The sequence below is a fragment of the Colletotrichum gloeosporioides genome (assembly GCF_011800055.1).
Source record: "Colletotrichum gloeosporioides strain Lc1 chromosome Unknown consensus_1, whole genome shotgun sequence".
Lineage (NCBI taxonomy): Eukaryota > Fungi > Ascomycota > Sordariomycetes > Glomerellales > Glomerellaceae > Colletotrichum > Colletotrichum gloeosporioides.
Genome location: NW_025544646.1, coordinates 373,418 through 431,040, shown reverse-complemented (window position 1 = coordinate 431,040; position 57,623 = coordinate 373,418). Strand labels below are relative to the sequence as shown.

At 52.4% G+C, this 57,623-nt stretch overlaps 15 protein-coding genes across 15 annotated transcripts; 9 read left to right on the top strand and 6 right to left on the bottom strand.

The window, feature by feature from the left end:
• Window positions 1-805: 805 nt before the first annotated feature.
• Window positions 806-1,027, top strand: GCG54_00009902 (uncharacterized protein; the record flags this gene model as incomplete). The annotated part of the gene is made up of 1 exon (XM_045409839.1): window positions 806-1,027. One exon carries the CDS (start codon window positions 806-808, stop codon window positions 1,025-1,027), a length of 222 nt encoding a protein of 73 aa, XP_045271376.1.
• A 262-nt stretch (window positions 1,028-1,289) lies between these two features.
• GCG54_00009901 (Cellobiose dehydrogenase) lies at window positions 1,290-2,987 on the bottom strand (the record flags this gene model as incomplete). Its single annotated transcript, XM_045409838.1, has 2 exons — window positions 1,290-2,300; window positions 2,352-2,987. 2 exons carry the CDS (start codon window positions 2,985-2,987, stop codon window positions 1,290-1,292), a joined length of 1,647 nt encoding a protein of 548 aa, XP_045271375.1.
• Window positions 2,988-5,388: 2,401 nt separating this feature from the next.
• Window positions 5,389-6,855, bottom strand: GCG54_00009900 (uncharacterized protein; the record flags this gene model as incomplete). Its single annotated transcript, XM_045409837.1, has 5 exons — window positions 5,389-5,887; window positions 5,944-6,338; window positions 6,407-6,474; window positions 6,544-6,580; window positions 6,652-6,855. 5 exons carry the CDS (start codon window positions 6,853-6,855, stop codon window positions 5,389-5,391), a joined length of 1,203 nt encoding a protein of 400 aa, XP_045271374.1.
• A 1,881-nt stretch (window positions 6,856-8,736) lies between these two features.
• On the top strand, window positions 8,737-10,272 carry GCG54_00009899 (uncharacterized protein; the record flags this gene model as incomplete). Its single annotated transcript, XM_045409836.1, has 1 exon — window positions 8,737-10,272. The coding sequence occupies one exon, from the start codon at window positions 8,737-8,739 to the stop codon at window positions 10,270-10,272; it is 1,536 nt and encodes a 511-aa protein (XP_045271373.1).
• Window positions 10,273-10,846: 574 nt separating this feature from the next.
• Window positions 10,847-12,121, top strand: GCG54_00009898 (uncharacterized protein; the record flags this gene model as incomplete). The annotated part of the gene is made up of 1 exon (XM_045409835.1): window positions 10,847-12,121. One exon carries the CDS (start codon window positions 10,847-10,849, stop codon window positions 12,119-12,121), a length of 1,275 nt encoding a protein of 424 aa, XP_045271372.1.
• Window positions 12,122-16,316: 4,195 nt separating this feature from the next.
• Window positions 16,317-18,005, top strand: GCG54_00009897 (uncharacterized protein; the record flags this gene model as incomplete). Its single annotated transcript, XM_045409834.1, has 3 exons — window positions 16,317-16,361; window positions 16,414-16,708; window positions 16,765-18,005. 3 exons carry the CDS (start codon window positions 16,317-16,319, stop codon window positions 18,003-18,005), a joined length of 1,581 nt encoding a protein of 526 aa, XP_045271371.1.
• A 4,763-nt stretch (window positions 18,006-22,768) lies between these two features.
• Window positions 22,769-23,591, top strand: GCG54_00009896 (uncharacterized protein; the record flags this gene model as incomplete). The annotated part of the gene is made up of 3 exons (XM_045409833.1): window positions 22,769-22,883; window positions 22,980-23,065; window positions 23,193-23,591. 3 exons carry the CDS (start codon window positions 22,769-22,771, stop codon window positions 23,589-23,591), a joined length of 600 nt encoding a protein of 199 aa, XP_045271370.1.
• A 721-nt stretch (window positions 23,592-24,312) lies between these two features.
• Window positions 24,313-26,199, top strand: GCG54_00009895 (uncharacterized protein; the record flags this gene model as incomplete). The annotated part of the gene is made up of 1 exon (XM_045409832.1): window positions 24,313-26,199. One exon carries the CDS (start codon window positions 24,313-24,315, stop codon window positions 26,197-26,199), a length of 1,887 nt encoding a protein of 628 aa, XP_045271369.1.
• A 2,872-nt stretch (window positions 26,200-29,071) lies between these two features.
• On the bottom strand, window positions 29,072-30,556 carry GCG54_00009894 (Dimethyl-sulfide monooxygenase; the record flags this gene model as incomplete). Its single annotated transcript, XM_045409831.1, has 1 exon — window positions 29,072-30,556. The coding sequence occupies one exon, from the start codon at window positions 30,554-30,556 to the stop codon at window positions 29,072-29,074; it is 1,485 nt and encodes a 494-aa protein (XP_045271368.1).
• Window positions 30,557-31,186: 630 nt separating this feature from the next.
• On the top strand, window positions 31,187-35,792 carry GCG54_00009893 (Urea active transporter; the record flags this gene model as incomplete). Its single annotated transcript, XM_045409830.1, has 5 exons — window positions 31,187-31,474; window positions 31,530-31,791; window positions 31,847-32,124; window positions 32,180-33,437; window positions 34,723-35,792. 5 exons carry the CDS (start codon window positions 31,187-31,189, stop codon window positions 35,790-35,792), a joined length of 3,156 nt encoding a protein of 1,051 aa, XP_045271367.1.
• A 5,304-nt stretch (window positions 35,793-41,096) lies between these two features.
• Window positions 41,097-41,714, bottom strand: GCG54_00009892 (uncharacterized protein; the record flags this gene model as incomplete). The annotated part of the gene is made up of 1 exon (XM_045409829.1): window positions 41,097-41,714. The coding sequence occupies one exon, from the start codon at window positions 41,712-41,714 to the stop codon at window positions 41,097-41,099; it is 618 nt and encodes a 205-aa protein (XP_045271366.1).
• Window positions 41,715-44,055: 2,341 nt separating this feature from the next.
• Window positions 44,056-45,666, bottom strand: GCG54_00009891 (putative oxidoreductase YjhC; the record flags this gene model as incomplete). The annotated part of the gene is made up of 1 exon (XM_045409828.1): window positions 44,056-45,666. One exon carries the CDS (start codon window positions 45,664-45,666, stop codon window positions 44,056-44,058), a length of 1,611 nt encoding a protein of 536 aa, XP_045271365.1.
• A 739-nt stretch (window positions 45,667-46,405) lies between these two features.
• GCG54_00009890 (Oligoribonuclease) lies at window positions 46,406-47,139 on the top strand (the record flags this gene model as incomplete). Its single annotated transcript, XM_045409827.1, has 2 exons — window positions 46,406-46,486; window positions 46,537-47,139. The coding sequence occupies 2 exons, from the start codon at window positions 46,406-46,408 to the stop codon at window positions 47,137-47,139; spliced, it is 684 nt and encodes a 227-aa protein (XP_045271364.1).
• Window positions 47,140-47,789: 650 nt separating this feature from the next.
• GCG54_00009889 (Phosphoglucomutase) lies at window positions 47,790-49,749 on the top strand (the record flags this gene model as incomplete). Its single annotated transcript, XM_045409826.1, has 5 exons — window positions 47,790-47,842; window positions 47,978-48,075; window positions 48,133-48,336; window positions 48,392-49,405; window positions 49,457-49,749. 5 exons carry the CDS (start codon window positions 47,790-47,792, stop codon window positions 49,747-49,749), a joined length of 1,662 nt encoding a protein of 553 aa, XP_045271363.1.
• Window positions 49,750-50,667: 918 nt separating this feature from the next.
• Window positions 50,668-52,557, bottom strand: GCG54_00009888 (uncharacterized protein; the record flags this gene model as incomplete). Its single annotated transcript, XM_045409825.1, has 8 exons — window positions 50,668-50,915; window positions 51,041-51,168; window positions 51,226-51,337; window positions 51,394-51,623; window positions 51,673-51,818; window positions 51,866-51,936; window positions 51,991-52,067; window positions 52,124-52,557. The coding sequence occupies 8 exons, from the start codon at window positions 52,555-52,557 to the stop codon at window positions 50,668-50,670; spliced, it is 1,446 nt and encodes a 481-aa protein (XP_045271362.1).
• Window positions 52,558-57,623: the final 5,066 nt, after the last annotated feature.

The window sequence follows — 57,623 nt, the reverse complement described above, 5'->3', positions numbered from 1 at the left end:
TAGATAGGTTATTATTTACTTATTAAGCTATATAGTAGTATTTAGGAGGTATTATAATACCTTTAGATAATAAGATTTAATAGGAATAAATTAATTAAAGCTATTAAAATAGGTTAATTACTATATTATAAGTATCTATATAGTATTAAGTAAATTTTTATATATATATAGGGATTATACGTGCGTAATTTCAGTAAAAAGGAGGGGCGGACGCTATTAACGTAACAGACTGTAATTGCGATTGAATATTTGCAGGGAAGCTCTAGACACAAGCAGCAAGGTCCGCTTCAACCTAGCCGGCGGGGAGTTTTATAGAGAATCCAAGCACTGTGGCGACTCAACACCAATTTAAAGTATGTGTGCGGCTATCAGTGGCAGGCCTGTTAAGCCTTGTCTCGGATTCTTGAAGTCGAACAATAATCAGCGCATTTACCTTCATTCAGCCCCGTGGCAGCAGCCCTCGCAACTCTGCGAAGTCGAAACGCTGGACTCGGTTATTCGTACTCAAATGTATCGCGCGGAAAGACTGCGCGTTGGGCTTTCAACAGTGGTTCTTGTGGCCAGTGTGGGAGCTTCACCTTGGCTTTCCGCTTCTTGGTCCCCTGAAGACCTCAGTCTACTACGAGACCCCGATTCAACGTCATTGCAACCATACGCTATGCATGAGTGTCTGCTAAAAACTTTGAAGCAGTCGAAAGCTCTTGCAGTTGAAGCCCAAGGACGATCAAATCTTTTCCCCCTCGGAATCATCCTCCTCGAGCTCCTCTTTGGGGAGAAGCTGGAGAGCCATCCGACACATTCCATAATGCTCAAAGATAGTACTTCGCAAGCGATCACAGACTTGTGTACGGCTTGGAAGTGGCAAGAAGATGTTGAGCCGAAATTTGGAAAGTCCCTTGCGGATGCAATCGCATGGTGTCTTTTGTGCTTCCGCAGCCCTGCCAAGGGCGTAGGAAGCCCTGGTTGTTTGGAGGATATGTGGCAGCACGTCGTCCTTCCTCTAGAGAGGGTTTTGTCGACATGGTAACGGAAATTGTCCTAGCCCATGCCATGGTCCTCCCCGTCAGTTGAGTAAGGGCAAACCCAGCTCTTAAATTGCTTGGGTGGCCTGAACATTTAGTTTTTGACATCAGATCTAGGACGAAATCATCCAACGAGAGTTTTTGTTTACGCTCAGTACTAGGTGTTCTTCTGATCTGTACTCATAGGCTTTTCTCTAACTCAAGATTGGTCAATGTGCTACTCTATGGAAATTTATTAATACATTACACTACGGCTACATATTGAGACTAAGCCTCGAGGGCCAAGATTCTCTTCGCAGCATACGCAGCAGCGACCATAATGGGAGCCTGAGTATTACCAGTAGGAACCTCGGGGTGCATGCTTCCATCAACAACGAACAGGTTCTCAGTACCCCAAACCTTGGTGTTGGGGTCGACGACGCTCTTGCCGTCGTTGGAAGAACCCATCTGGGTGGTGCCAAGGTAGTGGCTACCGCTGCCGGCCGCAGCAACAAGAGCCTCGGCAGTGGCGTTCTCAGGAACACTCAGAATGCTGTCAGGCTTGCGGGCGTACTGGAGGAGGGTGTCAACCATGGTGGTCAGAGCCTCAACGTCACCCTCGGTGTGCAGGAGAGGCTTCTGGGTCATGTTGGTAGCTCCCTCAGGCGTGATCTCGACGGTGCCGACGGAGGTGGTACCGTGGGTGAGGTAGACCTTGACGCCAATGGTGTTGTTGGCATCAGCACGAACGGTACCCTGGATGTGACGGGTAGCGCCATCGGTGGTGTTGACGGAAGTCCAGAAGTTCAGGCGCTGACCAGACTGAGCCATGAGACCGCTACCCTGGGCGAAGAGGTCGATGGAGGTCTGGTCGGGGCTGGTCCAAGCGGTACTGGGGAGGGCAACAAGCTTGTCCTTGGTGGTGAAGGTGACGGTAGCGATGGCATGGTCCTTGAGGTTCTCGCCGACAGGAAGCTCAATCCACTGCTCCTTGGGAGGAAGCTGGATGTTGGTGTTGCCGGAAGCAACAATCTCGATTTGTGCGGCAGGGCCGATGCCGGAGTTGAAGAGGACACGGGGAGTGGAGTGGGAGCCGGCAGCCAGGACCAGGGATCCGCCCTTGGCCAGGTTGATGATCTCACGGGCACCGCTGTCGTGCTCAACCTCGATGCCGGTGACCAGGCCTCCCTCACGGATGGCACGGAGGACCTTGGTGTTAAGCTCGAGGTGGAAGTTGGAGAGGGCCTCGGCGTCGGGGAGGATAGCGCGAACGGGGCTGTCACGGAGGCCGTGGGCGATCTAAACATTGTTAGATTGGACTTGAACTTTTTGAAGAGCGTCTTTACTTACCGACCAGGGAGGGTGGGAGTACATCAACTCCTTAGCCTCAACGTCGTTCAGGGCATCCTGCTCGCTCCAGCCGTTGGCATCCAAGAAGCGAGACATGATCTCGAAAGCGCCGTCATCGTAGCGCTTGCCGTCCTCCGAAGCCAAGGTGGTACCGGGAAGGCGCTCGTAGAACTCAGCGGCCGCATCGGCGATGCCGTTCTCCCAGTGCCACTCCTCGGGCCAAGACGCGAAGTCCGCGGCGCGGGGCCTGACGAACATGAGTGCGTTGAGCATGGTTGAGCCACCGAGGAGGCATCCCGCCGCAATGGCAAGATCTCTGCAGTACTGCAGATCGGGAGACGCGCCGGTGTGGTCGGCCATGCCGGGAACATCGTACATGGTGACGGTGCTGTTCCATGGCATCGTCTTGTTGTTGCCGGTCATGTAGAAGGAACGTCCGCCACGCTCAAGGAGGAGAACGCTGCGACCGGAGGTGGCGAGCTTCTCAGCTGCGACAATACCAGCGGTTCCACCTCCAGCGACAATGTAGTCGTAGGTGGTGTTGCGGGTGGTCGTGGCATTGTCGCGGGCGTACATGCGAGCAGCGGCCGTCTCGCCCAGCGCCAGAAGCGCGGAGCTCAGAGTAATGAACTTCATGATGCCGGATGACGATGCAAAGAAAGGAATGGCAAGACACTCAACCAAGAGCTTGAGGAAGAAAACAACGTCATGATGTTGGCTTACATCTTAAATATGTGAACGATTGATAAGATGAGATTGATAATCTTATTCAAGTACCTTGTCTCGGTACTGGGAAACACTCCGCAGAACCGGAGGGTACTAACTCGGAAAGGCAACGATGGCACCTGTTCTGTGGATCTGATAATATAAGCATACTCCAGTGTGGAGGCCCTACACGAGAGCCCAGTGAATCAGGCAACTGGACGCGGACGATCGCGGGAAAACTTTGTCGTTTCTTGGTCGTGTATTGTCTTGGCTGACTGCCCGAATGCCTCGCGTAAAAATGCCTCATATTCGGACCGTCGCCGAATTAGTACGGCTACGTGGAGATAGGCGGTGCAAGACGGAGCCCGTGATCAATCAGAATTCAAGCAGACCGGGTAATCGAACTCCCAACGAGCTGAGCCATGTCGCCAAATCTTGCTCTACCCAGTCTGCTGCAGGCCGCTGCTCGGCAACCTTCTCCTGCGTGGCCATATGCAGGCACGCGTGACGCCGGAGCGGTCAACTTGAATGGCTCAAGAAGCCCATCGAGCTTGACCAGGCTGACTTAAGAATGACATGCTGGCAATAGCAGTGGACATAAGAGTGTTTATGGTTGCCAAGGCCGAGTTCCAGACTTTAGCGACTGACAAATTTTCAAGACCTTCCGATGACAGGTTACCAACCTCGAGTGACCCACTAAGCACAGCCTTAAGGATGTGACCTTCTTTAAATTTCGCCCCCGCGGCTTCCGTTCATGCGTCTCCGACGTCGCTGAAGGATGTGAAAAGCTTCCGATGAGAAAAAGGACATTGGAGTTGAAAGGAGAACTTTCTGGCGCTAGTCCGGATAGAGGAGGTTGCGTTGGGAGTTATCTTGATGCCCCTTCTTGGAAGTAAGGGCTTCATAAGCGGACTTGCTTGTTGGATAGAGTGGATACTCATTGGAATCATGGAACCCAAAGCAGAAGCTGCGGTAAAGTTTTTAGATGTCAATATGGTGCTTATGTTGTGCTCAAAGCTGGTACTATGGCACCTCGTCTGTCTGGCCTGTTCAAACAGACGGCAAATATGGCTCACGGAATGATACCCGGACAAGCAAAACAACATAATGCTGTGGTTGAATCAGCTTCATTTGACCTATGTCTCCATTCCACTCGAGGTTTCATTCTAGCATTTGCACGCATCGCAGCCTGGATAGAACGCCCCAAACCATGGTGAACAAAACTCCCTTTTAAAGCAGTCTAGAATACACTGTAAATCGATCGAATGCTGTGGCCTGGAGGCCAACTCCCATGTTCAATATTGAGTGCGACGTCATTCCCCTGGTCGATCTGATGTTACAGATGCCAAGTTTCCCACCAACAGCAAGCAGGGGTGGTGGCGTCGCATTACTTCGGCCCCCAAATGGGCACCGCGACTCTGTGCATGAGATGACACACCGGTTGAGACCTCCAAAATTGTGTTCTCTCTTACATGTTTTGTAATCGAAAATTATCTGAAAATTCTAAAAAGTCAGTCTCAAGACTCAAGAGAGGACAACAGCGGCTCATAAAAGCGAATTTTCGGCGACGTAGATATAGGAAAGTTAGGTGTACTTACCGCAAAAACAGCGATTCGTGACATACCAGATTTTCAGGTCTTCGACCGTTGTAATCAAACAATTCTCTCAACCTCAGCCAGGCTATCTGTTCTCGACTTTCCTCGGTCAACTCAATCTCATAGAGAATGTCGAGGTTTGGGGATTTAGCTTGAATTTGAGCCACTGAGAGTAAGTCCACTTCCAGCAGCTTGTGTTAATAGCACAGCATCTGAGAATTACTTTAGAGACCGCTTATTTTTCCTGTGCTAGAGCGACTACTTTTCCTGTGGCTATACTCTAATCACTTTACCGTCGTCGTCGTCGTTAGATTCTATCATCGTCGTCGCTTCTAGGTTACATTTAGAGCGCAGGTAACACACCAAATAAAGTGGCCAGATTTCAGTAATCCATCTTTTGACCTCTAACTCCAGTTGGCCTCAGTGAACCTTCGCGTTGTGTCACATACCTATTGATAGACGCGTAACCTTGAAGTCTCATAAGTACCACTTTTGGGAGCCGCGTTTCTTTCCGTAAGTACACAAGTGATGAGTGAATCCTTTTGTTCCGGTATGCTTGCAAGGATTCGTGGCTTTTAGAGCCATCATAATATAACGGCAGGCAAGGCAGGTTCGAAGTCCAGGTAAGGTCAATTAGGATGATATTGCATGGCTTCAAAGCTTAACTTATGAGTTGCATGGCACTCAAGATATACTTTTCACTAGGTTCATAGTATCAGCTCCTAGGTAGGCATGTTCTATTTCTCGTGGAGTTTGTCTTTTTGTTTCTGTGAAACTACAGATACCTGAGTCCTGACGACAATCCATCGCTCATAGTCAGAGCTACCTTTGCTCTCAGCACCATGACTCGAGACCGTATCCCCAGAAGTCACCTTGCAAGTCAGCTCGACCTCATCATCCTCAAGCCTTGTATGTCCCGCTGGGCTTCGGCTCAGACCAAAGCCACCCACACTTGCTCTTGCAAGCTGACTGCCGTGAGCATTGCGGCTGCGTTGCCCCCCGTTACCTGAGATACCATCGCTACGCTCTCCTGCGTACGGATAGGATGGACTCTTTGAGGACTTGTTCCGACCCATGCGGAATAATGGGGCGAATGTTGGTAAGCAAGCGGAGATGATGGCGACGGAAGGCTCAAGGCTAGACCAGGCAAAGGAGGGACCCATCCACCATGTGACGTCGATGTTCTGGAACAAGCCATTGAGGTAGTAAATACGCACGACACTTGCAACGCAAACACTGTAATCGATTGTCAGCAAACATGTCATTCAAGGCTGGAAGTGAGGAGAACATACAAGCCGCCCAGAAGCATGATACCAATAATGGAAGTCTTAGTCCGCTTGTTCATATGCAGTCCCCAGATACGAGGCACGGGTACCAGCAATATGACGATGTCGTTGAACATGTTGACGATGCCTAGAAGAAGGAAGAACAAGCTGACATTGATGCAGCTTCCCTTCTCCCCCAGATATTGAGTCCAGTAGAATGAAACCGGACGACAGGCACAGGCCATGGTAATCCAAAGTATGAATGGATATGTACTGGTAAGGAAGGTCGCGGTCCAGAACATTATCGAGTATAGCTGACCTAGGCCAGTCTTGGAATGAAAAAGGCGACGGTAGAGAAGAAGGATGCTAACTTTTGTCGAAGTGACGGCGGTTGCGTACACGTAGGGCTCGGCATACACGATCTGATCAGGGACTAACGTCAGTGACCTGAATAATGAATGAATGACAAACAAAACCTGCCCCAGCATACCTTCAATAGTGTCACGAAACGCGAGATGTTGCTCGACCAGATGTGTTCTCCGGCGCCATAGCTCCCGGCTTTTCATGTTAGATGGTTCTTGTGTCGCGTGATCTCATGGACGAAAAAGGGTTATCTGGGCTACTCACCCAAGATGGTCATAAACGTCGTCGCTGCGCATAAGAACTAGAATGGCAAGGAATAGCGGTCAATATCTTCCAACCGATTCCTCAGAACAGGGGCAAAACTCAACTTACAACGCTGAGAAAGATTGCCCAATCATCGTACCAAAGTTTCGACCCCTTGACGCAGCGCACGTAAAAGCGAAGCGCGACTGATGCGGCCGCAAGGCCCAGAACGATGCATACCGCAACGTTGTAAGAGGTCACGATTTGCTCATCTAGGTCGAGTCCCGCCGGCGCCTCTCCAAAGATAGCCACGATATCTGGGTCGACGGTCATGCTGGTATGATCTATGAAGAGTTTTGTCGAGTGGCAGGTTCTCCTCGCCAAGGGAGAAGAAAGACGGGGAGAAAGGGGGAGCTTCAAAATGACATTTGAGCGGAATGTTAGAGTGGAAAGAAGCCAACCAAAATTCTCCGCTTACCACAACGTTTTAGCGAAGATCTGAGTCGCTCTTAAGCCAACCCGCACTTCCCCATGATTGTGGCTGGCTGTATCGACACGGAGCCTCCGAATTGACATAACATAACTCTGTTCGTTCCACATTGCATTTCAGCTTCGCCTCTTGCTTGGATAACTTCACAAAAGTCTTCAATTGCCTCGGTTGTCTCAAGGACTTTTGCAAGACATGTTGGCGCTAGACCAGGGGGCTAGCAGTTACGTGTATGTTTGCTTCACGAACGCATGGGTAGCGGAGAGGAAAATCCGTTGGCAAACATCCAACAGTAGTACGATTCTGCAATAAGATAGAAAGATCTTCAGCTGTGCCGCATGCATATTACGATACCCAAGTCTCGGGCACCGATTAGCCCTTGGAGGCCGAGACGGCCTGGTTGTTGCCGAAAAGATCTGTTAGATAAGTAGAATGATTGATTGAGCAGTTGGTCGAAGACCTAGGGCCTTGTTGGGGCAGCATCCGAACAAGTATTCTTCCCATGAAGACGATCATGCCTTCTTCGTGTTCGTAGGTCCTCGCATACCCACCTTTCCAGCGGTAGCAAACTGTCACTCTTTCCTGTCTGAGGCTGTTCCCACTGAACTCGGGATATCCGCGAGAACCCGAGCCTTCACGAGAGCCACCTTCATCTTCCAGCGGGAAGGATGCGGCTGTCTGTGCAAGTATTCTCCACTTGTCTCGATGGAGTTCCTTTCAGGCCATCCAGGAGAAAGCGACCCAATCGCGTCAGCCGATTTGAACAGCGAGGAACCAACACAACACCAACGTCTTATTACCAGGCATTTCCAGGGTCCACATATCATCCAACGCTCGCCTGAAAAGTGCATTGTCTCCTTTAGCGCATCACAACAGGTAAGAAGTCCGAGTTTTCAGAAACACACCGAGGCGAATATGCGCCCTAGGAAGCTTCCGCGGCACCCATCTGCAAGCCATCCGGTCCGGTCAGCACCTTTTTGTAACGGTATGCTCGATGCCTGGGTCCTTGCGCCTCGGCACGTCGGGAAGCCGGGAGCAACTTGCATTCAACACCAACAGGCCCAACATACCTACCATGTGTACCGGCAAGTGTCGAGCTGCAAAAACTCCACTTATCATTACGTTTAAGTGAGTGAACTCGCAAGCATCGACAGGCCGGACAGCGCTAGCAACGGTCTAGATATTCAACGGCCATCTTCGACAAGCCGGTTCAGGCACGCTGTCCTGTGATCGCGCTTTCAAACCCCGAAAAATCCGAGCGATTGTCAAGGGATATCGCGACCATATTGTCATCCTCGAAGGTCGATCGGCATGGAGTCCCTTTTTGTAATGAGCAAACAACGGAGGAACGAGGCATTTGCCTGTTTGGGATAGCGAATACGTACAGCCTGTAATCACATTTCAACTAGAGTGCAGCGATTGAGACGCTGCAATCTGGCCGGGCCTGACGATGTTGGTTCCCCTGAACTGCATGTACTACGCCGCCCGAGCTGCAAAACGCGACCAGGTCGGTAGAAACTATCATACGAGCGACGGAAAATTCCTTTGGCATCGAAGTTCCAGTTGAGATGATAGACCAGTGATGAGAGCTCACTTCTTCAAAAGCCCATCGTCCCATGCTCTCCAGAGACATCTGAGCTATCTTGTATCGATCATACTCTACACTCTGGGTCTTGTAGACATCTCATTCTATTTTGAAGTTTTGAATTCTTTCTGAGTTTCTCAAGATGGCACCGGGACTCACTGAGCTTAGTCTGGTGAACGATGCCCAGCCTCTCCCTGAGAAGATTGTCTCGACCACAACAGCCACGGAGATCCCCCCGCCGACTGAGACGAAGCTCGACCTTGCCCCTCCCCTTCTCCCCGTCGAGCAGATCGGCCCCAAGGGATGGATTCGCTGCATCTATCACTTTGAGCTGCCCGACAACTACGATGCCGACCACCTTACACACATCCTGAAGACTGCCTACAAGGCCATGAAGGATCATGTCCCTATCGCCGGCTGTGAGGTCGTGCCCCTTGAGGACTCCAAGCAATCAGGTCTTCTCAAGCTCCGCCACTACGGTGACGAGATCGAGGACTTCCTTGCTAAGGATCTCCGTGACGACGAGGCCTTTCCTACCTTCGCTGAGCTTAAGGCCCGCGGGTTCCCTTCTTCGGCACTCCGCCCCGAGAAGGTCTGCCGTCGCGGAATGGGTGGCGAATGGCCTCAGGCTGGCGACAGGCTGAACGTCACTTGGATGCAAGCCAACTTCATCAGGGGAGGTCTCCTTCTCAACATGCTCTTCCTACACGCCTACGCAGACGGCACAACGGCCTACAAGTTCACCGAGCTCCTCGCCGAGGAAGTCCGACGCCTGCAAAGCATTCCAATCACCAACCCGGCCGACGTCCCCGTAGAGGACAGAAGCAAGATGATGAAGTCTACCGGTGCCCAGCCCGGCCGCCCGGAAGATCATGCAGAGTACATCGAGCTCCCTTTCACTCCCCCTGGTGTGCCACCCAAGCTCGCCTCAGACATCCATCATGGCCACGTCTGGTACTTCTCTCCCTCTGCCCTAGCTGCTCTCAAGGCCGATGCATCTCCCATCAACGCCAAGCTCTTCAAGGGTCGAGAAGGCATTCCAGAGTACATCACCACCAATGACGCTCTGTCGGCGCTTATCTGGCGCGCGACAATGTCAGCGCAGCACAGCACCAAAATCCGCCCTGTTTCTGAAGACCCGACCCCTTCACCCTCCGTGATGGGCATCGCTCTTGATGCGCGCCGGAGAGCAGGCGTACCCGTGCACAAGCACACCATCGGCAACATCCTTGGCTTCGCACCGGCCGTTCTCAATCTTCGCGAGGTTGTATCTCCGGAAAGCGAAGCAACGCTCGCCGACCTGGCCATCTGCGTCCGCCGCGCCGTAGCCAAGACCGAAGATGTCTATCTTGACAGTCTCAATGCGCTGGTCGAGAGGCTCCAGGATGTGACTAGGCTCGCGCCGACCATGTTCCTTGACATGCCTGGTAACCATATGCTGCAGTCATCATGGCGCGAGTTGCCCTTCTACGATATTGAGTGGGGCTCTGCATTCGGTGAGAAGATCCTTGCTGTCCGCCCGCCATCTGTGGGTGTCACGCACACGATGCAGATTGTGCTGCCGGACCCGAAGAAGGGCGGCATCGAGGTTTTTGTGGGTGTTGAGCATGAAGCAATGGAGAGGCTGCTGAATGATCCCATTTGGAGGAAATATGCCCAGGCTCCCGAGGGCCTGTAAGCGTTGGCTGTGTGTAAGATGTACGTATCGTTTTAGTACCTTAGACTAGGTATCACCATGCTGATAGTATTAACGATGGTTTCAATGGTGAATTGCCTTTGCCAAGGATCTAGCTCCTATGCACCCCGCAAGTGTATTTCCAAGACCAATCTTTTTGGGGGCGCTTTCCTGTGGCAGAGGCAGAAGTTCGTGATGCCGGCTTTCCGTGTTCTCCATAAATCGGATTCTCGTCAATTCTGGATCTCGGTATTCAGCCACGGAGATCTCCCGGCATCTGCCATCTACAAGCTGACAAACAGCTGCGACCAATCAAAGCGGCTAAGTCGCTAGCTAAACTGCCTGAAATGTAACATCTCCATTTCCCGAAAGTCGATGACGTCCCGAAAGTGAAATAGCTACTCCGCAGTCGACCACCACATTTGCCAGGAACTATCGCAAAACCGTAAAACGCGTGACGTCAAGCTTGCGATGCTGAAGCTCCGTCCGTTAAGAATGAGGGGGAAACATAAGTAGGCGGGTGGCTGGACAGGGCCACTTTGTTGCGAAAGGAGCAATCTCAACATACAGCACGAAAATGGTCGACTCGAAGAAGCCTGTTCTCGCGGTCATTGGCTCCGGCTGGGGCGGCTTCACCCTGACCCAAAAGATTGACCTCTCGAAATACACCGTAAAGGTGATATCGCCAATCCGCACGATCCAGTACACCCCGCTCCTCGCCAGCGCGGCATGCGGCCTCTTCAACTTTCGCATGGCGGAGGAGCCGGTCCGCCGCAAGAGCCGGACGGACATGAGCTACTACAAGGCCTTCGCCGAAGACATTGACTTTGAGAAGCGGGTCATCCGGTGCAAGTCCGACACGCACATCAAGGGCGACGACGAGGAGCCCGAGTTCTTCGACGTGGAGTACGACAAGCTATGCATCGCGCCTGGGTGCGATATCCAGGACTTTGGGACGCCAGGTGCGAGCAAGCATGCTTTCTTCCTGAAGACGACCAACGATGCACGATTGATTCAGCAAAGGATCTTGGAGATCATGGACAAGGCGTCGCTGCCGACGACGACGGAGCAGGAGCAGAGAGACCTTTTGAGTATCAGGATTGTGGGAGGTGGAGCGATTGGGATTGAAGCGGCCGCGGAGTTGTGGGATCTGTGGTTTGAGGAGATGAGGTTCTTGTTCCCCCAATTGGATGGAAAGTTGACGATCACGATCCACGATGTCGCGCCTTCAATCTTGTCGACATTTGATGCAAGATTGAGCGAGTATGCGACACAGAGTTTGGAGGGGAAGCAAATTGCGCTCAAGACGTGTTCGCACATTTCGTCTGTGGAGGCCGACGGGATCATCACGAAAGAGGATGGGAGGCTGCCTTCAGGCTTGATTATTTGGGCCACAGGGAACAAGGCAAGCTCGCTGGTGCAGAAGCTGGATGTCAAGAAGCCTGAACACGGACTACCGAGGATTCTGACGGACAAGTACTTGAGAGTTTTGCGGCCTGATGGGAGCCCGATGAAGGATGTGTACGCGTTGGGGGATGCAGCGGACATTGATGGAGTGTCACTGCCTACGCTAGCTGAGGTGGCGTTGCAGAAGGGAGAATATCTCACCACGACATTGAACGGAAGGGAAGAAGATGTGAAGCCTTTTGGTTACAAGCAGAGAGTTTTACTGGCTTACTTGGGACGCCACGATGGTATCATCGGAGGGCGACAAGAGTGGACTGGCATGAGTGCTTGGCTGGCTTGGAGGTCTGGGAGTTTGGGTTGGACGAGAAGCTGGAGGAGGAGAATAATGATTATGATTAGCTGGATATTCGTCTGGCTAGGTGGACGAGATATCGTAAGGCCGTAGTCGCGCTGACGGAGTACACACCAAACTGACAGAATCTTCGGGAATCCAATGGTATTTATACCTTCTCCATTTCACTATGAGGCCTCCACGAAGAGGAGGATAAAAGCCCTAGAACGATTAGGTTATCTGAAGGGATCGAAGTACCGTACTGACGCTTGAAACCTGTTAAAGGTTCGTGGCTCGGTTATTTCCCCGTGTTCGACAACACCTGCGAGTCATGATGCGCTTATGTGTAAGATGCGATGTTGTTGGAGTCAGATCACACAGAATCATCAAGGTATGTTATAGTCCGGGGCTAACGAATTTGCCGTCCAAGCAAACGATCAAGTTCTTCGAGAGTCTCTAGACTTGGACCAATGCTCCGAAGCTGTGACTCTTCTTATATCTCTCCTTCGAAACTCAACACGGCCAAGTTTTAGAGAGATTCGCTACAGTTGTGATAGCAAGGCCCTGCGTCTGAATACCTTTCGAGCGCCAGGGGCTAAAGACAATATAAAATATGAACTGCCGGAATCTCCGTCATACCGCCTTGGTAACCGGTAATCTGGAGTAAGTATTTGTCTTCTGTCGCCAGGCTTGTGCAAACCGAGCGGCTGTCTTATCAATGATGAACAACAGCCTGCGTCCTTGAGACCTTTAAATGTCGATTTTGTCTTGTGTGGAAACGTTTCTCATATAATAATGTCGACATGAGAGACTTGATCGGCAGCGGGAAGGCCTCAAAACAAACGATCATGTCAGGAGCCAATTTCAATTTCAGAAAGTCAGTCGGTCTCTCTTTCCATTATCCGAATCAACCCGGAATTAAGGATGTGTAACATCGTAGGGCAGACAGCCAAAGCCAAGCAGTAGATACAATTGCTTTCAGCTATCGAGACCCCCTATTTGCCATGATTTGGCTGTGCGTATCCACGGGCTGATTGCAGCTAAGTAGTAGGATTCCATAGTCTTTACTGTCCATTGTTGAGAGGAAAGCCAGAATCCTTAGAAGCACCGTCGAGGTACTCTTTTTATAAGCTGCACAACTAGACACACCTTATTTCCATAAGCTCGTTTCCACTATCACGACAAGTTGTCCAAGAGTGGCTTATAATCTGGCAAGCTGTAAGAGCAATGGCCGCTGAAGTTCGTTAGGAGTATATCAGGTAATTACCTGTCAAATTTTCACTTGAACAATGCCAGGCGTTCACACGTAGTCTCGCTTCGACGACAGCTGGGAGTCGATCATAATTCGGTAGAGGCTTACGATCGGTAGTGATGGTCGTTCGCCAACGATGAGAGTCATGTGGGAAACTCACCTGGCATCGACTGATCACCGGTGAATAGTCACCCGGAAGCATGGTCTCAAGACGTGCACCCCGTATGAAATTACCTTGAGAGATTTCTAGTTAGGCCCTTACATCTTATTGACTTTTCCAAAACCCCTTGGCAGTTTGTAATCAGGTAAAACTCAAAGCTGAGTAGAAACGTGAACATGTCCATCCATTGCGTGTTGATTGACAAAATTGAGTAAATTATTCCTTTTCATGATTCATAATAGCCCGGAAGTCTTGTAAGTAGTTCAAACTTTAGTCAGTTGACTGTGTTCCTGGAATCCTTATTGAACAGAAATCGATCTGATAGCCTCCCGGTCTTCAAGGAATGGGATGGAAAGCGGTCATCCGATACTAAATAATTGTAGACCACGAGATTTATCAACTCGATTACACTAGAGCGTCGTCTCCATAGCGTTCACAAGAGTTGCAACACAAATAATGAGACAGAATCAGAGGCAAGGGCCCATGAAGTCGCATGGGTAACTTGCTCTTTGATTCGCTTCCGACAAAGGCACGACAAGAGGTGCAAACCACTGACCACAATCTTCCTATTCAGAATCAGTGTAGATCAGCTCGTCTTCAATTAGCAAAGATTCTTCTCCTAAGACCCGTTCGCAATATATAGACATCACGGCCTATCCTGCGTGGCCTCGTCTGTCGCGCTGTGAAGCATGATCACAGGCATCTATAACCTGGGAGATTGAGATACATGAAATAGCCTCATGCTAACCCGATTTCGAGATTGAAGCTGACCGAAAATTCGGCTTGTCCATCGCAGCCTCGGCTACACAACGAACCAGATTTGGTTCATAGTACACCGCATATTCGGGATGAAAATAATTTGGCGGTACTCTAGGGTCATGGTTCTGTCGCTGCTTTGCATAAAGCATCAATAATAGCGGAATAGTCTCAGGGGACCAGAGCTGGCAGATACTACACCTGCGCCACTGCGGGAGACCCGGGGATTCGCGACGCAGCACCCAGAGAGCCTCCTTGGCCATTCGACGCGTTCGGCTTCTTGGCTCTTCCACATCAACTAGACAGATTGCCTGCGAGGAATGAATGTCTGGCAGTCATGTTGCCTTTTTATAAATCACAGACAAAGCCGATACTGGCCCGCGACACTATATTGGGGGTTCGCAGCTCAAGTGTCGGGGCCTGCGTCGGCTTCAAAGTGGATGCGAGTTCTTGTTGTATAAGAGGGTGCGAAGAAGAAAGTCTTGATTCGATCGCACAGAATTGGGCGAGACGTCCGCCAAACCACGAAGCACTGCATACCGTCGATGGAAACCGCTAGCTCAACGATGCCAGTCTCCGCTAACCATGTTCACGGGCTCGTCAGGATGCCACAAACGCAACATCGAAATTTCATTGTCAATTCCAGGAAGAATAAACTGGCAGAACCAGAGACCAAAGAGAGCAGGGGACGGCGAGGGCGTTTACGAAGTTTTCCATAGCTGCGGACTTGCAAAGAGAACACCACGGCCGACACCTTCGAATGACACACATCTCTCGGAGTGATGTTGTTCGGCGTTCTACGAATCAGAGGTGATTGTTGTTGCGTTTCTTCATAGTGACTTTCTGCATTCTTACTTGTACTCTTCGACAGACCGAATTCAAATGTGGAAGTCCTTTAGGTAGCCGGCGGTGGCTCACGGTGGACATTCCGAAACCACACGCATAAAGGGGTAGAAAATGGTATCACAATCGCCAGACAATTTACTGATTGTCGATGCGATTCGCAATTCGTCCCTTTGTGGCGAGGCGTTCATGGTTTCATGCGAATAGGCGTCAGGTTTGTGAGCAACACGACATCCTCAAGTTGTCTATGCCCTCTGGGAGGCTCTGTTTCTTGGTGGGTATTGACGGATATTGAAACCAGAACAGACTGTCGACGGAGGATTGACAACAGGAAGACACCACAGTTTTCCACCTAATTTGTAAGGTTTGAGTATAACCTGTGTTCTGGGTTCACGTTTTTAGGCACCGTTCTGCTTCAGATGCGATTGTTTGTAGAAGCACACTCTTTGGGGCTGCGACTAGTTTTATACCGCCCAATCTTCGGACATCACTGAGAGCAGGGTCGTTACGCAAGGTCTAATTATGGCACGAGCGGTATCAGCATCTTCAACGGAAGGACAGGCCCAAGAACGGTCGTCGCCCAGTTGCGGCTCAAAAAAACGCTCAGTCGATCTGCCACGGCTTCGCACAGCCAATGAGCAGGTGCTTACTGCTTACGGACGTGCCCTGGGGATCTTGTCGTCATAAGGTTCTGACATCGAAGCCACCCACCGCACCGCGTGCTGCAGGTCTCGTGTAGCACACGGGGCATGTGCGGGGGAGCTGCCGGGGGTGAGAGCTGCGTGCGCGCCCAATCAGAACGTCACATCACGAGCGAAGAGCTCTCCGCACAAGCACACCACGCGGGAGTGACGGCCGCGGACCCCACCACAAATCGGTTTCGGGTCGCACCGGTCACGCGTCGAAGAGTGCCAGGCCGTTGGAGATAGGTCGGTGCAGGTTACACTGATCGACCCGAGGGATACGAATAAGAGCAGTGCAGCCCTCGTTCAAATTTTGCTTGCAAGGGCTTGGTGGATGGCGTCTTTCGATGGACGGCTTCTCTGCGCGCTGTCTTTGGTGATGCCGGAGCGGAGCAGTGGGACCTCGGTTCTCACCGCCGGAGGAGGACTCGACTCGCAGTCCTGGAGGAGCGATTTGATATTTGCGCAAGGACCGGAGTGGTGGGGGCTCGAGGACTCCAAATGTTTAGCGCATTGATCGGCTCGGGAAGCAGGTGCGACCGGCGAGGGGAGCTCGGTCTCGAGAGGCACCTGGCATTAAAAAGCTCCCGCCGCCCCCCTCATTAGCGTTGCGTCATGAAAAACAAGCTTCTTGCGCCATTATATCCGGAAATCTTCTTTGTCTGAAGCCGCCGTTAGTGTACCAAAAGAGCAACAACTCCACGAGGGGCAGAACCTTAGAGCAAGCAACGGTCAACCGGTGGCGCCCAACACTAACTACCCCATGATGCTGGAATCATGGACTGCCAAACTCGTCTTCGGCCTAGTGGCGGCCGCGGTGCTGTACCTCTGGAGGATCAATTGGGCCATGTCGAATACCCCGCCTGAGGCTCAGCGGGTGTCGCCGGATCGATGGACGCCAGACCGTGTTAAGCGTGTCTTTGAACGCATGGAGAAGCAGCCCATCGACTGGACACCACACTTACCCCCAAAGCTGAATAGACGTTATGTTATTGTTGGCGGAGCTGGTACGATGGCCCCTTTGATGATACCCATCTGACTGCGCTGACCGTCTTCGTCACAGGCTTAGTTGGAGGACAACTTGCGATTCAGCTGATTGCGCGCGGCCACCCCCCCGAGGCGATCCGTATCATCGACTTCCGCAAGCCCTTACGCGATGATATGAGCGAAGGCCCTGTGTCGCAAGTCGATTTCGCCCAGGCTGACATATCCTCAGAGTCGGCAACCTCTGCTGCGTTTGCAAAGTCATGGCCTAAGTCTGTCGCTCAGCTCCCTCTGACAGTGTTTCACACTGCGGCCGTCATCCGGCCGTCTGAGCGCAGCCCGATGGTGTACGACCGCTGCTCTCGCGTCAACACGACTGGCGCCGCTCACGTTCTGGCTGCCGCCAAGGCCTCCGGCGCCGGCGTCTTCATCTTCACGTCGTCGTGCAGCGTTGCTCTGAAGCCCGTCAACTTCTTCAACTCGCCTTTCAAACAGTGGCCGGCGAACTTCGTGCAGGTGTTGAATGAGTTGGACTTTTGGAAACCACTGCGTCCTCATGGCGAGTTCTTCGCCAACTACGCCAGGAGCAAGGCAGAGGCTGAGCGTCTCGTCTGCGGTGCCAATGACATACCGGAAGACCCGTTGCAGGATGGAGGTTTCCGTACCGGCGCAATCCGACCTGGAAACGTCATTTACGGCCACAAGGATGACTACCTCATCGGCACAACTTTGAGAATGGCCAGCTTCCCGACCTTCACGGCGCCCTTCGTGCAGAACTGGGTGCATGGAGCCAATGTTGCGCTGGCTCATCTGCAATACGAAGCCGCTCTCCTCGGACCTCACGCGCACAAGGTGGCAGCGCGTCCATTCTTGGTGACTGACGGAGGGGCGCCTCCCACTTTCGAAGACTTTTACACACTGATCCGATCAGTGAGCGTGACACCATTTCACGTTCAGTACCCCCCGCCTGTGCTTTTGCTGCTCCTCGCCCACTGTATCGAGGCGTATTGTTTGTTGCTTTGGCACGTACCAGTGCTGCAGAAGATCTTCTCGGAACCGAGTATGCCGCTATACATGATGCAGCCGGCGAGTATAGCTGGCTCCGTCACTGCGCTGATCAACGACGCGGATGCGCGGAGGCGAGTGGAAGACGGCGGCCTGGGATATCAAGCCAAATGCACCAGCATGGAAGGGCAGTGTATGCAACTGGTGGCTTGGAACCGATGGGTGCGCAGCGGAGGCGAGGAAGTCAGGAATGAGAAGGGCCTCGTGAAGGACACCCTCGAAGTCGGTTTAGAACCGGTTGCGAGGAGAGCATGAGACATGATTTTGCATGTGCCCGATATGTAGAGGATAGATCTACACACGAAGCCAAAAGTAGGAAGGCGAGCGTATTTGTCAAATAGAATAGAGAATCTCTCAAGTTTGCGAGTGCCTGTCAATGTGTTCCCCATCGCAGAAGGTGTCACGGCAACAGAGGCCGGCACAAGCCGCATATGTCGGATGGCGACGTCGGAAGATTTGTTGCATGAGGTATTTGCTCCAGAAACGCGACTGTTTGTTGATTGGACGACGAGTGACATCTTGGTGCAGGACGGGTATCCGGAACTTCAGATCCACGTCCGGGCCCCACAGTCCCGGCCCGCCAAGTTGACAGCGTTGGGGGCGGCTGCATGGCGTGTGGAAGATCCCTTCTGGATCTATGACGATGGAATTTTCCACAATCCCATGTCAACACGGTTGTGCGTCCGAAGCCGTCGCTTCCTCGGGCTTTGGTGCCTGCTGTGCTGCTGGGGAAGACCTGGCGAGTGCTTGTTCCATTGAGTTTTTGGAGGGCGCGAGTTATTGAGACAGAATAGAGAAAGTCGCGCAAGCTGCGCCTCCCATCACGCCGCGCATCTATCAAAAGTCAAAGGCTTGGCACGATGCGGGCTGGTGCGTTCGTAAGCTTCGTGGCGGGGTTGTTGGCGGCGACGTCAGCAACCCTCACGGTGTGGCAGAGTTCGTATCGGCAGCCTCGTGCAGGTCTAGCCCACGTCTGCGAACAGAATCCGACGAAACTGCAGCAGTACACACACCACTTTTTCTTCGGGAGGTTGGTTAGACGGTTTCGTACTGGTTGGATGAAAAGGCAGCTAGACAATGCGGAGAATCTGTACGGCGCAGGCAGGCCCGAATGGTTGCTAGGGATGGCTCGACTAGAGAGACTTTGGAGCTGGGCGGGAAAAAAGGTCAATGAGACATTGGCTGTTGGCCGCATACCTCTGGTTGACTGGAATCCAACCAGGAATTAATGTCGCATGAGCACGAGGAGCTCCATATTGGGCAGACAACCAGCCTCTCGGGAAATCGAAGCCGGTTCAATGCTTTCGGAGCCGTCGTTGCCGCGGGATATCAAATCGAAGAAAGACAAAAGTGATAACCGTCAGACGATTTCGGGAACACCAACCCCTCACGGAGCAACGGCGGGCAAAGAACAACGGCTCCAGGATGTTGTTGATGACGATCGGTGGAAAGCTCGGCATGCAATTAGCCGTCATGATTGGACCAAGAGCTTGTGGAAGCTCCGCGCCCAGGACCGTGGGAGGCAGCTCACCGTGGTGTAGCGTGTGCAGGTAGCGTGTGCCACGGACGGTGGTACCCACGGCGGTACTACTGCAACAGCGTGCTTGCAGGCTTGGGCCTGTAGTGTAGGTGGACTGCTGGAGGTCCTGTGTTGTTCTTTCTGACTGGCCGCTTAGCCGATTTGAGAACGTCTTGTCTTGATTTCAGCCCCGGTTTTGGTAGAGGAGAGGCGGCCTCTTTGACAACGCAGATTGCCAGCTGGTGTTGGCGCTTGCAACGGCGCTGAAGCTTTGGGCAGGGACGTCCGTCCGTCGGCCGATAGGTGCTGGATGCCACCTCGGGGCTAGCGTAGCGTACCAACTTCGCAGTATCCGTCCTAGTATAGTAGAGAGTAGTTTCTTCTACCTTAGGTGCCAAGATGAGCAGCGATAAGGCACGGCAAGGAAAGAAAATAAACTGGAGCTGGTGCCGGGTTCGACCGCAAAAGCCAGTGCTTAGCAAGCAGCGGGCATCGGTCTGCGGAGGCCAATGACATCTGCCGTGCGTTATGGTTGAATGCTTATGAGCCTGGGGTGGTGATTATCCGTAGGGTGATTGCATTGCAAGAGATGTTTGAAAGCAAGGGGCCGCCAACAGAAACACGGAATGGCACTGGGATGCGGCAGGGGGCCCGATGAGCCAGCCCTGGAGAGCAGCGGCCAGAGACTGCCAAGAGCGAGAATGAGGAGGTTGTGATGTGAGAAGGGGTTGGTGAGGGCGAGGACTGTTTCGAAAGATGAGACGCTGTATCTGCCAGAGTGGTAGGTGATGATGGTACGGCACTGTGAAGTGCAAGTGCGGAGGAGGTTGTGTCGGCCGACGGTTGGAGTTGTGTTGTGCATGTGTCTTGTGTATTTGTCGGTGATGGTTCAGGTTGAGCACTGAACGCAGTCGTGTGCCCACTGAGGGGTTAGCACCAGCGTTCAGTGGGAGAGTCCACTATTGGACATGAACGACGGCGGGTTTAAGGCGGCGGACAAGAGCCTAGCGGTCCACAAGGTGCAGTGGGTTGGGCCACTTTTTGCTGGGCGCGTAAGAAAAGTCATCGATGATCTGAGCCTGAGAGGGTTGTGTTCGGGTTCCTCCCGGCAGTCTGGAGGAAACTCCGAGGAGAAGAGATGGGAGCGGTTCCATCCATTGAGAAGAAGAACAAGCAACAACGGACGCGACGGCACCACTGCAACAGGGAAATGGATTGCGTCCAGTTGATTGGCAATAGATACCCATGACCCCACACGCTGCAGGTCTCCCGGGCCACGGCAACATCCCAAAGCTGCATATCTGTGGCTGGTGCACCCTTCTGAGTCCATCCCCTCTTGGGACTAGCTCTGTTTTGCCGACTCCAGACAAGGGCAATCAGCCAATGGCTTTGCAGCGCGGAGTCAGAGGGAAAGAACGGCGGAAGGTGGAGCTGTGTTGGGTAACGTTAGCCCGAGATGAAGAGCCCGGGCCTGATGGGAAAATCTGAGTGGGAAAGAAAAAAAAAAATCTCGTCGTCCAGGTATGATGAGACAGAGACCACCGAGGAATGTGATTTGAATAGGCTTGGCACTGCGACCGTCGCTTAGGCCTAATGAACATCCCATCCCAACCTGTCTGTAGTCCGTCCCATCAGGTCGCGTCCGCGGGCAGTAGCCGCTTTCAGTTTGTGTGTCGTGTGTGCCAGAGTTTGGATAGACAGGAGGAACGGTGTGGTCGAGGCAGGGGCGAATTCAATTGATGGAAGCACATCGTTGCCATTGAGGCTCGTGTCCGTACCGGACCAGCTCCTCCCTCAGTCAGCTGGCAGGCTGCCTCGGGCTCTCGTGCAATGACGAGGGGAACCTCCAGCTTGGCATGACCAACGTGTGCACCGCCGGGGTTAAAAATGGAAGAAGCGAGAGAAAGATGCGACGAGGCGAGTGAGGCCATCACGAGGGACCGACGAAAGTTTCAGTCTCGGAGTCTCCAAAGTCTGAGGCGACAAGGGCCAGGCACCGCGGCAGGGGACAGCCTATGCCTGCCCAGCGCTGGCATCCACATGGCGGCGTGACGGTCCTTGCCAATTGGCGGGTGGTTGAGGCTTGATTGCAGCGTGTTAGTCTGCTGAAATTGCGCTGCAAATTTCAAACTTGGATTTGATTTTCTCTCGCGGCGCGCTCGCACCACACCAAAACATCGGGATGGCGCTGTCTTAGCTTTCTTCCAGAGCTATTTTCTGTGCGAGGTTAGTTGCACAAGTGCCTCAGAGCTGCTGCTTGGTGCTGGTGCTGCTGGTGTGCTGCAGCTGCGGCCACCCGCTTCAAGCAAAGCAAGCGTATCTGATGTTCGGATACGTACCACCCCGGCCAGACGGTTCGCGACCGCCCTTGCCGATAAGAGTCCGTCCCGGTGCGGCCTGTCTGTGCAGATGGATATGATGACGGTCCATCGCGGTGAGTGAGTGAGTGGGTGGGTGATGGCCAGTCGGGCAGCAGAGTTCTGACCTCGCGTCTCGCCTCGGTGTCGCCTTTCACCACAACAAGGAACGAGGGAAAGTTGCCCAGCACTTGACCAGAATGCGAATTTCTCAGTGGGAACTCGAAGAGATACGGCGGAGGTACGGCGGGCGCGTTGGAGAAGACACGCCAAGGCCGCGCTAGACACCACTTCCTGGTCTTTAAGGTAGGTACCTGGCTAGGAAGGTTCCCCTCTCCCCCCACCCGCCGTCCTCAGTGATGTGTGGATCCCAGCCACACACCTCACTGTTAGTGTGCCCACCCTTGCACGAATCCACACCCTGTTTGTGGGCAGGAGCCAAGACCACCAACCTGCGACTAAGAATCATCGTGGGAAGGAAGGGAAGGGACGGGAAAGCGAGGGAAAGTGAGGGCGAGCGGGCAAGCCGCAACACCTTTACTGTGTACCTACGCACACGCTTTGATTGCGGCACCTGCCCGGCCGGCTTGCCATTCTTTCCCCCTTCAAGAGGGAAGGTGCGGTTTCTGTTCCACCAGGACACCCTGTAAAGCTGCACCTGCTTTCTAGTCCAGCCAGTATTCCCCATCGCGCTTACCGCATCGGAGAGACAGGCACGGAAAGAACGTGGGACTGGGGACTTGCTGGAACAGCTGCCGCCACCGCTGTCGCTGTTGTTGCTCCAAAGGTACCTACCTACCCAATGCCTACCTGCCTTACCGACCTACTGCAAAAGGTACCTGCCTACCTACTGACTGCATGCTTGCCTCCCGTCATAATAAAACCACATCGTTGCCCATCTCGCCCTTCTGTTTTGACTGACCTCTTCTCTTCTCCCGTCCAACGTGCGTCAAACATCCCCACGAAGCAGATCAGGCAAAGAAACATCTTCACCGCCGTCTATCCGATTCTTGGACCGAATATTGCTTGCTTGCCTATCAGACAACGCTCCAGTCTTCTTCCGCCACAGAAATCAACCCAACAAACTTTCTCCGCACCACATCACCACACACCCAACAACAACAACAATCACCACCGTCAACATGCGTACTTCCTTCGCCGTTCTCGCCATCTCGGCCGTCACCGCCGTCTCTGCCCAGCGCAAGGTCTACTCTGCCGCTGACATCAATGTCGCCAATGTCAACCTTCAGACCAGAGGTATGTTTGCCCCCAAAAACACGAGGGAAAAAAGCCCCGGCACCATTCCTGTCGGGGCCGGCCTTACCGATCACAACTAGACCTTTGTGCTAACAGACATTTCTGCAGCTTCCTGGTGCACTGGTGAGCGCAACGTCTGCAATGTCCTTTGCAACCGCGCCACTACCAACGAGTGTGATCCCGTAAGTTGCCCTCTATTCCTTCAGACTGCGACAATTGAGTCGCTAGTCGCCTCTGAAGTTGTCGCAAACCTGGCGCAACAATCCTAGCACCCATTGTGATCTGACCGAGCTAACTCCACCTTTACAGGCTACCCTGAACTACACCTGCACCTGCTCCAACGGCACCGCTCCCGGACTCGAGTACTACGAGCAGACCCTTCCCACTTTCATCTGCAACCAGGCTTTCGAGGACTGCATCGCTGCCAACGTCGGCAACTCCCGCGGCCAGACCAACTGCACCGACTCCATCAAGTCCCAGTGCGGTACCATCGACGCCCAGGCCGATTCCGCTGCATCTTCCACCACCACCTCTGCCGCCGCTACTGGCACCGGCTCCGGCTCGACTACCGGCACTGGCACCGGCTCCCAAGCTTCCCAGACCCCCGCCTCCTCCAGCTCATCCGGCTACGCCGCCCCTACCGCCGCTCCCCGCTATGGCAATGCTGCCGCCGTTGCTGCGATTGGTCTTTTCGCCTACATGCTCTAGATGCACATCTTCTAGATCATGGCTGCCCAATTTAGTAATGGCTTCGCCTTGAATACGAGGCGAGCTTGCAGCCGCTTTCACTTCTCTGTATTCACCTTCCCTACTACCCGATCCCGCGTGCTTGCCACGCGGCACCCTAATTTTGATGAGGAATACGTGGAATTATGCGATGGAGACGATGGATATTCCCACCCGTATGGTATTTTGAAGTTCGAGGAGGAGTCAGTGCGTTACGGGGAATGGGTCGTGTTACCCAATGTTTGCTATGCATTTCGCGTTTAGGCATGATCAAAGACAGTCAAGACGACGACAAAAGAAATGAAGAATTGGCTCTGCAATCCCCTGTCCCTTCTGACACGTTTCGGGGCCATCTGCCTCCCGCCATGGGCTCTTTGTAAGGCCTGCCCAACAAAGGTAGGCTGAGACTTGGCCACGTTGATAACGGTTCACTGATAGTGTTCTTTTACGACCCTGCAGACAGCTCAAAGGGCAATGACAGATGTTGTCTGATATCCAGACAGTTCTTTAGCTATGTCAACACAATCACCTTGTTCAGTAACACGAGCTACACCAGGCATCGCGATGGATATAATACCCAGTGGTCGGTGACCAGTATCGTTCTCCGGACAAATCAACCAGCTCTTCTCAAACACTGCATCATTGACTGAAGCAGATCCATCTACCCTCAAAGGAAACGCAATCAACTCATCCAAACATCACCATGCCCGGGAAACAGATACCCGCAACTGCCCCTCGCGTGTCATTTGGCGTCGAGCTCGAGTTCTTTGTCGCACATGTTCTCGAAGGTAGCCCCGATCCCGACGAGGCCATCAAACATGACATTCAGCCACTGACTGTTGTCCCATACGACGAAAAATTCCCAGACAAGAGTAAACACGAGATCCCGGACGACTGGGTTCGCGAACAAATAAGAAAAGCGTTAATCAAAGCCGGCCTGCCCGTCTTCGGCAGCAAAGAGGAAATGGTCCCGGGATCCGTCCAGGCAAGCCATAGCGAAAAAGTCATGTCTGCATTCAGGATAGTGGACGACTGCTCACTCCGCGAATTCAGGCCTGAAAATTACTTGATGACGAAAGTCGAAGTGAACTCCCCCGCCATGTACGACATGCCAATCTCGTTCGATTTGATTCGCCTTGCGGTGAGCACGATCACGACCCAATTTCGATGCCGCGTGAACCCGACCTGTGGCTTTCACGTACATGTGGGCAACGGTCTAACCGAGAGGATCGACCCGAGAACGCTGAGAAACTTTGCGGCTTTGCTGTGGGCTGCTGACCCGTTCATCAGTAGACTCCACGCACCTTGGAGAGCGATCACGAAGTACAGCCAGTCGGCGCGCGTCAACGGGATCAACAGGGTGGGAGCTAACGAGGGCCCTGCCGATTGCCTTCTGGAGCAGTTGGCGAAGGGCCGCCCGTTTGGGTATTCCGCAGATTGGATGGGCAAGGTGAAGTATCTCGGGAGGGATCGATGGCTTGGTGAGTCTCCGGTTGCGGATGCTGACGAAGACAAGATGCTGCGAGAGATGGAGATGTACACCGCGGACGACGCAGCCCTCTTGAAGGCGGAGCCGTGGACCCATCGACCGCAGATTCCTCCGCCTGTCTTAAAAAAGGGGCCTGTTTCGAAGCCGACCGACGAGTTTGGTGAGCCGGTGATTGACTACGAGGCGCCTGTTCCGAAACCGGCAGACTTCGAAGAGTACAGGGCTTCCGCGGCGGAGAGGTTTGCGCCGCCGCGGCCGCGGCCGTCACCGTTGAAGCGCAAGTACCCCCGCGTCCCCGGCACGATGAGAAGGGACTGCCGCGACGACCCGGACTTCCTGAAGCCGTACCTGATGCGCTACGACGCCTATGGCCGCGACGCCGGCCCCATCGAGAACCCGGCGCCGCGCGTGGCCCCCAAGCGGACGGACGTCATGTCGGGCGTGCGGGACCTGCTGGCGGCGGACATGACGTCGGCGCAGATTGGCGAGATGATGCGCAACGTCATCGGGAAGCACATCAACTACCAGTTCGACGGGTACGCGCTCGGGTACATGCAGACCATCGGGGCGGTGCCGGAACAGCGTGAGACCGGGCGGATTTACTTCAACGCGAAGCACGACACGGTGGAGTTCCGCGAGGCGGCGGGGACGCTGGACATGGAGTGGATTACGGCGTGGGCCAAGATCTGCTGCCGGCTGCTGGAGTGGTCGCGGGACGTGGCGCCGGCGGAGTATATGGGCGTCATCAGGCTGCTGGCGTGGGCGCAGGAGGAGGAGGGCGCGGAGGGGGAGTACGATGTTGTTGACTTCTTGGTTGATTTGGGCTTGGTGGCCGAGGCGCGGGTATGTGAGGAGAGGCTGCACAAGGGGGATGCTGTGTTTTGGGAGTGTTTGAACTTTGAGCCTGATCCTGTCCGGGAAGGGGCTGCGATGCATTTGTTGGACGATTGGGAGACGATAGAAGCGAACGAGGTGGATATGGGAGGGATGGGGATGGCGGAGGAAGGATTGGGGCCGCTTGTTGGGGAGATTGTAGAGCTGGTGCAAAGTGGGCAGGTAAAGGTGAGTGAGGAGGAGGAGCCTGACATTTATGACCCTTGACCGAGATAGATTCTGTTGGTGATTTGGTTTTGGTTCGTGGAGTTGGGTGCTATTGTGTTGTTCGGTAAGTGGAGTGATGTTTTGAAATACTTTTGAAAAATACAGTTTTGAAGAGCTCTTGGTGCGGCTCATTGGTGACACGGAGCGATACAAACGGAATAGGCAGGTGAGCCGGACAAAGGATACCGAAGCTCCGGGTCACGGACCGCGGTGACCCACTCTCACCCGGGCCCGGCCGGTGAACGGCAGAATTGAGGAAGGAATTTTCTGATTGGTCCATTGGCACAGAACATCCTCCATCATCGATGGGACATTTGAAAACTAACCTGCCTACCTGAAGAGATTGTTATAAATAGGAGTGCGGGAAGTGTCAGTATTGGCCGTACTTTGTTGTCAAGACTTTTGTTTAAATATAAATATAGCACTTATCATTTGCACGTCGAATACCAGCACAATCGTCTGTTCCCAAGATTTGCTGACACGTGCATTCATCCTTACATATGAGGAGCAACGCCTGATCGATCTCCACTGCTGGGAAAACGCGTATTAATCGGCCCCTGCAACGCTGCTCTGTTCTGCTTTCTGGACGTTGTTGGGCTCAGTGTATGCTGTGCGAATACTCGACGGATGATGTGTATGGTTCCGCGTCCAAGCGATTCTGTTTTCCTGAAAGCTCTTTTCGTCACGGAGCGTCTAGTCTCAGAAGTATGCCACCAGAGCGTTCGACGAAGTAACACATCGCAACCTACACCAGACGATTGTCCGGTCGTGGGAAGCCTCAAAGAAGCCTCTGCATCTATCTTAAATACACGTCAGGAACGATGACGTCGAATGTCGATCGGCATTGCAAATGAGGAAGTTTCACCGAGTCGAAAAGAGCGAAGGGTGGTAGAAGAAGTATTTAAAGATCCTAGATCTCCTCGTCTGTTAGGAGAACGGCACAATCCGGGCTTGCTCCTTTGCCATACCTCAGGTCATGAGACCAAGGCCCCACAGAGCCAACGTCTTTTTGGGTCATTTCATGAGTATGTTGCGTCTCGTTGTTTATAGGGGTTAAGTACACAGCGGTTGGCACGTTTGTCTGTAGAGTATTTGTGGCTGTATGCGGCATTTAAGAAGGACGACACCGCTGAGCCTGTCTTTGGACGGTGAAGTCTTTCGGCATGATTTCCTCGCATTCGAGAGCATTATAGCAAGTTTCGCGCGCGTTCGGAAGCGGGTTCATTGGCAACGACGTGAGAGTCATCAATCATTGCGTTGTTGGCAAGAAATCAAATCCTAGATGTGCTAACAGCCGTCATTAAATAGATGCCTCGGCGCGTGGACTTTCGGCGCGAGCTTGATTGCTCAAACCACGTTGGCCATCGCGCCAGAGTCTAATTAGCGTGAACGCATATTCTCGCGCGTGATCTTCACTATAAATCTGAAGGCCTTGACAGAAGGGATATCACAGCACGAATGCCATCGTCGTACGGACTTGTTTATTCTCAGTCGGAATGCCTGAACAGAGCACAACGTCGCTTCAATCAAGCAGATTTCACCGTGTAATATCGATATGACTTGAGGTACGATCTTTGTTGCCATTGTCTTCAGCCGTCCCTTCTTCCAGAATACTTCACTACCCAGGGATTGAATGGCTAGTCATTGGTCAATAGCATGCTTGTATCTTCAGTTTTCTCATATGCCTCCTTCCCATGCGGCTCTAAATGATCTTACCACGCATTTCGCTTGGTTTTCGGGATTTTGAGCCGAGAACCCAATCAACAGAGCAGCTGGCCCTTTTGTAGGGAGTCTAAACTGAAGATGGGGCGTAACTTGTGGAAATGCTGGGCGTTGTGGTACCGGAATCAGTATTTCGTTTCCAAGAATGCGAATTATTTAGCCTTCCCTTCAGAGCAATAGGTCGCTGAGCAGGAGAACCCCGTTCGAGCATCCGTCTCAGCTTTTCCTATAATGCTTTCCAGAACACTACGCTTGTCAATCACGGACAGGATCGACTCGTGACTGACCACTCATGCCTGGTGGGTATTCTTGACGAGATCATAGGCAATGAAAGATGCCAGCGAATCATTTAGTGGTCTGAGACAAGAGCGGGGATGCCCACTTCGTGACGGCCTTGTCGCAATACGGATCAGGGTCGTCTTCAAATGCGCCAAGCGGCCAGTGTGCCCGCCGGTGCTCACCGGGTTTGCGCCGCCATAGCAACAATCTTAGAACCCGCAACGTTTATAACTCCCATAGGAACCTTGATAAATGAGGTGGATTCAGAACGTTCGGTTTGTTCGGCTAGTTTGAATCATTTGATAGAACCTCATCGAGGAAAGTTTAACGTGCGATCTCATAGGGAAGCATAAATATCCATAACGCGATGTCTCGACTTGGTGCGTGACAATGTGACAAGGGCGAGGCCCAGAGCGAAAGTGCTAGGAAACTCATGTGGAATGGGACGTAGTCATTTTTTGTGTTTCTTACGATGCTAAAGGCGTCGAAACCAGAGAGTGCGCTCATTGTTGTTTGTGTGGATTACTCCTTGTCGAGTATTCGGCTCACACGGGATGGGCCGGACTTGCTGGCACAACTTTGTAAATTCTATTGAACCCTCAAGTATCCTCACCTCGCAGGCTGATCTTCCCTTCAAATTACGGGCATAATCACCCCAGCCAGCAAGAGTCCGTAGCCGCGAACACAAACCCAAGTAAGCAGCAGTCAGAGCGACAGCCCCAGTGGATTGTTTTTTTCGGTAAGTTGACGAAAGGATTATAGAAGGTTATTAATAGCTTCTCCTAATGAAAGGGTTTATTTCTGGGTACATGAGATTTATGTGTAACACGTAGTGGCAAAGGATCCATACCTGTTGAATCTGTGAGACGCTCTAAAGTTGGCCTGATTTCTTGTCTTCCTTTCCCAAAAACGGTGGTCTATCCTCACCAGCCTGCCATTTGTACTTGCTTCCTGGGTGGTCTTCAGGCAGCCTCCTTGACCCAATAAACACTTCTCTTGCTGTCGCTCCCTCCTTCCCGACTTCAGACCTAAAGATTCCGCGCTTACGCAGTTCAGGAAGCAAATGCTCGATAATATCCTCAAAAGTGCCGGGGTTAGTAACATGAGCCAGGTTGAAACCATCAACATCGGCTCCTTGAACCCATCGCTCCAACTCATCAGCGGCTGTTGTCGGACTGCCGACAATTTTGGCGCCCATACCGCCGATGCTGAGGTATTCCACGATTCGCCTCTTCGTCCAGGGAAGATTGTCTGTGCCAGGGACGGTATCTGACCAGCGACGGACGATGGACCGGATGCGAGGAGAGTCGGTCATGAGAAAGTCCTCGTCATCTGGGTATCCGGACAGGTCGACTCCCGTCCAACCGCCGAATAGCGCGAGGGCTCCTTCGGTATCGGCGTACTTTAGGTAGTCTTGTCTCTTCGCCTCGGCTTCTTCATCTGTTGCTGCCACGATAACATTGATGCCCAAGATGATCTTGATGTGGTTGGGGTCTCTCCCCTCCTCGGCTGCGATCTTCCGAAGGTTATCCACCGTCTTCCGGACGCCTTCTATTGTCTGACCGCCGATGAAGATTGCTTCACCGTGCTTGCCTCCGAACCCATTTCCAGCTTCAGAGACACCAGCTTGGAAAAGGAACGGTGTGCGCTGTGGTGACGGCTCGACGAAATGCGGCCCCGGTACCTCGAAGTACTTGCCCTTGTGATGTATCTGACTGACCGCATCGCTGGCGATGTAAGTCCCGCTCTCGCGATCCGCCAACACGGCATCATCGCGAAAACTGCCCTCCCAGAGCTTGTAAAGCACCTCCAGATACTCATGAGCAATTGCATAGCGCTCATCGTGTGGGATCTGCTCCTGCAGGCCGTGGTTTCGCGCGGCGCTGTCCAGATATGAAGTGACAATGTTCCATGCCAGCCGTCCTTCGCTCAAATGGTCCACCGTCGACAGCCTGCGTGCCAGAGAATAAGGCTTCTCGTAGGTCAAACTCGCGGTAACCCCAAAGATGAGATTCTTGGTGGCCGCCGCCATGGCCGGGACCAAGTAGAGTGGGTCGTTGACGGGGAACTGCGCACCGGAGGCCAGGGCCGGGACCACGTTCGCCGGACCCTTGTACACGTCGTAGGGACCCAGGGTGTCGGCGATGAACATGGCGTGAAAGCCTGCGTTGTCTAGCAACTGCGCGAGCTCGGTCCAGAAAGAGAGTTTCTTGTATTGGTCGGTCTTGTTGCGAGGGTGCTTCCACAGGCCCGGGGCCAAGTGGCCGGGGGTGTTCATTACGAAGGCATTGAGAATGATTTGCTTTTTGACTTTGGCCGTGTTATCGCTCAAGTGAGCGTTTGTCGTGTCCGCCATGTTGAATGTGTTTTTTTTTGTTTCAAAGGCCAGAGTAACTGGGATTTCTGTTTGTGGAGGAGTGCTTCCAACCAAGCTCTTGAACGCGCCGTTGCTTGGATCTTGTCGATTTACCATCTTAACTTTATTCTGTTATCTCGTCTTGAAGGATTGCCGATCGCGCGTGTTTCGAAACCACAAAGATCCAATAGGTTTGGCGGGATTACGCATGGGTGGCTCTTTCGACATATTGCACCATCGCACGCAACCGATTGCGATCTACCGAGACGTCGACCCCCACTCACGAAATCCTCCGATACCACCAACCTCTCCCGCGACAGCCCCCAACTTGCTCCTGTGGTATGGAACCGGAGCTGAATTTATACATGTGAATAATCAGGGTAGCTCTTGACATGGATTGAGTTCACATAACGCAATGCGGGGCACCTAAGATGTGACCGAGAACTGGGGCTCTCAGATACCGATCTCGGGTCGAAGTCAAGCTTTGCAGCCACGGCCGTTCTTAAGAGAGGGCGTTCCTGGGCCAAGGAGGCCAAGAATGGCTCACGGGTGCTCGAGCCAACATTCTGCCTTTGACTGCCTTGGCGCACTTCTTTATTCTCCGTTCCAAGAAAAGACAAGGCTTTGAGAATGTCGGTTCAGTTGGGCGTGTCGGGGGAGACCCTGATCCCCCAGTCGACAGGCTATGGCATGCTCATCGGATTGGGCATCGGGTTCTGCGGTGTCATTCTCGCAGCCGTCAAGATCCAAAAGGCGTACCTGGCTGAAGACTCGGGCACTTCGGAGATGTTCATGGTGGCCAACCGGTCTGTCGGGACCGGGCTGACGGCGTCAGCGGTCTTTTCCTCGTGGATGTGGATCAACGAAACGGTTTTCTCGGCGGCTTTTTGTTACAAATTTGGACTTGCAGTACCTTTCGTACGTTCAACTCACTCTTCTCTCTAAGTGAACATGTCACTAACACAGTCATCAGTGGTGGTCCACGGGCCTCTGCTTTCAGATCGCCCTGATGGCGGCTCTAGGCGTCTTGGCAAAGATCCGGGTTCCATACGCTCACACGTCACTTGAAATTATTCGAATGCGCTACGGCTGGATTGGGCACATTGTCTTCATTGTGCTCAATATCACGAACAATGTCTTTGGCTGTGCAGGTATGATCCTCACAGGATCACAGCTTATTTACGGTATCTCGGGAATGCACTTTGTGGCTGCAACGATTCTCATCCCACTTGGAGGTTGGTACTCCCTGCAGATTTAATGGAAACTTGAGACTGACGAGTTGCGATGTAGTCGTGCTTTACACCGCTGTTGGCGGATTGAAGGCCACCTTCATTACCGACTACCTGCACACGCTGATTGCTCTGGTCCTCATCATCTACTTCACGCTTAAGGTCCTCACGCACGATGCTGTCGGTGGTCTTGGAGGTCTCTACGACAAAGTCGTAGCAACGGCTTCGGAGAACATGATCGACGGTAACTACAAGGGGTCTTTGCTTACGATGAAGTCCCGAGATGCAATCATCTGGGGCTTGATTCTCAAGTTTGGTAACTTGGCTCTTGTTGTGATGGTACGTACTTCCAATTTTAGTATCCCTATGACTATGAAACTGACTCTTTAAACAGGACACGGCCTTCTGGCAAAAGTCTTTCGCAACAGAAGTGAACGCAACCGTTCCCGGATACAACCTGGCGGCCGCGGCCATCTTCGGCATCCCATGGGGCCTCGGTACCGTCATCGGTCTAACCGCAAGAGCGCTGCACAACACTCCGATTTGGCCAGCCTACCCGCAAGAGTTTACACTGGCGCAGGTCAACGCAGGTCTTGTCATGCCTTACACCGTTAAGGCACTCATCGGTGACCAGGGCATCGACGCCTTCCTGGTTCTAGTCTTCATGGCGTTGACGAGCACCGTATCGTCATCCATGATTGCAGTCAGCAGCATCTTGTCCTTCGACGTCTACAAGACTTACATCAACCCCAAAGCCTCGGACAAGAAGCTTGTTCATGTCAGTCATTTGACCGTCGTCTTTCACGCGGTCTTCATCACTGCCATCTCGCTGGCTCTCAACTACGGAGGCGCCGACATGACCTGGATTGGTTACTTCCGCCCGATTTTGTCCTGCCCCGGTATCATTCCCCTGGGCCTGACTCTATGTTGGTCCGGTCAAACCCGTCTGGCAGCAATTGTCTCCCCCATCCTCGGTTTCCTCACCGGGCTGGGCATCTGGCTTGGAACAGCCCATGTCATCTACGGCGAGATCAACATGAAGACAACTGAGGGAAGCTTGCCAGCCTTGTACGGGGCAACTGCTTCTTTCTTCTCACCGGCTTTGTACTCGGTTCTGCTTTCTCAGTACAAGCCAGAGAAGTTCGATTGGAGGAGGTTTCTGCTTACGGAAATCGCAGAGGAAGTTCAAATGAAACAAAGCACTGATGCAGAGAAGGACACTGACGATGGCAACAACTCATCGACTTCTGAGTCGCAAAGGCCTGCGCCGTCTTTGCTGGGTCCCGAGAAGGCATCGGACCCGGAACGAACCGCAGCCACGGCTGGGAACGAAAAGGCTCCAGCTGCGGTGTTTTCCAGGGATGCTATTCTGAATGGCGAGGTCAACCTGGATGACGTTCGCCATCCTTTCGACGAGGACACGATCAAGCTACTTTACAAGTGGTACCGCATTGCCTGGTACATGTTTGTCGGCATCGTTCTGATCACCTTTATTCTCTGGCCCATGCCGCTGTATCGCGACTACATCTTCGAGAAGACCTTCTTCAAGAGTTGGACGACGGTGGCCATCATCTGGCAGTTCTTTGCTTTCTTTGCGGTTGTGGTGTATCCGCTGTATGACGGACGTTACGAGATTGCCAGAGGTGCGAAGGGTGTGTGGCACTCAGGGCGAGACCTTCTCCGGCGTAAACATTGACAAGGGAAAAAAGATTTTATTCTTGATGAAAAGAAGTACGACAGCAATGAACATTTTGATGAACGGTTATGATATCTAATGAAGCTGGCTCTGTCCATAGACGTTAGACCTGTAGCATGTGGCAGGGACAGTGGCATCGGTTTTCAGTAAACAATCTTTACTGCAACAGACATGGCGTGCGTAGCGGGAGGAGGTCTGTATGATCTGATGTTGTATGTATGACGGTTTACCGCGAATGACAGGAAACAAATCTTCACAATTCTATAATCGCCATCGCAATCTAGTTAAAGCTGGGTTTTTATGTCGCGTCGTAAGCATTCAGGTAATTGAGTGGCGTCCCGTTTTGTGGCCTGTTTGGATTAGAAGACGGCTTCATCGATGTTTACCTGGTACCAGGCAACTTGCGATTAGGGTTTTTATAAAAGTGCTGATCACCAGGTTCCAAATTCAGGCACCACGGCAATGTGGTCGGAGTTATAGAAGAGAGAAAGAGAAACAATCCATGAGCCCATCCCATAGGCAGGCAGTACGAGCAAAAACCTCTGTTTATATGTCTGATGCTGATAGACGACACCAGCTTTCAGCTCTGGTCAACGTCATCGTCGTTTGTTTCTGTTGTTCTAGCTCCCGAATAAGTTGGAGCAAAGGCACCAGAGTCGCAGCTGATTTCCGGCAACCAGGCTTGTGAAGCTCTCGGGGTTGTACAGCTCTAGACGACAGCTTCAGGGGCACAGTTGACGGCGAGCATGCTTGACCGTCTGAGTGTATGAGTCTTTGCATACGAGTACGATTTCCATGAGCCCTTTATCCGAGACCGTTGGCCGGGGCGAAACTTGCAGGCGGGTAGACGCCCTACGAGCCAATCACCGCTGACTATGTGTTCAGGAGCAGAGGCAAGAACAACTTGGTTGGCCCGCGCTGCTCGAGGCTTTGATCAGACCCAGGTCTCCAGGTCTCGAGGATTGAAGCCCGAGTTTCAATGACATTGTTCTCACTTTGAACTGGGGCATTGTTGTGGCATGGGGAACAAAGGGGCGGGCCAGGCCGTGATCGATCACGCTGTGACGAGAATCAAGGAGAAGCCCACGTCTGGGGTATAAGATGCCTTGGAGGACCACACTGAGCAAGTCTCGAGATTCAAGCCTCATCGTGGTCAACTACCTACCTTGTCGGAAACTCAGCTGTCAAACATGGGCGACATTCCTGGTCCTTCCGTACTTGACCGACTAATAAATTGCCAGTCGAAATCCAGCATAATGTATTGTCAGAACTCCTCTCGACCAGCAGCCCCTGTGTCTTTGCTCTCTTCGTCCCGGAATGGGGCGTTTGTTCTCACGGAAACGACCCGGTGAACGCCGTGTATGACATACAGAGGACCGAAGTCTACACCCGAGGATTTAATGGCAGTCGAGGAACTTTCGTGTCTGGTAAAGTGCATCGAGAGAGCGACCACGTCTCGTTCCCTCTGAAAACCAACATCTCATGTCGAACCATCGAAGAACTCAAGTCACGCTTTCCCGCGGCCATGGACTGGGCTCTGAAGGACCTGGAGCGAACCCAACTTCACCGCTACCACCAGATCTTCCCACGGGCGCCCGACGATGATGTAGGTAAGCATATGGCACACGGCGGCCTAGTCTTTGGTGAGTATGACCCCGCAGAACAACACAAGCCAGAGCACCCTCCAGTGCAAACAGCAGAAACGCAGATGTGCGAGCTGCCGCGCCACCTGATGTTCCACAGCGTCCCCAAAGACCCCTGGTTCCGGCTCCGCCTGCGGCGCAACCCCGAGGCCAAGATCGGCTTCGGGATGCGGTTCTTCGTGGAAGCCGGCGCGAGCATGCTGCAGGTGGACTGGAGCGTCATGCCGCAGCTGGAGACGGTGTTCCTCGACCTACGATCGTACGGGCGTAGGTACCGCGGGAGTCGCGGGAAGCCGGAAGACGACGGCATCCGGCGGGGCGCGGCGGAAATGAGCCGCTGTCTGCGGCTGCAGGACCTGGTAATCGCAGGCCTGCGGAGCGGCTGTAAGTATGTGCGGCCGCCCGGCTGGCAGCTGTGTGACTGGGAGGTGGACGAGTGGGAGGTTGACGGGGAGGTCAACTGGGTCAAGGTGTTTTGCGGGGCTGTGAGGGAGGGCGGCCGGCTGGTGTTCATCGATCGCAGGGTCCTCGATGTGGATTGGGGGATGTGGAGGGTGAGGGCTCAGATTCAAGGTCTACTGCCCAAGGATCGGTCTAAGGACAATGGCGGGATGACCTGCCTGGCTCATGTCGACAAGGCTATGGGACCGAAGAACACGAATAACTAGGTGAGTGAGCGGGGTTTTTCTTTTTGATTAATCTTTTAACACTTGGTTGATTTGTAGCAATAATTTTGTCTTTTGGTTCGTCTATTCGATAATACATCCTCCGAGACCATCGTCCATCAAATGGGTTGACGTCAGATGGTGGTGGGAGCCCCTCCTCTAACCAGCGCAGAGCCGCTCGTGCGGGCTCTGCTCAGCATGCGCCTCATCGCGCATGCGCAGGAAAGTCGAAGGTTCGTTGAAAATGAAGCAATTGGAGCTGACGTTCTGTACACCGTCTGCCGGTCCTGTTCGCGGCTGCGCTCTCGCTAATGATGCTGCTCCTCAAAACTCAATCGCCCGGGGTGAACCCCCGGCATGGTGGCGGTAACGCCCGACCCTCTGCTCCTCGCCGTTTGGTAATCATATTCATTCTGTCATCACTCATCAGCTCATGCACGTAACAAACTCCCGCGAGCGTCGCTTACAAGTCGTCCGTCTCATAAGAAATTGCCACTCATAGTCCCAAGCCCAAGCCCGATGAATCTCATCGCTTGCACGACGACTAATCCTCAGACTCGGCTTGCTTCGTGAAGAACTGGCTCTCTCGCGGGTCATTCACTCCTCGTCGGCAGGCTCAGGCTCCGCCAGGACGCGCATCCTCGAGGCCTCCTCCTCGGAGTCGCCCGGGGGCGGCTTGTTGGGCTTGATGCCCTCCATCTGCAGGTAGCGCACGAGGGTCTTGGTGGCGCAGGTGAGGTTAGCGTCGCGCTTCAGCTCGGCGTACGTGACGTCGGGCTTGTCCTTGAGGACGCGCAGGACGGTCTTGACGTCGCGGTCGGAGAGGATGCGCGGGCGTCCGGGGCGGGGGCGGTCGCGGCCGGCCTGCTGGAGGCGGTAGCGCGTGACGATGCCCTTGATGGAGGACACGGGGACGTCCTCCTTGACGGAGATCTCCTTGAGCGACATGCCCAGCTCCGAGAGGACAGCGATGCGCGCGCGCTTCTCCGGGGAGTACTGCGGCTTGCGCGGCTTGGGTTCCGGGGCGGCGCGTCGAGGCATGCTGGGCTGCTTCTGCTGTTGCTCCTGCTGCGGTGGTGGTGGCGGCGGTTGCGGTTGCGGTTGCGGCTGCGGCGGCTGGGTGAAGGTCGCGGTTTGCGTGGGCAGCAGGAGCTGCGTGTAGTTGTGCGCGTGGCCGTGGTCGTCGTGGTCAGCGACGGGGAAGAAAAAGGAGCTCGTTGTTGTGAGTGCGACCGAGGTGTCGACTGACGACGGAGGCCGCGGTCGTTGGACAACGAGGTTGCTGTTGGTGAGAGGGAGTTGTTTGTTGAGATGAGATGAAGACGGGAGTGTGAACGGCATGTCCAATATTTTTTTTTTTTTTGCTTCACGGTCCGTGGATGACCCACTTTCTCGGGGTGGATCAGGGGTACAGCGCAGTTGTACTCGGGGTAGTGGATACGAGGGCTGCCTTGCCTTGCCTTGCCTTGCCTTGCGGGCGGGGACGCACCCACTGGGGGCACAATGTTGATCTGATAGATATTGCGAGAATAAGCAAAACGGGGTTGAGATCTATCACCTTTGGCTGTTTCTTTCTGGGCTTTCGGAGGGGGACCTTGTTGGAGCGATGACTGATGACTCTCTGCTGCCGTCCGTCACGTCAGCTGTGCTGCTGATGTATCCCCCTAAATCAGGTGATCAGACCACCTCCTCAGACGCGTTCGGGCGAACTCGGCTAAACTCCGTATCAAGCGCCACTTGGGGCGGCGGGCCGACGATAACTCTATCCCCTCGCTTCAGGTAGGTACCTCCCCTTACTAATAAGTACTTGGGGAGCTCGCTCATTCGCCCACGACATCAGGGCCTTGTCTTTTTATCCAACATCACCTGCTCCCAGCTTCGTCAGATCGCCATCCTCAGGCAAGATGCTAGATGAATCATGACACCAGCATACTTTGGGGCCTGGATATGCCTCTCCTCTTGGCAGGCGCTGCCAGGGGCTGGCCACTTGGGCGTTAGCCGCGGAGTCGCGACCGTGCCACCAACCATGGAACCACCGTCCTTTGACCTAGGTACGCGTACTGCTCCGGCTGCTGGTAACAACGGCGGCTGTCTGGTTGAAACACTCAAAAGGAAGGACTCGGTCAACAGGCGCATGGAAAGAAAGACGGCCAGACCTATCGGCCGCGTTCGTTATCCCAAGACAGTGGTGGTGGTATTAGATACATTCTAGCCTTTGTCCATTACCACGATATGAGCACTGACGGTAGCACAATGTGAACAGACGGCCTTGTACTGTCTCATAAATCAACATCGAGTAAACACACAATGTGATATCTGATTCAGGTGGCTTTCTTTTGCAAGCCGGTTCTTTTCCCTGTGGTCCGGTCATTTTTTACCGTTGCTTTTTCCTTGCCCCTCTTCCCAACAGGAGCCCCAACCAAGGAGCCCCGCTTCGTGGTCGGATACTAGTCCTCTTGCCGGCTGATTTTACGTCGCCGCCGGGAATCGTGGCTAGCTGAAGTGACTATCACATCTTGGGCATTGCGTCGTTCTTGGACACAGTGGGCTGGTCTCGGTGGACGCCACAAAAGAGCAAGCCACAGCGCCACGGGTGTCCCGTTCATTCATACGTGTGCTGTGTATGCTTGGATCAATTGAATCAGCACGCCTCAAGTTCTCCAATAATCGTTCGTCAATATTGAAACGATACAAAGCATCGTAAGCTTTTGGTATCTCGGGTTCTTCCTCTCGTCGACACCAGAGCAAGTATATTTGCTTTCGCGGCGCGCTTGAGAAAAAGGCCCAATGGAGACATGGTAAAGAGAAAGCTGCGAGACGACAAGGTGCTGTAGTGAGGCAGCCAAGGCTAGAGAAAACCGGTCATCGAATACGGGAGCTGTACCCTCAACTAATGATGATGGCGGACTGCGGTTTGCAAAGGGGACATGTAGACAGTCTCGGCGCACTATGCACCAAGATTAAGAAGCAGAAGAAAGCTCTCGCTGGCTAAATCATGGGCCAAAAGTCATTCGTTCCGTAGATCTACGATTTGATACCTTGGCCAGCGTCCCAAGACCGACATTCGCGTCCCGGTCAAGCCAATTGAGTCGATCAATCAATAGTTCAACAGCGCCACACGTTGTTAACTTTAACGTTGAACCAATTTTCAAATTGATCCGATCGCCAGACTTTGACACAGAAACAAAGCTAAGTTACTTTGTCATTGCCAGACGTAGTCTTCAAGGTATTTAACTGTTCCTTTAGAAGCTTGCGAGTGATGAATTCCTCACCAGAATCGCCAATCGTTCAGTAACTTTGAATGTCATTTGCTTCTATGGAGTATTATCTAGGAAATCCCAGATACCAGAGCAGTAGAGACTAGAGGCCACGGAGCGACGCTTCATGAGCTATTACAAGATACCTCAGTTGTAGATATAGAAAACTGGAGCTGTCGTATGAGAACCAAATCAACAACGGAGGGTCGCGGACTGCAGAAGACGTATATCTGTACTCTTGCTACAGGCTGCAACAGAAAGACGACACTTTGAGCTTAGTTAAAGGCCAGAGGTACTAAGTGAGCTAACGGGATGGACGCTGGGCACCGTACAATGTTCCTGTGTGATTGCCTACTTGAATAAGCTAGCAAGCTACTTTATAGATAGATCGCACGGCGCATCCAGCGAGTATTGAAGACAAAAGCCCTGACATTAGTTTAGGAGCCCACAGGAACGTCATATGAGCCCCGGCACGTGCTCCTGTGGTTTCGTGTTGAGGGGTATAAGTAATCTTTGATAACGCAGAAATCTTTAATCTGGCCAAGCAAATGTAACTCAAACTCATCCCCCGGACTACTTGGCAAGTCAGATCCAACCCAGTGAGGCTTTTGTTCTAGATTTGAGACCCATACTGGAGAAGAGCTATATTGAGAAGGCAGTACATTCAGTAAGAATACGCTCTCAAATAACCGATGAAAGCACGGTGACTGGCGATGAAAAGCACCCAAAACCTCTCAAAATAAAACATGGCCAAGATCATGAGGCTCAAGGCCACACACGGCCGTTGGTCACGAAAACCTCTATGTTTCGCCACTGAGAGAAATGACTGGGATATGGGCCAGACAAGTTGTTGTTCAAGTCCAAATCGCCCAGTCCGCTGTGTGAATATATACTTGCATATTGCGACGGACTTATCCATCAGTCCAAGTCCGAGGGCGCAGAAATCTTCGCCTTTTCCGGCCACATCTCACTTGATAGGGCCAGCAACGCGTCAACGCATCAAAGGGCCAACGACTGAAGCTTAAAAGAGCGACCGGTTCAATTCTCGTGACACGCATGCAAATTGTGTCTCCGTGGGTATTCTGAAGAACACTAGGAACCTCTTTAAGCTATCTTTAAAGACGGGTCGCGGTTTGCTCTGGGCATCCTATCCGGATGGCACCACATAGGCAGACATTACAGACCGCATTGAATAAACTGTGTTCAACGAGAATACACCAAAGTAGACGATAATGGACGTCTGGTCGCATCTGTGACAGTTGTGATAGTAGATTGTGACTTCTTTTGATAGTCATAGTTCGCCTAGTTTTCCGATGCTTGATGAGGATCATGAGGTTGACATTCAAGCACAACGCAGCTACCAGGGGCCGTATTTGGTTTCCCTGCTTCAGCCAGACTGCAAGAGCCGACTTAAATATACGAACATCACTGCTTTCTATCATGTCGGTGTGTCTGTATAAATCCAGTCTCTCTCCTCCTCAAAGAAAGGGGGCCAATTCATCTTTCTCAGTTGGGTTGCTTACACTGAGGAACAACCCATTGCGCTTATACATACGTTCTAGTTCCCAAGATCGAGAACCAGCACCCTCCTCAGACGTGCGCGGACGTCGCTTCACCGAATACGCAGTCACATCATCTACAAGGGATGGCAGTGATCGACAACGATGAACTCTAGGATACTGCGATGATCGGCTTCTTATACTGACAGATGGAGGTCAGGGGTACACAGCTAGGCTCGTGGATTTCATGTATTGAGAAGAAAGCGCCGTGGCATTGGGGTGGATAGATTAGATTGTATTGGTCGATAAGTTCTCACTGCCATTGGTTTCTCTTATGTCCATGTAAGCTTCTCCCCATCTGTGGAACTGAGCACTGTTGGGGGAGATCATCACCGGGAAGACTCATGTAGGTCTCATATGAGTCTCTCGCAGTTGATCATGTATTGTCTCGACAGCTCAGTTGTCTTGATGTTTTATATTCATACTCTTATAGTCATGCGTAGGCACAAAAGCCACCCTCTTTTCATCCACTCCCTCCAGATTCAATCGCCTCACTGCTTCTTGGCAGCCTGCTCAGCCATAAACTTCTCATAATCCGCCTGCCTCTCGGGGCTGACCTTCATAAACGGAATGTCATCCTTCATCTCCTCGCCGTTGACCTCGACGGGCTTCGCAGGCTGCAGGCAGAAGATGACTCTTGCCCACTGATCTGTCGCGTTCTTCCAGCCGTGCATCGTCCCCCTCTGGATCATAATCTCGCCCTCCTTCAGCGTGCGCATCGCGCCGTCGTCGAGGTGGCACTCGACCTCGCCCTTGAGCACGATGCCGTAGTCAAGCGACTCGGTGCGGTGCATCATGGGCCCCGTGTGCGGGCCGAAGTCGACGACGCGCAGGACGCTGCCGGAGGGGAGGTGGAGCGTGGGCATGCGCGGGTGGTTGGCCGAGTAGGCCGTCAGGTCCTGTTCGCCGTCCATGTTGATTGGTTGGCCTGGGGTGGTGAAGCAGGTGTGGAAGTACATGTTGGGCAGCGGGTCCGGGGTGACGTGGACCGGGAAGGCGTCGGAGAAGACGGCGCGGCCTTGCTCGTTGTGGGTTGTGATGTGGCGAGAGACCGGGCCGAACGGCAGCTCGTCGGCGGACGGTGCGGGAGGGGCTCCGGAAGACGACATGGTTGCGGCAGTGCTTGTGCTCTTTTGATGAAGGTGCCAAGGCTTGAAGCTAGTATTCGGAGCTAAGACGCAGGGAGGGCGCAAGGTTCGGTGACAGGTCTGACGGGGAAGAAGCGTGGGTTGCGAGTGGATGGAGTGAAAGTGACGTGCGCCTCTAAGGGGTTCTTATTCTTCGAGATTGAAAGCTTCCTCGGTTGGTTCGGGGACAGAGAATCGTCTGATATGTTCAGCGAGAGAAGACTAATCAATGCCGTCCTCGGTTTCTTTGAGTTGCGATTGGAAGAAGGTGGGATGGGACGGAGGGGTCTTTTATGAAGGCAGCTGCAGGTTGTGCATATGCTACGGCCGTTGGCTTTCGCGGCGCACGGGACCTCGGGGGCAGTCGCCGACGCGGTGCGGTGTGTCTTCGCTCCTCCCTAGCCAGCTGGCACTGCTTTAGATCCAATGTGTGTCTTCATTGTTGTCCTCTCAGCTGACACAAGACGAATAGCTGCATCCTGCGCGTCTTGTTTGCCGCAGAAGTTTTGGAGATGGCCGCATGTCTCGTGCTTGGCTCAGCTCGACTGGCTGAAGTCGAGACGGAGGCTGGGAAAGGACAAGGTTCGTCTCGTCCAAGTGCTGACGCCACTCTGCTGCCCGCGCACTTTCAATGTGCAGAAGGAATTAGACCCCGAGCCTTGCAGTACCGCGGCGCACAAAAGTGAGGAGCCGTTAGCTCAGTGGCTGACTACCCCGCGGCAAGGTGCCGCCGCTATCTCAACATTTTTCTGGCGTTTTGGGAATTGGGATTCGACGTGCAGTCCGCGGCAGGGATGGCTTCACCAATGGTGAGGGGGAGCTCCTGTGAAACGGGTCATGGTTTCTGGAGCTGTCGCTTGGCGCTTGGGCGGCACTCTGTGATTGAGCTTCGGGGAAGCTAGCATGCGGCAGTGTTCTTTGATCGGGTCGGGGAGTCTTCAGCATATGGGGGAATAGACTTTGGGGTTCATATTGCTTCAGCTTGGCAGTGGATACGCGCTCCCCGATGAACCCGTCAGACCGGAGTTCGCGAGGAGTCGCATCGTTGGGACCGAGTCGAGCGACTCATGTCACCGGCGGTTGGCTCCGCCGGAGCTCATCTAACGGACCGGCACTATGTCCTGTTGTGTTATGAATGTTGTGCACACATTGTATTGTTTTCGAGCCAAGATGGTCCGAATTTCGACGGACTTTTGGATTGCGTGGAAGAAATTCTGCATTCAATTACACATTATCTGTGATCTGACGATGAAAATGGTCGAGAATTAGATGACATATGCCTGGCTGTCAGATATTGTGGTCCGGTTTGGCACAATCTGATCCGAACTTCGGGGAAGGCCCGACAGATTCTGGAACTGTTCCAAACAACGGCCTGCAACAGCTCGAGACATTGCCTCTCAAGACCGCCAACCTTTGGGCTCGACGACCCAAAAGCAATTTTCCCGAAAACGAGTGCCCCGTGTTGACTCGACATGCCCGGTGCCGGCAACCTCCCCGGCAAGATAGCTTTGCTGCTAATAACGGGGAGAGAGACCGGCGGGGACAGCCTTTGCCAGTGATTATCGCGGAGATGGACACCAAGATACAGCTCATAACCTTGACGGGGAGCAGGTGCGCCGAAATCGAATCGTATGCCTCTGAACGCTGTCCGAGAATCGAAGAAATCAGCGCCAGTGCTCAAGCTTCTGGGCTCAAGACGCGACTGGATGAAGAGCCCGTCATATCTGACGATATTGTCTAGACGTAAAGTCTGACGCGGACGAGACCGCCGGGGAGGGTTTAGACGACTGGGTGTCTTCGACGTCTTGAAATTGTCAGAAGACGACATCGCGCAATGAGGACGGTCTTGCGAGTTGTCAACGTTGTCTGGCCTGCCCCTCTGCGGTTATGCTGCAACAGCAACAGTGCAATATTCAGCTGACCATTCACCTCAACGACTGCCACAGCTCGCCGCGGTTGGGGCAGACAGGCCATAAACTCTCATTTCGTACTATATGAGACGCAAGATGAGATGACTTTGGTGGCAACCCATCGTCTGCACATGAAATATCGGGAGAGCAGGGGCAGCCGCACGCGCGTTCCTTCACACCGTTCTGTGGCACTGCAGAGCCAGTTTGATGCTCGAGAGACTCATGTCGGGGAGAAACCGTCGGCGACGTATCCCCGACACGGCGGCATGATAGCAGTCTTTGATTTTGCACAACTTCGGGAGCAATTCCTACTTGGTCGTGCCTCTGTCCTGGAGTCCTGGTCAACACATCGGCCAGAGGCGGTGATATTGGCCGAGAACGACAACGGAATTCTTCCCCGAGAGCAAGCTGATTCAAGCATTGCCCGTGTTGGCAACTTTACTTGCCCACCAAGGCTCCCAGTCAACGACCTTCTTGCCCGTCCTAGCCTCTTCTGCCGCGAAAACCATGGCGTGCGACCGGATTACTTCTTCCAGTGTGCACCCGATATACTCATTCTGCGCTCTTTCGGCGGTCCAACCGTGGTTCTTCACGCGGTCAACGGCCAAGATGAACTGGCGCGCAAGTCCCTTGTCACCGCCACCGTGTCCAGCGTCCTCAATCGTCGGGTGATAGGTTTGGGTGGTACCATTGTTGAAGTCTTCGATGGTGATGGTGCGGGAATCCGCGTAAATCTCGCCATCGACGCCATAAACGTGCGTGTATCTCTCGCAGATTTTCTTTGTGTGCGCAACCATATGGAGAGTAGCTGACTTGGAGAGCTTGGGCGCTTCAGATTCGGTCGCAACGTCGTCCCAGCTCATGGTCACCGTCTGTTCATCGCAAACGTTGTTGTCTGCATCAAACACACATCGGCCAAACCAGTTACGCGATGAGACAACCTCTTTCGGGGTCGAATCGTCATAGTCTTCCGCAAGCTTCGAAGCAAGCACCTTGTTTCGCTCGGAAGCGGTCCCGAAGTCCTCGATTTCGGGGAGCACAATGCTGACTGGCCAGTCAGTGTTCCCCGATGCCAAACCTTTGAGGTCTGGTCCAAGGTAGATATTCTTCGCCGAGTACTTGCATCCGCTGTCACCTAACGGGCAGGACAGACAATTGGTTGCGTTTCCTGCTGCTGCAGGTTTGCGGCTCTTTCTGAAAAGCTGAAGCGAGCCGTTTGAAGATACGGTGGACGGAAGATGAGGTGTCCCCTGGCCGGCCTTTATCGGGGCGCTGAGAAGCCAAAGGAGGAGATCAATATCGTGACAGCTTTTGGTTAGCAAACTTGGGGCAGTTGTTTTCTCGTTCCGCCAGTTGCCGCGGACGTAGGAGTGGGTAAAGTGCCACCAGCCCACCGGTTCTGTGTGGACGATGTTGAGAATGTCGCCAATGACACGTTCTTCCAGCAGCAACTTGCGAAGCAGCATGTTGTGTGGGCTGTAGCGGAGGACATGGCCGATGGAGAAGACATTTTTGGGTTCCTGGCCAGCAGGAGGTTTCAGCGCCGTGTACATGTCGAGACAGTCTTCCAGAGACGTTGCGAGAGGCTTCTCGCACATCACGTGCAGGCCGAGCGGAGCAACTCCAACCACGACGTCGCGGTGCATCTCATCCAGGACGCAAATGAAGATGGCATCGACTCCAGGCGGTACCGTCTCGCCGGCGGCTTCTCTCTCACGACGGTTCGTCTCGTATGAGACGAATTCGGTCCAATCCGCGAATTGTTGGCCTTCTTGTGGAGTACCAGAGCCCCAGATGTATCTCCGGCCGAATGTCTGGCGCTTATAAGCGATGGGCTCAGCAACGGCGGCCACGACACCGTTGCTGGATGTCTCTGTTGCTGTGGCATATGCCTGGCCTCTTGAGCCGGCACCGATGATGAGGATGCGCGGTGGGGAATCGGACATTGGAGGTTTCTCTGGCGGCACGATCGTTGGTGCTGCGGGCACCGCAACGGGCGAGCCCGACTTCTTGATGGATGACATTTTGGATTATTTGTCGAAGGACGCCAAGTAGCTCGACGGACACTGGTGCTGGAGGAGCTTGGTCCCTTGCCCTTGTGACTTCACGGATACTCTTTCAATCTCTGGTTTATGTAGCTGGCGCTGGATGGTGTAGTCTCCGATGTCGAGGAAACGAGGAAGGTACAACACAGTCACGATAGGTTAGGCAGATAAGCATGGATGAGTGAAGATGGGAAAGAGCAATGGCGGTTTACAGCAGTCGGATCCCATTGCCAAGCGGGGCGATCTGCAGCATCTGGCCAATCAACGATCTCGCATTTGAAGTGTCCGGTATCCGGGCCGGGCTTATCTTATCTATCGTTATCTTATCAGAGAAAGCGTAATAAGAAGCTACGCTCCGCGTTTGAGATGGCGGGGTGGCAGCTTCCCCCTCAAGCTCTGGCGGTGAGTCGGGAAGACCTGGCCTGGCATGAAAATGTCACTTTCAGTGGAAAGGTGCTGCCACCCGATCGCCAGATGCCTCGTGCGCCACCGTAGTGATGTAACGATGCGGGCAGCCACAATTGACCGTTTGGAGCTGTCCCGGTTCGACCCCACCTGCTGCAGTCCTTTCTACTCCTTACCTAGTGCTTCTCGGCCGAGCCTACCTTGCCTACCTACTGCAGAAAGAGATTTCGTGAATACCTTCAGGCCGTCTAAGTCACGCGAACAACTGGAAGCTAGGAATCTTACTTGAGAGAATCGGTCAGCAGCAACCACCATGGACTTTCTCAAACCCAGAGCGCCCGCACCCAAGATGCAGTCCGCATCAGACGGTCCTCTTGTCTGGATCGACTGTGAGGTGAGTCTGACCAGTCTGAAGGAATAGAGCCCGGCTAACACAACTCTAAGATGACCGGCTTGGACCCGGACAAGGAGGAAATCATTGAGATCTTCTGCATCATCACAACTGGCAACCTAGAAGTCGTTGACCCCGAGGGCTGGGGCTGCGTGGTTCACCAGTCAGAAGAACGCATGGCACAGATGGACGACTGGTGCACCAAGACGCACGGAAACAGCGGCTTGACCGCGGCGGTTATCAAGTCGACAACGACGCCGGAGCAAGCGGCGGACGAGCTTCTGGCGTACGTCAAGCGGCACGTCCCGGAGAAACGGACGGCGCTACTAGCCGGCAACAGCGTGCATGCTGACCGGTCATTCCTGGTCAAGGAGCCGTACCGGAAGGTCATGGACCACCTTCACTACCGCATCTTGGACGTGAGTTCCATTAAGGAGGCGGCGAAACGGTGGGCCCCGACACAGGTGTTGGATAACGTGCCTGTCAAGCAGGGGCTGCACCAGGCCAAGGAGGACATCCTCGAGAGCATTGCCGAAGCCAAGTACTACAGGGAGGCCATTTTTGGATTGACATGGAGACGGGGTGACGGCAGCGCCCAGGAGACACCGTTGACCGAGACGGACGAGGACGAGGCTTGGGCAGACAACCTGCTGTAGACGATGCACTTGCTTGATGAATATCAAAGTTGAGCCGTATGAATCGAGGTGGCCCCTTGAGTGCAAGTAGATGATGAACCAACCAACACCTACACACACACACTAGGAGTTCGAATGACAGTAAGCCAACTGGATGAATACTGTATCGCCAGCTAAATTGAGACTGCACCAAACAGTGCGTTAACACGAGCTTCCCAGCCCCGCACTGATTCGCCAGCATTCCCTGCGCTGAGGCGGTATGCGATGCCCCTGGCGGGGTGAGGGGCCTCTCAGCAGAGCTGCCCCTCCTTTGCTGGAAGCGACCCCCCCCACGTCGACGCTGAGAATGATATCACTGGCCAAGCACCAGTCGTGAACCCCCACCATCCAGCAAAATCGATCCTGGCCTATCGTATCGCACTATCGATTCACTGTTGCTGCCACTCACCTGCCTCACCGCAGCAAGCTTTCAGGCCAGCGCCCCTCATTCACCTGGACCGGCCATGGCCCCCTGGTCGGCTCTGGTCTGGCCCAGTCAATTCGAGTTGCCGTACCTACGCTCAACCCATACCTAGGTACCTACAAAGACAACCTAAACCTCAACAACCTCCTTTTTCCTCCTTCATCTCGTCCTCCTTCAGCACCATCGTTAAGTGGCATTGCATATCATCATGGACGTTCAGACTGTCGAGTTCAAGCCCTTCCAGGACCAGAAGCCCGGAACGTACGTATCCCAAGCAAGAAAAGTTCCCCTCTGACGTTCTTCCCAACGCCAATCACCCCAACTTTTCTACCCCGCCATAGCTTCCACCTCACGCGCTGCATCCTCGATCGAGACGCACCGCTGACAATGCCATAGTTCTGGTCTTCGCAAGAAGGTCACTGTTTTCCAGCAGCCTCACTACAGCGAGGCTTTCGTCACGAGCATTCTGCTTTCCATCCCCGAGGGTGTCGAGGGTAAACAAACCCCCACGCGTCGTGACGCCTACCGAAACTGACTGACCGCCTCCGCAGGCTCTTTCCTCGTCATCGGTGGTGACGGTCGCTTCTGGAACCCCGAGGTCGTCCAATTGATTGCCAAGATTGGTGCCGCCTACGGTGTCAAGAAGCTCCTTATCGGCCAGAACGGTATTCTGTCCACTCCCGCCGCCAGCCATGTCATCCGCAAGCGCAAGGCCACCGGTGGTATCCTCCTGACGGCCAGCCACAACCCCGGCGGTAAGAGCACACTCCCTTTCAATCCATCTGCCACAAGCTAAGATATCTCCAACAGGTCCCAAGAACGACTTCGGCATCAAGTACAACCTTGCCAACGGTGGCCCTGCCCCCGAGTCCGTCACCAACAAGATTTACGAGGCGTCCAAGACCCTCACTTCCTACAAGATCGCCTCCATCCCCGATGTCGACATCGCCACCATTGGCACTAAGACCTACGGTTCCCTCGAGGTCGAGATCGTTGATAGCACCACCGACTACGTCGAGATGCTCAAGGACATTTTCGACTTCGACCTCATCCGCAACTTCTTCCGGACCCACCCCGACTTCAAGGTTCTGTTCGACGGTCTGCACGGTGTCACTGGCCCCTACGGTACCGCCATCTTCGAGAAGGAGCTTGGCCTCAAGGGCGCCACCCAGAACTGTGTTCCCAGCCCCGACTTCAATGGCGGCCACCCCGACCCCAACCTCACCTACGCCCATTCCCTCGTTGAGGTCGTCGACAAGAACAACATTCCCTTCGGCGCTGCCTCTGACGGCGATGGTGACCGCAACATGATCTACGGCGCCAACGCCTTCGTCTCCCCTGGTGACTCCCTGGCCATCATCGCCCACCACGCCCAGCTGATCCCTTACTTCAAGAAGAACGGCGTCTTCGGCCTCGCCCGTTCCATGCCCACCTCCGGCGCCGTTGACCTGGTCGCCAAGAAGCAGGGCCTCAACTGCTACGAGGTCCCCACTGGCTGGAAGTTCTTCTGCGCCCTCTTCGACGCCGACAAGCTGTCCATCTGCGGTGAGGAGTCTTTCGGTACTGGTAGCAACCACATCCGCGAGAAGGACGGTCTCTGGGCCGTTGTCGCCTGGTTGAACATCATTGCCGGTATCGGCGCCCAGAACCCCGATGTCCCCCCCTCCATCAAGAAGATCCAGCAGGACTTCTGGACCGAGTACGGCCGCACCTTCTTCACCCGTTACGACTACGAGGATGTCGACAGCGAGGGCGCCAACAAGGTTGTCGGTGTCCTGAAGGACCTCGTTGCCGACCCCAACTTCATCGGCAGCAAGGTCGGAGGTATGTTTCAGTCCCTACATGATGTCCAGAACACGCAGCTAATATGTACAGACCGCACCGTCACCGGCGCCGGCAACTTCTCCTACACCGACCTCGACGGCTCCGTCTCCTCCAACCAGGGTCTGTACGCCACCTTCTCCTCGGGCAGCCGCATCATTGTCCGTCTCTCTGGAACCGGCTCCTCCGGCGCCACCATCCGCCTGTACCTCGAGCAGCACAGCAGCGACCCCGCCACCTACGACCAGGACGCTCAGGACTTCCTCAAGCCCGAGATCAAGATGGCCACGGACCTGCTCAAGTTCAAGGAGTTCATCGGCCGTGACGAGCCTGATGTCAAGACATAAGCGCATGCAAGTTGCTGTATGATGGGGAACGAAGATAAAACAAAAGCAGGAGGAGCAAAAAGGTGCGCTTCAGTATAGAGAAGCCCAGCATTGGTTTGCTGTGGATGATGTTACGATGGTACACGACAGCATAAATTGAATCAAATCAACCTAATAATTGCATGCTACTTCACACATTGTAGGACCTTTGCGGAATGACGCATTGTTCAATTGCTCAATTGCGCAACTCGCGTTTAATTTCTCTTGTTGTATACTTTTCAAAGTTCATTATCATAAGCCATGCGTCATCAAAGATTGCGGAACAGTTACAGAAGATGACAGAGAGACATGAAAGAGAGGGTCTCTTTGGAAAAGAGGACCAAGAAGAGTAAAGAGAAAAATAGAAAAAGAAAGAAAGGCAGTGACAGTCAAAACGCAATGCAAGAGAGAAACGCTTCGCTGATGTTATGCCGCAATAAAGAAGAAGCATGTTAACGAAATGAAGTCAGATCAAAACAACATCACAATCATGTCAATCTTCCCAGGGTATCTCCGTCAAGTCCAAACTTTTCCAGACCCAACAAGACAAAACGTATGCGAAGGGGTGAGGGAGGGAGATGGATGACCGGTTTCGAATAGCAAGGCGGTCTGCGCGCGGACAGCCGTAGAACACCAAAGAATTCCCTAGGTGAAGTGGATTTCCAGGGGCCTGATCCACGATTATTCCTGGAAATGGCCAGCCGGCGTGTGGGACGGGAGGTAGGGAGGTAACGTGGGTACAGTGGGATACGAAGCAGCTCCACCACGGGGAATCGGGGACCACGGCTGGAGTTTGTGTGGAGTATCGGGGCTGGTCGGGCGGCGAGGTATTGATCGGTGGTGGAATATTGGGCCGGTCCTTCGTCAGTCGAGCTTCGGCTCGGTACTTCGCACGCGCGACTACTTCGCATCCTCGATCGCCTCCATCGAAACTTCAGATGTGTCTTCAGGTGCGGGAGCAAAGACTTCGCGGAACCGTTTGGCCCCCTCGTCGGAGACAAAGTTGATCTCGAATGCGCCAGCCTGTCCCTTTCTTTGGTTCTGTTGGCGGTATCGGTGGCAGAAGACGTAGAGCTGGACGTCTTTGAGCCAGACGCGGTGATTGGATTTGCGCTGGAGCCAGGTCGGAGACGCAGACTGATGGGTTACTGAAGATTGTCAGTCGAGGTTAAAACAACAGTGGTGGGGCGAGGACAGAGGGGTTTTTAATAACTCCAGAGCGGACCCGGAACAGGAACTAGAAAGGGGGGTTATATAGAGACGGAGGGCGCACCGAAGGCCGTCCAGACTGGGCATTGGCGGAGTTCGCCCTCCCAAACGGCGGCATGCAGGCGGAGGCCCTTGGTTCCGGAGTCACGATAGACTATCAAAGAGTGTTTGAAGCCATCGTCAATAATTTGGCTGGATATAGACGTTAGTTTTGACGTACATGAGACCGGGGGATTGATGCAGCCTTACGCCTGGAAGAGTCTCTCCTCGCCTTTAAGCTTGAACTCTCTCGCGTTCATGTCGATTGTAAGGGCGTTCCTGGTTTTCAAGGAGACGAACGTGCAATGGAATAAGACCAGTTCTAACGCACTTCAGATGCAAGCCACCAAGCCTGGTGAAACTTTGACAGCGGCTTACCTTCCCAAGTCTTGAAGCTCAGCCCAGCCCACAACTTCGGCATTCGGTCCACCTGACTCCACCGATTAAGATGCAGGGCGTTACTGTGTTCCCGGTGGATGACAAGCTCGTGGGTTCCACGGAGGCTGAACCATGGTGCACCCTGGTGGAATGTCCGAAGAAGGATATAAGGTGTCTGATTCACCAAATTAAGGTACATCATGAGACAGAGACGGTCGTCGTCAAACGGTCTAACGAGAGTAAGTATGGCTCATGCGTTGGGGCGATCTGTTACCGTACCGCCTGAAGAGCATCTTAGTCTCCTTCGGGATATTGAGTTGGCCCCATGCTACAAACTGGCCGCGAGCTTCCGACGGCCTGTTGTGCTTCAGTGCCGTCCGAGAAGGTAGCGGGAGCGAGAAGATCTGTTCAGCCCAGTGCGCATTCTAGAGTCCCAGTCAGCAGAATATCGATCCACTATTGGGTGACGTACGGGATCTTGGAGCGTCGGCAGGATCATCACTTCTGGTCTGAGAACGGGACCGACCTGTGTGGACGGAGTGGCTGGTTGAACGTCAGCGAGATGAAACTTGAAATTAAACCCAAACATTTGCGTACGAAGACCCCGCGCTTCTCGAAGTCCAATAATCCGTGTTCGCAGGCTCTCCAAGCCGTTGAGGTCGAAATGTGGCGACCTATACTCTTGTCAATATATCCCCACAGGAGGCACCCTCCACAGACTGTGGTTTACCTTATGAGGAGTTGCTTCAAACTGGTCAAAAAATGGTTATAAAGCAGAAAGCGTTGGGGCAAGGGCAGCCCGCCAACTTCTTGTGTCATCGTATGGTACATCTTCCGCCATCGCATTTCCTTGCTCAGCGTCCGGGTCTCATAAAAGTTGATGATGTCGCGGAGGGTCCTGGACAGACACGGAAGAACAATGTTAAGGTAGTTGAGTAGTATTGGCACTCGGTTGAAATGCATCTGGGATAGATCGGCCAGGTCTCGGAGAACCCTTGCACTGCTCCGCATCTCCTCGACAAGCATGGCGAGATGGCCGCCGTAGGTCTCCGGTAGCGCCTGGCGAAGACCTTCAAGATGCACTGACACCATATCGGCGCGCTCGGCCTCGAGGCAGCATCCTCGAAGGAGATGGAAGTCGGCTTTCTGTAGGCTCAGCTCCATTTTAGGCGGATTCGGCGGCGTCCTCGACTGGAATGGGTGATGATGATGCGGTTCACGTCCTCATCGCTCGGGAGATTCCTCAATCGTCGGTGCAAAGCCTAGCTGGTGCTTAACCTTTGTGTGTTGTAGTAATTCCTTGCGTAGGCGTTGTCAACAATGCTGGCATGTAGCCCGAAAAGTTGACGAAAGCGATACTGAGCAGCTCACAAGATCTGACGATATATCGTCCTGGAATAGCGACGGACAAAACAGTGGTAAGAGAAGAGGAGTAAGAGGAGACGACCCGCTTCCTGTGCTCGGCATGATCTTCCTCTGGTGGTAATGTGTGGCCACAACGGTAGGCGCTCGCTCAATGGGTGGAAAGCGGCTGCAATTGCGATTCGGGGGTGCAGGTCTCGATTTTGGCGGCCAACCCGGAAACACACGCCACCACACCCTGCCAGACTCCGAATTCAGTCCTCCCTTTTTGTTTCTGTGTTGGCAGTACGAGCGAACCCAAACACCAACACAGGCTGATCACATCTGACGTGTCGAGTGTTCCGTGGTTGGCGAGCACTGGTGTTGTTTATGAAGAAGGCCGCGTCGAGTCGATTGAAGATTGGCTATGCCTTGTCGTCGGGTCTCAATGGCGGTTGCGCCTATGCCTGGAGCTGAACGGGTGCAAGCTGGTTGAAGTTGAGTTTGGCATTCGGTGGTCTGCACTGACTTCACCGCCAACGGCGTTCGGTTGTATGTCAATCACTGCGGAGCACCGAGTCAACTGACCGATGCATGCGCCGAATATATCAAGGTGGAACCACAAAAACACACCGGAACCGAATGGACCGACGATCCAAAAGGTGGTAGCAGAGGCTCTGTAGGAAACTCTGAAGAAGGAGACCGAAAGATAGGGAAAGAAAGAAGGGCACATCTGTCAGATTGCTGCCAAAGCAGAATGTGTGGGCTCGACACATATTGACCTGACGACCGACTAGCCAGAGCATGCCACGACTGCTGAGGATGACCCCATGGACCTGTATGCTTCCCCCTCTGCATGCATTACCGTATAGACTCAAATCATTGAGAATCTGCACCCCCCTGCCAACCTACTTACCCACACCACTTCAAGCCCTTCCTCTACGCCACATACACCACCTACTTTAACGCTTTTAGTAAGTAGTGAATACCTTCTTAATTATCTTTTTTTGCTATTTTAACTGATACTATTGTTAGCGATATTCCCTATAGTCTTTTAGTGTTAAAATAGACCTATCTACGTATATACTGCTTACTGAGATTAATATTAATATTACTATATTATTAGTAACCCCTCTTAAGTAGTTAGGCCCTCTAGTAGTAGAGATTAAGGTATTACTATATAAGCTATTACTACGTAGGCTAATTAATCGTATTAAGAGAATATATTTATATAAGAAAAAACGTAAGGTATTAATATTTCTCTAATACTACTATATTAAGAGAGATATCCTTATATTAACTACTTAGAAGATATACCTCTAAGGTAGCTAAAAGTAGACTAAAGGTACCTACTACTAGCCTACTTATTAAGATACCTTAAATTAGTTTAAGATCTCTTATAGTATTATTAGTAGGTAGTATATAAACTAGAAGAAGATCTTTAACCTTAAGAGGTATTACTATACGTATAAGCCTTATTACTATAAACTTAAAGAAGCCTTCTATACTAACTTCTCTACTTAATATTAAGTAAATAAAGTTATTACTACTAGCTAGTTTTAGCACTATATAAAGGAGCTTTTTTAGTAGATATATAAGCTACTACTTAAGGTTAATAAGAATAGTATTATACTACTACTGCTACTACTGATTAGTTACCTCTTTACCTTCTTATTAAGCTAGTTTTTAGGCTTCTAATAGCATTTTAATATTACTAATTACTATATTACTAAGTAGGTATTAAAGTTACCTGCTAAGTACCTCAAAATTATTAATAACTTCTTATGCTTCTACTAGCGTATTAACTAGCCCTACCTCTATAAACTACTCTACTCTAAGTATAAGCCTAAATTTAACCTATTAACTAGGTTGCTATCTTACTACTACACCTTTACTAATATTATAAACTTTAATAAGATACTAATCCCCTAGAAGTATAGCTCTAAGTTAATATAGGTAGATAGTAGTAATAAGACTGTAGCTAGTAAGACTAACTATAGTAGTTAGGATAAGTAATAAGCTATTTTAATCCTATATATCTATACTAATAGTATATAACGCCTTAAACTTAAGCTGATTTTTTATAGTACTCCTACTTAATTAAGTAGTAAGATTAAGGCCTCTAAGGGCTACCTCTACTGCTTTAATATTACTATTAAGTTTAATAAGACTACTTATAATAATAAGATTCTATTTAATTAATAGATTAATAAAAAGTATATACCTACCCTCTATAATAGGGAGAGTCTTCTAATTATAAATATTACTACTTTTTATAAAATACCTTATATTATAAGTAAACTTAAAGATCTAAATATTATGCTAGTATTAATCCCCCTAAGCTATATAAGTCTCCTCTAACCTCTTAATACTGCTATTAATAAACCTTTTAAAGAGTGGCTTTAAGAGGCTATTAATAACTATATTAATAACTTTAAATCTTAGTATATAGCTACTAGTAAGACCTTTAAGTAGGATATTAATATAAAGAGAGTTATAACTACTTATACTATTACTACTGCTATAAAAAGGCTAATAGAGAGGGGAGAGATAATTTAGAAAGCTTTCTATAAGTATAATATATCCTTATAGCTAGATAATAGCTAAAATAATATAATTAAGATTAAGGATATCTTAGCTAGTAGTGTTAACTTTATAGGCTGGGATACTATTAATTTTAATATATATATTAAAAAAGAAGCTACTAATAAAGAGCTTTTAGACTTTTATAATTAGTTTAATAACTTATAGTATATTATAGAGGTAGAAGATATTAAGGGTGGCATCTTTAGTATATTAAAAGCCTCTATACTTATTAATTAACTATGCTATTAATTAGTATACTTAGCTTATCTTTCTAGAAGAAGAACCCCTCTACTTCCTGCTACTTATATTTAATATAGAGTCTTTTATCCTATTTATACTAATGCTTATTTAGCTATTTAATAAATATAATAATAATATATTTAGCTAGTAGGGTAAGCTTAATAATACCTTAACTATACTTTCTAACCTAGTTAAAGTACTAGTTATTATTAGCCTCACTAGCTTTATTTTTAGTTATTAGAGAGACCCTTATAGGTATATTAGGAGAGGAGGGTTTTTAGAAGATAAGGTAGTATTATTACTATACCTTAAAGTAGGAAAAATTAAGGTAGTTATTAGTTATAACTTATTAATTAGTATATCTCTATTATAGCTAAATATAGCCTTTTTTAAATACTTATAGATAAGGTTAATTAGGCTATAGTCCTCTATTTTTAACGTAATATATAAAAGTATAAAAAAAGCGTAATTTTAGCTATATATACTAACGCTATAAGTCTTAGATTCTACTGTTTTCACTACCGCTAGCCCTAACTTAACCTCTCTGCTAGCCCCTGCCACCCCCCCTACTACCCCCTAGCAGGCCTCCACAGCCCTCCTACAGCTGGCTAATCGGTCAAGTTAGGCAGGGGGGTGCGGATTCTCGATGATTTGAGTCTATACGGTAGACGTCCAAGACGGTGCGATGGACGAATGAGGCCGGGCCGGAGCCGGCGGGGTTCAGGCTTGGGCGACTAGCACTTGCATAAACTGGATAACGCAGATGAACACTTGCTTCTGGCAGAGACCTTCCAGGCATCGAAGGAAATTGGCTTATGGCCGGCATCTCGTCGAAGGAAAAAAGCGACTGGCTGAGGGTTCCCATGTATGCACCCTGCGCCGAAGAGCTCGTCAAGAATGAAGCGTAGGGGCGTAAAAGCGAAATAGCACAGCGTCGCATTGCTATCGTGCCCACTTTGATCATCGCTAGCGGTGCATCCAAATGTACGGGGTTGAGTGTCGCAGACGCAACCCTGGAGACGAACAGATCGTGGTAGGGCAAGTATCGTGGCAGCCGACAGCCGAGTAATGACATATGCATGGTCAGATGCAGCACGATGCCATATCCTTCCACATTGGTCTGGTCGTTGATGCACTATGACTTTTGTCATCCCCGCAAATGCATGCGATGTGGCATCCGTCGCTTCTTCATTCGCACCGTTCGCGCAGGGTGCAATGCGCAGAGCCTCCTTCCCAGCGAGGCGAGGTAGTTCTGTCTGGTGCGCAAGACGGGATGACAGGACAACCTGACGGAACCTGACAGAGCCCTCCCTGGTGCAAGGAGCTGCACCATATCGACTGGTTCATCTCATGAAGAAATGCCCGCCACCAGGAGTGGGCGAGATGCTTTTGCATGTGGCGACGGTTGGCTGACGAAGCAGATCGGCGCAGACATCATCTATCACCATGCTAGGAGAAGCAGGCTGTCGAGACTCGAATGCTCCGCTGACCCGCGACACATGGTCGATGGAGATGCACGGTACCATTACGTGGGGATGTGAGGTTCGCGAAAGATGAACGGAGAGGTTCTATTGCGGATGCTGCTGGCTTATGAAGGTCGAGAATGAACCTTGGAAGGAAGCGAGGGAAAGGCAGTAGTAACCTGACCAGAATCAGGCATCCATCTCCGGTCCTGAATTTCGCCGGGAAGGCAGGAGGGGGCCAGCCTCCATTGACTCCTGCCTTCTACTGCGACGAGATAATAGATGCAGGAACCTCAGTGAAGGGACCGGCTCCCTCCCATCTTGCAGTGTCTCAACACACCGAGACCACCCTGGTCCCGGCAATGGATCGGACGGGAAAGTGTGGAGATTTTGTTGCACCGTTTTCGGGGGTTGCTAGTTTTCTTACCTAATCGGCAGCCACACAAGCCTACCGGCTCACCACCATCTCGCCTTGAACTTCCAGTCGCGGCACCCGCTCCATGGCTCCCGATGCCGCCTCGCCAGACACGGGCCACACAAGCCGCCCAAGTCGGCCCAAGGCCCCCGGACGGCACGGCAGGTCGACCCCGGCCGCGTGCA